The 72,089-nt window shown below is 47.6% G+C and overlaps 3 protein-coding genes across 5 annotated transcripts; all 3 read right to left on the bottom strand.

Annotated features, from left to right (window-relative positions):
- Window positions 1-1,167: 1,167 nt before the first annotated feature.
- LOC135824765 (protein unc-13 homolog D-like) lies at window positions 1,168-25,227 on the bottom strand. Its single transcript, XM_065337473.1, has 17 exons — window positions 25,129-25,227; window positions 24,611-24,659; window positions 23,714-23,871; window positions 22,647-22,773; window positions 19,665-19,733; window positions 18,914-19,090; window positions 18,137-18,340; window positions 17,652-17,723; window positions 16,908-16,987; window positions 14,013-14,079; window positions 13,361-13,417; window positions 12,454-12,525; window positions 11,985-12,068; window positions 9,723-9,801; window positions 4,132-4,170; window positions 3,515-3,641; window positions 1,168-2,506 (listed from the first exon to the last, which is right to left on the bottom strand). The coding sequence occupies exons 3-17, from the start codon at window positions 23,845-23,847 to the stop codon at window positions 2,182-2,184; spliced, it is 1,713 nt and encodes a 570-aa protein (XP_065193545.1). The 5' UTR covers window positions 23,848-23,871; window positions 24,611-24,659; window positions 25,129-25,227; the 3' UTR covers window positions 1,168-2,181.
- Window positions 25,228-26,133: 906 nt separating this feature from the next.
- LOC135824763 (BAI1-associated protein 3-like) lies at window positions 26,134-54,431 on the bottom strand. 3 transcript variants are annotated; one of them, XM_065337470.1, is made up of 18 exons: window positions 53,160-53,705; window positions 52,307-52,330; window positions 51,048-51,135; window positions 50,514-50,723; window positions 47,510-47,677; window positions 41,363-41,429; window positions 40,806-40,977; window positions 40,368-40,412; window positions 39,726-39,803; window positions 37,465-37,543; window positions 37,197-37,307; window positions 36,576-36,671; window positions 35,519-35,622; window positions 34,569-34,701; window positions 29,038-29,174; window positions 28,203-28,290; window positions 26,776-26,832; window positions 26,134-26,380 (listed from the first exon to the last, which is right to left on the bottom strand). In XM_065337470.1, exons 1-18 carry the CDS (start codon window positions 53,282-53,284, stop codon window positions 26,267-26,269), a joined length of 1,896 nt encoding a protein of 631 aa, XP_065193542.1. In that variant the 5' UTR covers window positions 53,285-53,705; the 3' UTR covers window positions 26,134-26,266. The 3 variants fall into 3 exon arrangements, with proteins under 3 accessions (XP_065193542.1, XP_065193543.1, XP_065193544.1); XM_065337471.1 differs by lacking the exon at window positions 53,160-53,705 and adding an exon at window positions 53,778-54,431 and having other exon boundaries at window positions 26,136-26,380; XM_065337472.1 differs by lacking the exon at window positions 53,160-53,705 and adding an exon at window positions 52,684-53,026 and having other exon boundaries at window positions 26,136-26,380.
- On the bottom strand, window positions 29,676-34,370 carry LOC135825183 (uncharacterized). Its single transcript, XM_065337912.1, has 4 exons — window positions 33,616-34,370; window positions 33,181-33,395; window positions 32,611-32,929; window positions 29,676-32,439 (listed from the first exon to the last, which is right to left on the bottom strand). Exons 1-4 carry the CDS (start codon window positions 34,283-34,285, stop codon window positions 32,201-32,203), a joined length of 1,443 nt encoding a protein of 480 aa, XP_065193984.1. The 5' UTR covers window positions 34,286-34,370; the 3' UTR covers window positions 29,676-32,200.
- Window positions 54,432-72,089: the final 17,658 nt, after the last annotated feature.

The following is a 72,089-nucleotide window of genomic DNA, read 5'->3' on the forward strand; positions in this document are numbered from 1 at the left end:
CAGGTGTTACCTGTCCCAGTACATCCCCTGTGTCTTGTTTTGTGTTTGTCTCCACATGTCTCTTTACAGGGCTGTGTTCCCAGCAAAAAAAACCTTGGGTAAAGTTTCTGTACCATTGAAACTTGACTTTGTAATCAAATGAATCTAAATTTCAGGATTGCCCTCAGGATAACGCCTATTGGCTATCATAATACAGTACAGCCGGAAACTGAAGTGACCGTGGAGAGTTCAGTAATATTATTTATAAACATCATGCGGATGCCCATGGTAACCAGAACTTGGCAGTGAAGTTAGTTTCAGGCTTTCTCCAGAGAAATTTGTAAAAGATAGGAGCGATTCGACGGCCAATGTCCAGGCACTTGAAAGGGCGGAATGGACTTATTCAAATCCCGCTACGCCTCTTTTCCCAAGTGCAGCCACTCGAACCCTCATCATTTACATGATTGTAAATGTACGAGGAAGAACGAAGCATTGCACAGGCATGATCACAGCATAGCAAAAGCTAGGCGGAGGACACACAGTCTGTACGGAAACCAGCCAGAAACCGTGTCCGTCCTCCGCCTTGCAGCTTGTGCTATATTCACGTACATGTTCATACAAACCTGTAACTAAAGACCACCGTGACTAGCGACCAGCCTGGTACTGTAGTACAGACCACTTTGCCAGGCACGGACGGTCTCACGTTCATCATGCATGGTTGTGCGGTGCAAACCTCTAACTAAGGACCACCTGCCACTAAAGACCGCTTTCTCTGGGCCCAACCAGGGACTCATAGACCTACATGTATACGACTCCCTGGCCCAACTATAACTGTTAGTTACTTGGGGTGTCCCAGTGCACAGTCTTGTACCACATGCACATTCACTTGGCTAGTAATGATTTCGACTTCTCAAAAGACTACAAGTCATGTACATGTATGAGAATGATGGCAGAAGTGTTAGATTGACAGCATGAAACAAGGTACATACATGTACATGTACACCAGCAGCAGCTGCTAAGTCACAGACACATCTACACATTCTACAGTGCACCTGAATATCACCGAACATGTACAGCACAGCACTGGGGTTGAAGCAAAGCAGGCAAACTGTTACTAGTACTTCGAAGTAGTACTACTTGCAAGCAAGAGCTGCTCTCAAATCACTTGGCAATGCATTAGAAACAAGACGATCTACAGTGTACTAGTATTTACAAGCAGCAGAAAGGAACAGGCACTATAATGTTGACGTGCACCATGCATGCAGAACGGGAGGCAGAAGCGCTCAGCTCAGCAGATAAGAGGAGAGTGCGGCATCAACAGGTAACCATGGTACCGGCGGTACAGACCTAGGGGAAAAGCCGTCGGATAAGGACTTGCACATGGTAAGATAAGGACTTACACATGGCAAGATAAGGACTTACACATGGCAAGATGAAGTGTTCAGACGAGATGGAAATCTCTCATACGGAAAAATACATGCGGAGCTGCAAAAGACGCCAGCGAAAATAAACCAGCGATTTGAGATTTAAATAGGTGACAAAACACAACTTGGTAGGCAACAGAATGGTCAGTTTAATATACAAAGAGATAGAATCCTAGGGGTGGGGAGGAGGGCCTAGGGGCGGAAAATCCTGGTACTGTTTACATGTACTCCTCTGGCAAGGGCATGTACACTGCATACGAAGAGAAGCAGTAGTGCACTGCATACGAAGAGAAGCAGTAGCACTGCATACGCAGAGAAGCAGTAGCACTGCATACGAAGAGAAGCAGTAGCACTGCATACGCAGAGAAGCAGTAGCACTGCATATGCAGAGACAGCGAGCTCACGATAACAGGCACACACCCGTATCCAGAGATAGGGATTTGAACAAAGAGCTAAACATGCAGACGAATGGGGGAGGAGGGGGTAGTGTCCAATGTACAGGGTGAACATTTACTGAGAAACGTTACCTAGAGCCATGGAAACATGGCTATTTACAGCAACAAGATAGGAAAAAACTGAAAAGACTAAGGAAAAAAATGGATATGTACATACTTTCTCGCACACACTCGCCCGCGCGTCTACACATGTACCCACACACTCACTCTCTCGCATACACGCTCGTACCTTACACACACACACACACACACACACACACACATACATGTACGCCTATGTGCACACACGCACACACACGCACACACACACACATGTACACACTCTAATCGCTGGTGCCCAGCTTCTGATCCGCCTTCATCAGATCGAAGAGCTTGGTGCGGTCGGCGATGAATGCGGCGGCGTCGGCGTCGAATGACGTGCGTCCCTCCATGATCCTGTACGCCGTGCCGGTAGCTGTGCCGGGTCTCAACAGAGGCACACTGACTTTGCTGTACTGGGTCTTGAACAGGTCGGGCGAGGCGATGATGGGAATGTCGCTGACGGCGACGAACGACTCACCGATGATGTCATTGCGCGTGAACCGGTCCCAGTCGTAGCAGGTCAGCATCAGCACCGTGCCGGCGAGCGACTGGTCCTTCTTGGTCAAGCTGTGCACGTGGACGAGTGCATATGCACACACACACATGCACACAGACACACACACGCAAGCACGCATGCACACACGCAAGCACACATGCACACGCACATGAAGCCAAATGTCCAGTTAAGATTCGGCCTCAGTAAAACAGCACGCTTTCGCTACAGGTTACACGAACAAATCATGATTTTTAGATGGATGACATGGAGTGGTAACACCATGGCAATACAAACACTGGCTTGCCACTCAACTCTAAACACTAACACTCATTTCCCTGCGTACAAACGTGCCACTCAAATCAAAATACCGTTACAAACAAGCACTGGTTTGCCACACTATACAAACTGGTCCTGATTTGCCAATGTATTTCTATACACACTTGAGAGGAATCAAAAGCGTTTCTGCTGTAACTCTGAGTTTCACGGTTTTAACCGATCATCAGACAGCAACTCCGAGTGTGTATTTCTATAGATGTAGACGGCTGATGATCGGTTGGTCAAGCAACGAAAATTCGTGGAACCCAGGTCTATTGCTGACATAGCCGATGCTGAGTCTACAACGACAGACTAACTAAACAACCACACAACCAACAGATTTCCTCTACAATGGGAAGTTCATCTTCCCATGATTGTAGCTACCGTGAAACAAAGACGTCAGAATGAAAAGCGTTCAGTCAAGAAAGGCAGTACTACATTCACTCCCTCGTTTATCCGGGCAGTCCGGGACCGTGACCGGGCAGTCCGTGACCGTGACCGGGCAGTCCGGGACCGTGACCGGGCACTGCTCATAACTTTGAAACGTCCGTTACCCTGGGTCACTTTGACGGGTAGAGCGGATTGTGTCACGTTCTCACAAAAAGTGACAAAAGAGTAGTAATATTTCCACTGAAACTTGGCCAAAGGGTACCTGGTAACCTGAAGTGCCTGTGACTTCGGTGTCCGGAAAACCCATGACTGTATGAGTGTAGAGTTTGGTGCACTGAAGTGATGGCTAGACAAAAGGAGGCCGGCAGACTCACGGGAAGAAGAACTTCTCGTCGTAGAGTGGCGTTGTCGTCTTGTCCTTAACGGTGGTTTTCTTCTGGACGGGCTTGCTGGATGGCTGGACGGGACGTACCTCCAGGGTGAAGAAGGGATCTGACGAACCTGCTGATTCCACAGCGCAAACAACACACCACAGGGGAAACAGAAGAGAGAGAGAGAGAGAGAGAGAGAGAGAGAGAGAGAGAGAGAGAGAGAGAGGGGAGAGAAGGCGGAGGAAGAGGCGGCGGCAATGGCAAACGGCGACGAGGGAAGTGAGCAATGGCAATAACAGGGGAGAAGCAATGGCAGTGACATGGAGATGCCAGAGTAGGTGGCAGAGAAGTACAAGTGTTCGGAAAGGTTGAAAGAGCTCGGAAACGTTGAAAGGGTTTGCAGTGCAGAGTGTTCTGAAAACCTAACACAATCTTCATGAAACGTGACTTGAGTAAAACACAACGTATATAACAGAGCAATGGAATCTCTCCCTCTCCCTCCCTCCCTCCCTCCCTCCCTCTCTCTCTCTCGCTCTCTCTCTCTCTCTCTCTCTCTCTCTCTCTCTCTCTCTCTCTCTCTCTCTCTCTCTCTCTCTCTTGCGCGAGACCAGTTCTCTTACCATTCAAGTCCATAATGGGCAGATCCATGGCATGAAGCACTGTGGAGAAAGTAGCCATACATGCAAGCACGCACACACACACACACACACACACACACACGCACGCACACGTGCGCAATCACAAACAATGCATCACAGAATTTCTCGGACGAGCCTGGTTGAGCAAATCTTTTCACATACATAAGAAAGTGTTCATGTCACGTCATATGCTTTGTTGTTCATTACACTTCATTGCGATTGGTCCAGCTAGTCATTCTAAGCTTTACTGACAAGGTCAGCAAGTTGTCCGGAAATCGAGTACATCACATCTACATGCACATAACTATTAATACCAGAGACGAATGGACTGTTGAGTTGTAACTTGGAGTTTCACGCATTTCAGTGATCATCAGAAAGCGGCATTTTACCGTAAACATCTGCAGCTGTTGATTGCCCAGATTTGTCCAGAACAGCCTTTCGCTACTGCTGTTTGTGTAGACTGCGGTGCACATCTCTTCACCATCATCACCACCACGGTCTTTCATTGCAATTGGAAAAAAAGTAATTTCCGAATTTCGCCCTTGGGCCATCATCACGTGCACTTTGCACATTTGCGTATTGAGCAAAGTATTCCAGCTGCCTGTTGCACGTTCGGAATGACAACTTGGATCGCTTGTCATTTTCGTATTTGGTGGACTATTGCTATGCATTTCACGAGTGTGATATACCAGGCGTGGGCCATCCCCTGATTTCATAGGTGCCAAACATTTTACGTTTTTCATTCACTATCATGCATTTTGTCTACATTTTTTGATTCTTTTCTTCAGTTTTCATTGTAAAATAAATCGTTTGATTTTCTTGTAAAAAAAAACTTTTTATGTTGTACATGCAACATGCATATAGGTACCAGTGTACTCACACACTTTACTTGCATGCCAATAGCAGCATTAGCCCTACACACCCGAGTACATTCTCAGAACACTTATAGTTATCGGTCTGGTCTCCAGGCTAACTATTTATTTCTGATCTCTCTCTCTCCACTTAGATATACCAGCGCTGCCTCCTATTCCACTATCGTCGTCTGATGATTGGTTCAGCCATGAAACTCTGAGTCACAACGGAATCTGCCCAAGGTTTTCATTGCGTGCCTTTCGTGTACGCCGCTCTGCCTGAATCAGGTATTGAGCACTTTTGCAGAACCTAAGCCTTACTGCCTCTATTTCTGATTAGAATACACGCACTGTAAACTGCAGGTGAATGCGAGTACTGCTTCGTAAAATACTGCTGCGCGATGAAATCCAGGCGGAGTCGAAAAATGCTGAAATGCTGGCATCCATGTGGAGTTACTATACAGCGCCAACACGCTTGACTACGTTAAGCTGTACTGCACGGATGTTATGGACTGGGCGGGTGACGGAGACGCACCGATTCACAGCACTGCAGTGAGTATTGCAGGACACGGTGACACATTACTGCAGAAGTTGGCAGTGACGGCAGCAGCAGCAGCAGCAGAACAGCATCGGGCGGCAGTGGATGGAAGTGCACACGAGAGCCCTCACTCCACTATATACCCATGTAGTGTACTGTGCTCTGCAGTGTGCATGTGAGCTAGCATGTAATTGTTTCCTTATCGTTGATCCTGTTCTTGCCTCAAAACCTGTCCATACGTTGCACAGTTGGAATGGTATATACTGGTCGCTCTCTCCTCGTTAAAGGGGAAGTTAAGGCAAAAATTAAAATTTCACCAGTTGTAGTCTTCGGGGTGCTGAGTCGAATGGTCTTGGTCCGAGGAAGCTGAGACGCTCCCTTCCTACTTGAATCCCAATCGAACTCGCGCACTTCCACCGAAACTGGGTGACTGCGCCCTACTAGATGGGGATTTGTATGCAAAATGTCACTAAAAGCGCCATTTCGTTCTTATAAAAGCACGGATGACCGCGATTGGTCCATATGTTGTAGTCTTGTGGACGCTGAGTCGACTGGTTTTGGTCCGAGAAGGCTGCGATGCAGCGTTCCTCCTTTATTCCCAATCGAACATGGTTGAAGAAGCGGTCACGTGGTCCTGGGTGCCCAAATCACCTGGTCACCACGCCAGCAGGTGACAACTTTCACACCAAGGTTCAACTCGAGTTCAACTCGAGTGACAGGACTGCACCCAAAAAAGGTCAAACAGGCTAGTAAGTTGTACCCTGCAGGCACGGTGACCAGGTGACTGGTGTACGCAGGAGCACGTGACCGCTTCTTCAACCATGTTCGATTGGGAATAAAGGAGGAACGCCGCATCGCAGCCTTTTCGGACCAAAACCAGTCGACTCAGCGTCCAAAAGACTACAACATATGGGCCAATCGCGGTCATCCGTGCTTTTATAAGAACGAAATGGCGCTTTTAGTGACATTTTGCATACAAATCCCCATCTCGTAGGGCGCAGTCACCCAGTTTCGGTGGAAGTGCGCGAGTTCGATTGGGATTCAAGTAGGAAGGGAGCGTCTCAGCTTCCTCGGACCACGACCATTCGACTCAGCACCCCGAAGACTACAACTGGTGAAATTTTAATTTTTGCCTTAACTTCCCCTTTAAGTATGCTGCAACAGGCTATGGGGCAAGGCAAGGTCACATGACCGCTGGCTGGCAATATGTATTGTAGTTCCTGCACTTTGCCGCCGAGAACTCAGCTGCAGACCAAGCTGACAAGTTGACCGAGATCCCAAGATCCGGCCACTCATCACGCTGATTAGACGCCGCCTCCAGGAAGTGTACATGCCCACAGCATTGACCAGGAGCTTGTGGCCTGGAAGGGGCGCCTCAGCTTCCGGCAATACTGGACGCTGATGCTGATGACACTGATGCTGGACCACCACCACCACCACCACCACCACCACCATCACCACAGCATCATCACCACCACCACAACAATCTTCATCATGACGAGTCACTCAAAGTCTACGAGGAGGTGGTGGTTACCCGGAAAGAGGTCAGCGATGACGGCACCGTTAAGGTAACAACATTTACAACGAAAACTTATAAATACATGAACGGAGAAGAGTACACTATTGTACACATTTTCGAGGGAATTGAGAATAATTTAAGCGAGCAAGCTTCAGTATCAGAATCTTCACCCTGTGTGAAGACTCTGGTTATCTGTATAACTTCATCATACACACTTTAGAGGGACGAAAAGCGTTTCTTCTGTAACTCTGAGTCTGAGTGAAACTCAGAGTTACAGAAGAAACGCTTTTCGTCCCTCTCAAGTGTGTGTACTAGGCTCTGCACCTTGGTGTATTGAGCACTCTCACGAGCAACCACAACTCCCTCCGAGTTTAACTTCATCATATGAGCCGGGCCGTGCGAAAAGGGCCCTAACGATGTTCACTGTACAGTGCAGTAACACGCACTTGAAAGTTGACAGGTCGATTACGTCATAGTTCACATACACCACAGTATTCGTGCGCTCGCAACGCGAGTATGGTAAGCGCTAGGCTCTACAGGATAGCACAGTGCGATGCCCCAAGGTCCCAGCTCTACGTGGGTATTTCCCTTTTTCAAATCGGCCAATGTACGGCTGAGATCGAAAAAATTTGCGTCGCGCTTCGGGGAGCGAGCTGCGCTAGTTTGGAAATTTCTCGAGTGCGATTTTCCATCGCTGTTCTTGTTTTACTATTCCTCCGCCGAGATGAGTATCTATCGACATTTCACTGTTGACGAAGCACTGAGCCTGGTCCTCACCGCCAGTGGGGATCAGTATCTCGCGCCCAGCGCTGAATCTGAATCCAATGCCGACACTAGCGCGAGTGATGACGATTCTGACGGAGAAGAAATTCGAGTGTCACGATCAGCTGTTCCACTTTCCGCTGCTGTCGTTGGTGTCTCCACCAGCCTTCATGGTGACGTTCCAGATGGCTCAGAACCCTGTGATGCGCCAGGATCGCCCAGGGAGGATGACGGTGACGAGCGATCGCTTCAGTACTGGGAAGGTGATGTGGACACGGACACAGCCGTCCATGAGTTTGTTCTGAAATGCTTTTTCGGTTCAAGAAAATCAAGAACCAGCGGGGGAACAGGCTGCTGCTGCTGCCCCTATGCAACAGGTTGGTGGCGCTGCTGAGGGACAGGCTGCTGCTGCTGCTGCTGCTCAGGTGCATGTTGCTGATGCTGGGGAGGGACAGGCTGCTGATGCAGCAGCAGCAGCAGCTGACACTCCAACGAGGTCCTGCGGCTGCACCAAAAACTGCCTCAGCAAGTTCCCATCCAGTGAAGTGGACGATTTCCAACTTACGATGAGAGGACTAGAAAAAGCAGAAAAAGGATATGCTGTTGATGGGAGTACTGTTGTCGGCGGAGTAGCGCTCTGACGCTCAGCGAGGAAAGAGAAGACGTGCAGCATTTGATTATTCGTTCCGCGGAGAGGTTGTATGCGCCGGAGCATTCAGGCAAATCTATGACGTGTCGCAGAGAGTATTGAAAAATATACTCAACCACCTGAAAAACTGCGGACCTGTGCCACGCATCAACCGTAACACGGGACGGCGGCCGCACAATGCCCTGCCGTCTGCCATTCCTCTTGGTGGCATAAGTGATGACCGGGCGCAGTACTTGTACAAGGAGATCCGTCCGTTTGTTGCTGACCCGTACAAGGACGACCTCTGCCCACAGCCCGTACCTGCAGAAGCCGAGATGTCGGATTGACTTACACAGGAATCTGCATGACTCTTGAGGAACAAACAGGGATATAACAAGCTTATGATTCACTGAATGTCATGGTTTTTTTTAAATTAATTTAGCTGAGTTATTCTTGCCATTACGAACCGCTTTCAAATAATCTAGTTTCCATTAATTTATCAGCCGTTTACTCAGAAAATACCTTGAAACGCAGGTTACAAAAATCACTATAACTCTGGTTTGGATTGACATTTTTTGGAACGGTTTTTTGCACAGCAATCCTGACAGCTTCAGCTATAATATTGGACACTAAACTCATTTTGACAAAAATCATCATTAGGGCCCTTTTCGCGTGGCCAGGCTCATATACGTCAGCAAAGACAACGCCTCTCTTGATGCCGATATATGCTCTGCCAAGACGGTGTGTCTGGAGAACATTAACGACGTGCTTAGCGCAGATGGCAAAAAAAGACGTAGTGGAAATTTTTTATCGGAAAGAACGGCGGCGGACGCCATTCTGGCGCAATACCGCTCCGACAACCGCACTGCAGCTTGTGGTAGGGTTCGTAAAAACCGCTCCGGATTGCCAAAGCGCACTGCAAACAACAGTGGATTGAAGAAGGGAGAGTTCGTCAGCCGCAGCTCTGGTGGCCTTTTGTTTGTGTAAGCTGCGTGACACAAAGGAAGTCTGCACCCCGTAGCCCAAGAACAAGAAATTGGCTGGACACGTGATGGAGGAGCGCCTTCTGAATTCCTACCTATTCCAGAGGATAAAAGGCGGCACCCTTTCCCTCTACGATTTCATAGGCGTTGCACGCTCAATGCTCGTCGATGCCGGGAAGGTTGAGCTCCGGGAGATTTGTCTTGCAAGGCCCATCACACCCACACACCCACCCACACCCACGCATGCACACACACACACCATACATAAATTCTGGACGCCCAGGTTAATTACCTTCAACGTGCAGCGTTTCGCTTCTTTCTTCAAACGCTAGCGCCACGGACACGCTGCCGAATGATTTTGATGCCGTTTTCTGCAGCAGAGCACAGGCATTGAGAGGTGGAAATGTCAAGACATGCACTAACACAGTTGATTGAGTCACATCACAGGTAACGTATGCCCCACCTCATACACACATTTCATACATATACAGTCAACCCAGTGAATAAGGACCTCGACTCACGACTGGATGAAGCAGTTTTTGATCGGTCCGGCCATGCCCTAGCCTTTCATACTGTGTGTATCGGATGGATGGTACACACATGACCTCCTCAGCAGTAAACACACACGTTGGCGGCCAAAACGTTGGTCCGGTCATGGCCTGACCAACCGGACCAGTTCCGCCGGGCCTGATAGGGCATAAGAAGAACTCTCGAGCAACGACACAATCTTTGGACCTAGTGCCCGTTTCACTGCATGCCTTCAGCCTCACGAAAAACGACAACTCGCAAATAACGACACTTTTCTCATACATGATTGTGGGTCGTTATTCGCAAAGTTGACTGCATGGACGATTAGCCATCTCTTTCTGGCTCCTGCCAGGGACTTGTCCTACTCAGTGTTTTCAGAGTTAAGATAAAAACATTGTCAGCTCAAACAAAAACAAAAAAATAAAAAAATTCGCCTCCCTAGCCCTTTGCCGGTCTAACTCAATGTATGTGAGGGGTGGTCACGCAAACACATGTACACACAACCAGCAATAACTCAAGAACCATGTGATGTAGGTATGGGTAAACCATATATTTTCAAAATCTGTGTGCCTGAACGCGTCCAGAAAATTCAAATATGACTAGGTCCAGGCAAGGATAGGGCCCATGGTAGCCCTTCAAGTTGAGAGAAAATACAATTGCGAATGAAATACACGAATATCACAGCACGAAGGGCATACCAAGTTCGTGATGGAGCTGAAGTCGTACGATAAACAATCAGGTAAGGGCTACGTCTTTACAAGAAATGTAGGCTCTCTACAATACCGCCATTGAACACCAACACCTCGCCATCGGCGATACGCCAGCAGCAGCAATTCCCATTGCACGATATCGCAGTTTCGTTTTGTTCATCTCAGCGCTGCTCGCGTCAGATTCACTCTCGCTCAGATGAGTACTCAGGCGCGAGCTTACGCATGCCGTGATTCTCACGGCCAGGCGAATCAGCTGATCGCACCTGACGAGTCCTTGTGACAGTCGCTGTCGCCGTGTCGGCAGCAAGAAGGCTTCCTCTCTGTTTGGAGAATTTTGTTTCTTCATTCGTGGACGATATATTTTTGAACTAGCAGGACTCAACGGAGCTCTTTTTCTCAACACACTACACTGCAAAACCTCCCGGGACATCCAGCCTGGACTAGTGATGTTACTGCTCTCAGAGCGCTTGTCAAACACGGCCCCAAGAGATGCACTCGCATTCTTGAAATGCGCGCATGGCGGATGGTCGTCTTTTCCAATTTCAACAAACTTCAGTCGATCGATACGGCAAAAATTTGTATGGTAAGCATGGTTGTTTTGCACATCGTCAGAAAGCCTTGGACCTCAGCTACGCGTAGAGCGCCATTTTAGCTGTCTCCTAGCAACAAGACCCCAAAAAAATGAGGGCCAAACGTACCGATACTATAGTATCGGTACGCTTGTGGTAGACCGGTAAAGGGCTAGAAGACTCCCCCCCCCCCCCCAATTCTTCGGCGCCTGACAGTGCTGTAGCTGAAACTGGCTATAGTGAGTGCGTTCGATTACACACTTGAATCGATTCATGAATCCATTCGCATGCATTCAAGTCGTTCGATTTCATGTCATGAGCCCTGGAATCGATTCGGAATCCATTCCCTCTATTCACATGGGGTGATGTGAATAGCGCGAATCGATTCATGAATCGATTCGTGAATCGATTCGCGCGTGTAATCGAACGCACTCACTGTGTTTCAAAAGTATAGACCTCTAGACTTTTTTGAATGATTTAAATTTGGTTTGAGCTTTTTGAGAAATTTCTTCGGAATATTGCTCAGGAAGCTCCCGCAATTTTCCTCATATAAATTTCTGAGCGATAGGATAAAAAACGCCCAATTTCGGGAATTTTATGCACAAAGTGATCACAATTTTATGTGTAATAGATACGAGCGGTTTCTTTGAAACGGGAGGTCTGGACTTATGAAACGCACTATAGTGGCGTAGTATATAGCAGTAGTAATAGCAGTAGTAGTAGTAGCAGTAGCAGTAGTAGTAGTACCTGGATTTGCAGAATATCAATGTAGTAGTGTCGAGCTAGGCCTGCGCCATCGGCACAGTACAACTCCAGGTAGCTAGCGGCATTCTGGACAGGAACGCACACAGGAACACACACGCACGCACGCAAGCATGCACGCAAGCACACACACACACACACAGGCACATGTTGTGAACAGCAGCAAACAGGCAAACGGACGCACACCGCGACGGACAGACACCACGCACAGAGAGATGGATACGCACACAACGACACACAGATGGTTGGATATGAGGAAAAGTATTATACTCACTACATTATAACTAAAAAGGAAGACTCTTACTAGAAACTGAATTGTTGCGACTTCGGCGGTAATGCCTGCAGGTGCCTACACCTAGTGTTGGAGCTCTCGCTTCCTGCTGATTGGCTTTCAGAATATCTCACGAACATTACCAAAAAAGAGATGCAGTCAAAGGCAGGTGACTCCACTAACCAGATATTCCGGAATGTTGAGTTGGTCACGGTTCAATCCCTCGTCTCCACTCTCAAAGAAATCAACGAGGACCTGAAGACAAAGGGGGGGGGGTGGAGAGAGAGAGAGAGAGAGAGAGAGAGAGAGAGAGAGAGAGAGAGAGAGAGAGAGAGAGAGAGAGAGAGAGAGAGAGAGAGAGAGAGAGAGAGAGAGAGAGAGAGAGAGACAGACAGACAGGAGACAAACAGACAGAGGAGGAGGAGTGAGGGGGACAGAGAAAGAAAGGGAGAGACAGTAGGAGAGGAAAAGAGAGAAAGAATGAATCATGCAATTTCCTGCCATTGATCTCCTCCATTGACCAAAGGGAGGCCGCATAACTTCCCGACAATTCGAACCTTTGCTAAATCTAATCAATTTTAGCACAGCAAGGGTGGCGTCAGGTTAAACACCCCAAAAGCGGCATCTTGTCCAGCAAAAATGACGTCAATCAGGATTGGACTCGGATGGAGAGCCAAGGATAAATTTAGAGAAAAGAAAAAGGTCAGTTAGTTGTAAAACGTCAGTACCGTCGGTCAGTGTCGTGCAATGTTATCGCACGAGCTGATTGTTTAGTAACTGGTGGTGTTAGTGGACATTATAGCGTAACTTGTAGTTCCTTGGTCCTTTTTTCCTTTCTATAAATCAATCAGGATTAGAGAACATAGCACGCCCGAGGCACAGCAGGCACTCCTGTTTTGCCTGGATCACTCTTACATACCAGCTTACGCGTGCTCATCAAAGACAAGTGTGTTTGCTTGTTGGACGACTTTAAATGAAATCCAATCAAACAAACAAACTCGGAGTCGGAGCCAAACTTTTTTTAAATGTAAAAATATGAAGACACATGGATATGTGTGACGGTTTACTGGGACTGAGCCAGGAAACATACCTCCAGTGCTGTCTGGATGGACTTGTAGAAGCTACTATTGGGCGCCTTTACACGGCCCTGCAAACGGCACAAGCATTAAAAATGGAGAGAGAGAAAAAAAAGAGAAAACCATATTACAGTGTTTAGCTCACTGTCTGAAGTTCGCGTTTTGCAACAAAACACAATGAAGCTGAACAAATAGGGTTCCCCGAAAATGGTCCCTATGTACAGGACAGGCCACCCCTTATCCTGGTTAGGGAGTATGGTTAGAGTGACTTAGTCTTTGTCCTGTCGGAGGGGGGGGAGACATCAACTGACTTCGTGCTGTCTGGGGAGGGGAGTTGTGCTGTGTGTGTGTGTGGGGGGGGGGGGGGGGGGAGGGAGTGTGTGAGAGAGGGAGAGAGAGACTTTGTGCTGTTTTCCTGAGGGGGGGGGGCAGAGTTAGAGTGACTTTGCACTGTTTGGCGGTGCGGAGCACGCAGAATTGAAAGCGGAACGGGACGCTCTTGAACAACAGTAATTCTACACGGTTAGCTGTGAATGAACGTGCGATGTACAAGATCTCAGCAGCAGTTTTTGGAACACTTGGGAAAAAATATTCATTGTGTTTATTTTGCCCGTAAAAGAGGCAGTCAACAGCACATGAGCTGTAAAGCACCGCAACGCACTTTACCTCGTTACTGCGTTGCACAACTTGGTGGAAGACAGACATAGCACAGCGGTAGATCTCCTGCATTATCCTATACACCACACATAGTCAACACACACATACACACACATCATGGTCCAGGGATGAGTTTATCCTGTATCGCATCGCAGTTTGCTATGCAAAATCGATCTACTGCTACTCAAAACTCACCGTGACTAGCAGAAAACGGTGATACAAACAGGATATCCATGCCTAGCTTGCGCCGTCAAGTAACATGCATACAGTGCAGTGTAGGTGGTACATGACTATACTCTCAATCTGTGTGCACATGTATGCTGCAAGTAACCACACGTAGGGTGGAAGCTAGCGGGACATGTACACAGACATCTTTTTTTTGTGCTAAGGCGAGACCAAAATAAAATCGAGATTCCCGGGCAGGACCCATGTGAAATTGGTGTGGGCGGGCGAATTTTTATTTTTTATTTTTTTCCTATGACTGTGTGTATGCGCATATGCGCATGCCATGCCGAGCTTTTTTTACAGTATTTCCCAGTAATTTTTATTTTTTTATTCAAATTTCACAAAAAACAGGCACGCGGTTTACCCGTTCAATTTTTCTGTATTTCGGCCAACGATGGTTCTGATCTGTACATCAGGGAGTCGTACAAGCTCGGGTTTGTGTGACTCCAAGTCACAGATCTACTCACACGATTAGTACTGTAAACGTATTAGGCCGGGAGCATCTCATCAGTTCGCATTTTGTTTCTAAACGTAACGCATTTCGAAACGGGGGTAGGGGGGTAGCGCCCATTTCGGATAGAAAAATGACCGTTCGCACATTTTCTGGATGTGTGCAATACAGTGCTGAGCTTGTGCTAGACCGCTTCAGACAGCAGGGTACGGTTGTGTTTTAGGTGTAGATTTAACCCTTGCACTACGCATGCAGGCTACTCAGAGGTGTCAAATGTCACACCAGCCTGATCAAACCGTGTACCTGCCACCTGGCCAGCTTTGACAGTACAGGCGTTGTGGAGGAACTCTGTTTATGTGTGTGTACATGTCATTGTCATTGATCTAAGACTGTAACTAATACTTACTTGTACTCAGTAGATGTGGTACTACTGTATGTCATTCACTTTGACACTAGCGTCCATGTCCATGTACATGAACATTGTACATGATTGTGCATACCATGGTATGTACAGTACAGTAGATCTACACTGAAAATGTGCGATAAGACTTTCAAATAGTGGGGGGAGGTAGGGGGGTAAAGTCTATTCGAAATGCGTTACGTTTACAAAAAAAGTGCGAACTTATGAGATGCTCCCTTATGAACTGTTCAAAAAAAAAGGCCTTGGCTCCATTTTGGTGCGGGAGGGCCCGGGAATCACTAATTTTTTTTGCTCTCGCCTAATCAAAGATTGCCACACAATTGAGATTTTGTATAGCAAAAACTGCTATGCAAAAAAATAACAGTAAATTCATCACCGTAGTCAACACACAGATACACAGAGAAGTTAACCCTTTACCGGCAAGTGCATTTTGCATATGAAATCCATAACATTGAGAAGGATGCCAAAAACTCACAACGAGGGCACATTTTGTATGTGCAAGTTATGTTTTCTTGGAAGTCTGGTACTACTTCTTGACGATGGAAAAAATTATTTTCATATACCACACACATACGCTACTAAATTGGCACCTATACGTCTAAACATGGAAATTGTACACAATGCAAATCGTCAGATTCCGACATTGACATGAAACTGCCAAAACAAGTCGACATCAGAGCGGAAACGAACGCCATAGCCATCACAGACTTCAGTGGCCGTGCCTCGCTCGCAATTGAGAGCAGCATCGCCCCAAAATCGCTGTCCGATGGCTCCGTAAGGTCGTGCGCAAGTCGCGCAGCGCTGCCGTCACTCAGGTACGTAGAAAGTCGATGGCTTAAAATTCCGTCTCTGGAAGACTGTCGACACGGGGATCACTCTCCATGGCTTCCAGACCATAAGCACCATCAGATTCTTCCAGTTACATCCAACGACATCGTCTTCAGCGGCTGGAGCTCCCGATATTTGCGTGAGAATTTACTTGGCGTGCGCTCCGCTCCGCAATTTGAAATTTGCTTGCATCGGCGGCTGGAACGAAGTATTTATCTATCTGTCGTGGGTCCCAGAGCTAAGGTCTGCTAGGTCCTCGTCGGAGAAGTCCTCTGAGGACGAAAGGAACTCACTGCGCAAGAGGAAATGAACCTGACGACGTTTTGACGGAGGCAGACGGCATTGTCGGCGCGCGTGTATTTCCGTAAATTTTCGATCGCGCAGTTCTCAATGAAATCAAATGGGACACGCGTAGATCTCTTCAGCTACGGATAGGATCATACCTAGGCTGTGTGAGGGCCACGGGAAATCCCCGTGGGCTGATGCTTCCTGTCATACCAGGCATGGGTTTAGTATGCATGTCGAATGCGTCGTTTACGACGCATTCAAGTATGGGGCTGCCGGTAAAGGGTTAACAGACCAACGGACAGACAGACAGACAAACAGACAGACAGGCAGACAGACACAATGCACACTATTTGGTCACAAAACAAATTGGGACTCATGCCGCGCTTCAACATCTACCACAGTTTCGACTTGTCCTCTGTGATTCCATATCGATACGAGGAAGAAGTTGTTTGTTGTAAACCAGATGTACATGTACCTGCGCGAGGAATATTTCTTCGAGTTCACAGGGAGTTTTCCAGGCAGTTCATACGGCCCCGGTGCAGTAAGACGGCAAACTCCCCGGGGATCGCCAGGATTGTTTTTACAAATTTTTGAAACGCACTGTGACATCCTATAGAACTCTACCAGGCAGAATGCGTCCCTGTATAAAACAAACATTTGTTCACCGATATTGCACATCAACTACACTCACTCCATGAATGTGCTTGAGATGAGTTCCTTCATGAGCATCTTGAGATTCTCGGCAAGGTAGACCATTAGCGGATCAAGAGACTGGATGGTGCATACAACAAGGAACAAATGAAACAAACGTGGGCAATTAGTCTCCGAAAAAAGAACACATTTCAAGATGGAGGCGTCGTCAGTATTAAGAGCAGGAGCAAATGCAGGAGAGGAGTTCCAACAAGAGTATATAACCCCCCAAGAGTGTGCAACTCTGCATATGGGGTCTCCGACGGCGAAAACTCACATCACGTGTCTCAGATACGTTCGTACTACGTACAAACGAAATATAGTGTGCACGCAATCCGAATATCTGCCATGATCATGCTAGGGATTTGCATACCCGCAGTGAGTTTCTGTCAGAGTGCTATTTTTGAATTACTCCACTGCTTGCTAAAAACGGGCTGGAAACGTACAACTGCGACACTGCACCATGTGATGTGAGTTTTCGCCGTCGGCGTACCCCATAGAAAGAGTATCGGGAGTTGCATACTCATGGGGGGTTATATACTCTTGGTTCCATGTGTGTGTGTAGTGGACCGACTATTCAAACATTGCTGACAAACAGCACTTCTGTATAGACTTACGCAGAAGGGTATGCTATTGACAGACAGACACACAGACAGACAAACAGACAGACAAACAGACACACACACACAAGTGTACACAGTCATAATTACATGTCCACACACGGAGATACGGCTACGCCTCTCACCTCATCCACTGGACAGCCATCCGTTAGTTTTTTCAGGAATATCTCCGTCTTGCGTTGAATATCAGGGCTCATCTGATAAGCATACGATTGAAAAAAACATTAAAAATAAATTTCACAGCTTGTTGGAGATTGTTTGGTTGGCAACACCTAGACCAGGATTCACAAGAACACCACGTTTGGTTGGGACTGCACCTGCTTTGGATCGCCCAGAACAGAACACAGAACACTTGCTTGCTCCGGCCTCGAGGCCAGAGTCAAAGCGACAGATGGGGCTCGCACAAACAGCGGAGGTGAAAGGACTAGACTCTCTCGGCAAAGGGTGGAAACGCCGAATGTCATCCATTTAGTACCGGACAAACATAAGACCTTCGCAAGCACTCACGCGCATAGGTGAGCAAGAACCCAAATATACTCTCTCTCTCCCTCTCCCTCCCCCCCCCCCCCCCCTCTCTCTCTCTCTCTCTCTCTCTCTCTCTTTTCCTTACCCGGACGCCGATTTGATCGATGATCCGTCTTCTCGTCTTCTCCCTGCTCTCTCTGTATAGATCCAGCATGTTACGCTCGATGTCATCAACTGCATTACCTTTGGTGCTGCGCACTCGCTCCGCCAACTCCTGCCAGCCCAGGTCGACGGGAATGCCCTCGAGAATCTTGGTGCTGTGATCAAGGCCATTGAGTGTGATGGTCAGCTGGAAGCATCAAACAACACAGGGACATTCCCGGACATGGGTAAGTGCAGTGGGCTGCCCCAGGGAATGGTATCTACAGAAACAGCGTGGACGGTTGTTACCAACCAAGAGTACATACAGTAACACTCCCCAGGTCGGGGCAGGTCGGGACTGAGCACTGCCCGTAACTAGGAATTGCCCGCAACCGTCAGAAATTACACACTTGCTGCCACGCAAGTACAGATTTGTTATGCCGATCAATAGTTTTTGGGGCCATTTTCGTTGAAAAGTCAATTTTCTGACTCTAGATGGGTTAGAAAGGTGGCCAGTAGACGGACGTGCCCGGATTAGGGATGCTCAGATCTGGAGAATTTTACTATACCCCAGGAATACCAGAGGATGCACCCAGTGTGCTGAGAGCGCGGAGGCAAAGCGGCGCGCACACAGAACAACAAGGCACAAAGTTGCAACTCTAGTTTCATACTGCCTGATGACTGCATAGTATTGATGAACATGCAGTACATGCATAAGCATTGACAAGTTTTCATGATCAGCATTGGCTTGGTGAAGTGGCAGTACCACTGCCACGCTTACCTCAACGGAGATGTCGAACTGCCCAACCGTATCATAGTAGCCCTTGTCTCTCAGCTTGTCCTCCACGTACTTCTCAAACGCGGCCAGGACGGTCAAGCAATGCTCGTACGTGCGTGACATGTAGGAGAATCGCTCCTCCTCGTCTGGCCAGTCGAGTCTCTGGTAGTGCTGACACAGCTGTGAAAGGATGCCCGACATTGCAAAACCAACCATGTAGGAACACACAAACACATGCATGCGCGCACACACGCACATACAAACACACACATGCACATGCGCACACACACGCACGCACACACACACAAACACACACACACACACACACACACACACACACACACACACACACACACACACACACACACGCACGCACGCACGCACACACGCATACATCAGCTATGCACACAGCCTCGCACAAAGTCCACGCTCAGCGGATAATTCCCACATACTTCGCTACCAATTTTCTCAATATTCATAACCTAACCAGGAGGGGTTCCAGGGGTTACGTGGCACCCCCTAAATTTCGTTCTCTTCGTTCTATTGGCAACCATATGCGTGTACAATACATGTATCAGCTGTTCAGTTTTGACTATACTGGAAACCCCTGTAGAGATCACTCGATTCGCCGCTACTAACCAAAGAGTGAAAGGTAGTGATTCACCACCACCTGCATGAATCCAACACAAACTAGCAAAGACACAGGAAGGGATCAATTGTACCCAAAGGAGTTTAAGTTACTATAACACTTTACCTGTTTGATTATGCTCTCTACGTCCACTGCCATTGTGCCATATTCAAGATTATTAGCCGCTCGGACAGCCTGATGCAGTGATCATGTCGATGACGATGAGGAGGAGGGGAGGACACATTGTGAAGTGAATTGCGACAAACAGACAGAAGCACAGACAGAGAGACAGACGAACAGACACACACATGCACACGCACAGACACATGCACACGCATGCACGAATACACACACACACGCACACACACACGCACACACACACGCACACACACACACACACACACACACACGCACGCACACACATGCGCGCGCACGAACACACACCTCAGACCTCAGACCGGCCCATCGCGGAAGCGATGATAGCGAACAGCTATGTTAGACATAGCAACTTGTGCTGGGATTGCACCATTCAACAGCTTGCAAGGCTGATGAATTGACCGCCACTATTTTTAGCCTGGTATCCACCACACGGCTGATTGAAGTGACTTTTCTGGCCAGTGAATCCCTTTTCCATTTTTCCATTTTTTCTTTTCGACACACACACACACCACACCACATACTCCGGCATACACTGGCTGTTGGTACCCACCCAGGAGAATGAAAGAAGAGCTAGGAGAATGAGAAAGAGAAGAAAGACGTGTGCGACCATAATCGTCGGGAATTGAACCCGCAACCTCTCGATTGGAAATCGACTGCACATACCACTGCACCATATGGGACACACACACACACACACACACACACACACACACGCACGCATACACACACACACGCACGCACACACGCACACACACACACACACACTTGTACTTGTACTTGTACTTGCTCACTGCCAAAACTGGTCACGTGGGTCTCCCCGGGAGAGGGGAGAGAGACTCAAAAGGAATCTTGGAAAGATGACTCAATTGGCCATTGAACCACCCAGCGGCCGACACCCCCTGAAATCCCCAAACTAGGGTGGACTTGAAATGATCCCACTTACGGGCTCACCACACCTCAGTAAGTGGGTGAGGACAAGGTGCAGAAAAAGGATTGACGGTATCAGGGTATCCGTCCCGGGATCCAACTGCAGGTACCCCTGCCCCCAGTGAAAGTAATACTTGGTACTAGTGTGGGTGGCTAAATCAGAGTGGATCTGATATAAGCTTCACTAGCACCATTGATTACACAAGAGTTAATCTAGCCAGAAGCAGTCCATGGTTAACAGGTATGTATACTTCAAATAGAAAGTATATGAACCCTGAAACCAACAAAGGTGGTAGGTACAACAATACACCTTCAAGCAGCCGAGCCCGTTGGCAACAGGCCCAACACAACACACACACACACACACACACACACACACACACACACACACACGCACAACAGAATGTTTCCATACTACTCTCAGTTGCTTCCTTTTAGTTATTGAATCAAGCTCTATTTAAACAGTTGACTTTTGTGTGGAAATCCACAAAAAAATATTAAGGGCGCATTCAGACGGGTATGTTTGGTGTGTGTGAACGGGCTTGGCAGGAAACACGCTGTGAAAACATGAGTGACATTCACACGTGCATTACATTCACGCCAGAGACTCCCGTGAAAAAAGTAGGAAAATGTTCACCTGCGACAAGGTTGTAGCGCTGACATGGTGAAAAAGTGCGAAATTCTAAGGGCGCGTTTGGTTGGTACGAACTAGAACAGGATTCACCAGAACAGCGCGTTTGGTTGGGACTGCACCTGTTCTGGGTCGGCCAGAACATGTTCTGCTTGCTCATGCCTCGAGGCAAAAATATGCTCTGTTTCTGGAGTACCGTTTGGTTGGCATGAGGCTGCTGAGGAGACCGGAAGTGCTTCTGAGGACGAGCTGCTGTTGTTTGGCCGGCACCCCACTTGGGGTGTGTGAGCCACCGAGGAGACCGGAAGTGCTTCCGAGGACGAGCTGCCGTTGTTTGGCCGGCGCCCCACTTGGGGTGTGTGGGCCACTGAGGAGACCGGAAGTGCTTCCGAGGATGAGCTGCCGTTGTTTGGCCGGCACCCCACTTGGGGTGTGTGGGCCACTGAGGAGATCGGAAGTGCTTCCGAGGACGAGCTGCCGTTGTTTGGCCGGCACCCCACTTGGGGTGTGTGGGCCACTGAGGAGACCGGAAAGGCTTCCGAGGATGAGCTGCCATCCGCACTTCCATCTCTTGCCACGACACAGTCTGCGTCAGCATCGTCCTACACCAATCGTCGGCAACGTGGCTGTGATGCACAGATGAACAGGCCGGCGTCTGCCTCACCTGTTGGTAGGTTCGCCTGCTGTGCCTCGTCACAAAAGACAGCTGTCTGCTACTTGGGGTGGCAGTCTGTCTGGTCACACTCCTGTGGTGGCCCAGCAGCAACCGCTTAGGTGCAACTCCGCATCAAGACGTCAGTTGGACGACCTTCTGCTTGGTGGTTCGGATGAGAGCATGAGGAAGAGGTACGTCTCTCTCCCTCGCCGCGCCTAGTGGTGGCCCAGCAGCAACCGCTTGAGTGCAACTCCGCACCCCGACGTCAACTGGACGACCTTCTACTCAGGGGTTCGGATGAGGGCATGAGGAAGAGGTAAGTATCTCTCCCTCGCTGTGTCTAGAACCAACACCGGCCCAGAAACGGAACGCTCCATCTGACCAACCCACTCCAGACCTTAACATGCTGCCGCTGGAGCTGGAATTCCCGACGCTGACACAGATTGCGCCAAGGACAAAGATAAGGATGGTGATAGTAACACTTCTCTGTACATGCTTTCAGCCATGGTGTGCTGTAACTATACTGGTAATATTTGTACTGCCATAATAAATCTCCAGCAAATATCTGGCAAGGTGCGTGTCTGTCCCTCCCTCCGTCTCTCTCTCCCTCCCCCTCCCCCTCTCCCTATTTCATTGATCAGCACCATACTAACATAGTAGTTCTGCATTCGTCAGGATGACGGTGCTGAACAAGAAAGCAATTGGTGTATAAACACGCTGGTCTTGGCTGACCTACCCGATCAAGGTCCACCGCTTTGCCCACCATATCCATGGCCTTGATTTCAGCAACGCTCAGCCACACATGCACAAACGGAACAAACCAGGAGTGGAAGTCCTTCAGCTTAGACTCGGCAAGACCGTCGCTGTGCACGGATGAATACATGCATACATACGCACACGCACGTACACACACACACATGTACAAAACACACACACACACACACACACACACACACACACACACACACACATGTACAAAACACACACACACACACACACACACACACACACACACACACACACACACACACACACCAACAACAGAAAAAAAACAGGTTAGCATCCAGACAGATCATGCAAGAACAGACAAGGAGAATGTGAAGCAGGAAATCACCCATGCTGGTGCTATCCATCCACGACACAACTTTGCTCGTTTGGAGAGCACTTCACTTCCCTTGTATTCACACCAGGCATGTCGATGTATGTCACCACTAAAACTAAAACTATACGCCGCCGGTACAGCAGGCTGGAATTCAGGCTTGCACTGTAATTTCACAAATTTTCAGTGTACACTCGGATGTCTCTTATCCGGGCACCTTGTGACGGGGCACTGCCCGTATCTCAGAATAACTCATCTACCATGTATCATATCATTTTTTGAGAAGAAGTTTATTTGGCAAGTATCGCATTATGTTCAGGTTACAGAAAGAATCCATTGATTAAAAGGAGTGGGTTTCACAGGTTGGCAGTGACAAATAAGCACTTGCGCATACAAAAAAAGTTCAACTCCCCCAAACTCAAAGCATTTTTGCCATAGGAACTCAATCTGAAGGTGCCCGGTAGAGAGGCGTGCCCGTATCTGAGGTGTCCGGATAAGAGGCGTTTGAGTGTACTTTTATTTTCAGTACTTTCGGTGCATCTGTTTCATACCTAAAAATTCAATACACCGAACAAACACTAACACACATAATCCAATAGGGAACTGCTTCTCTGTACCTAAAATTTCTGTTCACCTAACCTGGCCTTTTGCCCTCATACCGAAAATATTGAGCACCGAAAATTTCTGAAATTAGAGCAACTTACTGGTTCTCCAGTTGACTGACGTATGCATAGACTTCCTGCAGGGCGATGTACAGCTGGAATGAGGCGGTCGATACTTCCTGCCCTTCGGGTGTCTGCGGTACCCACTTGCTCTCCTGTGATGCAAGCTCAGCCATGGTGGAGGAGACACGCTGACAGATCTGTGCATGCAGTACGGGTAAGCAGGACCACGTCAAAAATACGCACACACACACACACACATGTATGTACACACGATTGAAAGCACACACGCACACAGACACACAGACGTACATACACACGCACACACACACGCACACACACACACACAAACACACACACACGCACACACACACACACACACACACACACACACACACACACACACACACACACACACACACAGATGCACACATGCACACACACACACACACACACACACACACACACACACACACACACACACACACACACACACACACACACACACACACACACACACACACACACACACACACACACACACACACACACACACACACACACACACACACACACACATGTGGACACACAACGCACATATCCAGAGTGAACAAGAGTGAACCAAGTCAATTTCATTTCATTACAAACAAAAACTATTTGCTACGCAAGTCGAAAGATGTCTGCGCAACACTGCACAACCATATTCAAACTGGGGAACACATGTATACACAACAAACATGGCAAGATATGAGAGAGAGTGTGTGAATGGGAATACACACGGAAAATAAGTCAACGCTGGAAGGAAACAATTTCTTTCATAAAGTAATAGCCAGAGCGTTTGAAAGTACCACAGTATTCAAGCAAACACCCACGCAGCAGCAGCGGCGGCAGCAGCAGCAGCGGCACCGACAACAACAACAATAACAACAGAAACAGTACCTGGCGATCTACTTCCGTGAAGACGACTGCAAAGTAGGAGAGACCGAGGCTGCGAAGACAAACAGGACGGAGGACGGAGGGGAGACAACACTTCATGGACAACAAGCATACTCAGTGAGATTGTTGAAATTGCACAATCGGACGCGGTACACGTAAGTGCAGTGGAAATACACACAACTCCACAAGACATGTATAGTGATGGCAACTGAAATCCAACCCCCTGGTGTTCGTGCTCGAGGGCAGCACCGGTTCTAGCGGCCTCTACTTCGGTAGTATTACAAGTGCGTGCTGGGTCTTTGCAATGTAAGCGCTCCGAGCTGGGGTGGGATTTCAGTGGCCACACTACTGCAGATTCCTCTGTATTTCCAAGGGAAACATTTGCATTTGCAGGGCAGCCACACACACACACACACAATTCAATACACAGGGGTCCAGAGATGTATGTATGTGTGCATGCGATGTTTATACAGAGGAGAATAACTATGCTGCACAGAGCAGACAGCAAATATACTACTTACTGGCTGGATGGTGCAAGGCGAACGGGTGAAAGTTCAGACGCAAGAAAAGCCGATCCCAACAGATTACGTTACGGCAGAACCATGGCATGATAAGTCATATCAGTTGGTACGCCGATAGACACACATGTGGACAGACAGAGGGAGATGCAAATGAACACATAACACAGGCATGCACACACACACGGACACCAACACGTAGTAAGGCATACGCTCTACTAAACAACGAGCTATGTGCTGCAGCACTTGTGGTTAGAACACTCTGGCTTTCGAAGCTCACGTAATCAGAAATGCGTCGTCGTTCACTGAACATCATCGTGATTGGTGGTGCCAGTTATTCTGAGCTCCACTGAAAGGTCCTAATGCTGTGGTAGCTGTTAGCTGTCCAGAGACCAACTAGACAAACAGTTCCACACTCAGGGGCGTCGGAACCGGTGCGGCAGGTCCGGCCAAAACCGCACCAATAATTTCATCTTGTGACTTTTGAAGCAATGAAATAGGGGCTATTTGGGCCCAGTTTCCCTAAAATCTTGACAGGGAGGACCCCCGGACCCCCACCTACTCATGCGGCCGCACCAGTGTCGAATACTTTCCGATGCCACTGACACTGGACACAAACTCAATACTGTGGACAGCTAACTGACTCCGACAATGAGGCCTAATCCGTATAACGCATGCACCTACAGGCTAAACTAGAAGTGAACTGGCGACCATCGTGACAAGACGTACAGGCATGTTGCTGGATATGTAGAGAATTTTCAGACACCAGTCTTTACAACAGCGCAATAGTTTCAGAGTGCCACGATTTCAAGCACATTTATCATTTCCCCACACGACGTGAAGAGCCAAATGGCTTTGTATCAACGACTTTTCCGCACACCTGCAGACAATAAGAAAGGGCAGTTTCATGAGATCAATTCTCACATATGTACACTGTACGGAGCAAGCTATCCAAGGGAGATGAGAAAATCAACGGCAACAGAATATCAAGTCAGGTCAGCGGGAAAAGCACGAGCTCCAGTGTGGGAGCGTCCAACTTCCATATAAAATTATGGCCGAGGTCGCTACCATTCGGATTGATTGGATTGGTTACCATGATTTCGAACAGAATGAACGTCCCAGTAAACAATGCTACAAGCTGCTACAAGCAATCATACTTCTTATAGTGGTGGTCGTAGAAATGCCCAGCGTCGACTAGGTCGTTCCTGATGTCCCGTACTACAGCCGTCAACTGCTGCAATGTCTGCACAGTGCCCTGGTTTGTACAGAGACATACACACACACACACGCACACATACACACGCACACTCACACACACACACACACACACACACACACACACACACGCACACATACACACGCACACTCACACACACACACACACACACACACACACACGCACGCACACACACGCGCACGCATGCACACACACGCACACGCACGCACACACACACACACACACACACACACACACACACACACACACACACACACACACATACTTGCAGTATATACTAGTGGTCTAGTACGCGTCCAGACAGAACACAAACAGAACGTAACTAGAGAACCAGGAGCATGGCGAGGACACGAGTCACACGCGGAGCAGGGACCAGCTGACAGAAAACCAGAGGTGCTGCTGTGTAGACTTACTGTAGTAGTTTGAGCGGCCCGCGCTTCCATCTGGTCCAGCCATTTCGAAGTTGACTCCTGCGATGGACACCAAGCACACATACACACGTACAAGCAAAGTAGAGCAAGATGGTAAACTGGCTATGGCTTTCTACTAGGGCTGAAACGGTTATTACGAATAACCGGTTATGTAACCGTTAGGGCCAAACAAACGGATAACCGTTTGATCGACGGTTATGCAGCGATTTTTCGAACATTTTTTGAAAAATAGGAACCTTCATAACTCCGTCATTTCTTGTTCAAATTCAACAATCGAAGGCTCTACGTGGTAGCGGAAACTCCGAGCTCTCCATTGCAACAATCGCCAAAGATCTGCGATGTCTGACTCCAGAGATATCGCATGCCGAATTCTTATCTCAGCAATTTTTCGATCGATACGCATCACCACCTTTAGTGAAACAAATCCTTTTTTGCGTGCATTTGGAGCGCGCGACTAGTCCACTGAGCACAAGATAGGGACGTAGCGGCCTGAAGTTCAATCGTCTCAAAATATTTGTGCGTTCTGCGATGGAAGAAAGTGAAGTGGCGTTGATGGGATGGATTTGCTTGCATATCGGGCTTGGAAACGACTTCGCTGTGTTCCTGCGCCTGATATGTGGAGATTGCTTGATGGAACCTAGTATCATCGCTTTGCTCTCACCAGGAGCTTTCCGAGGAGCCCAAGATTGTGAAAATCAAGTGAAGGACACCAAAGTTATGACCTCAGGTGTAAGGTGAAAATTGTGCACTCCATTTTTTTAGCTACCCAGCGGATGTTACCTATTTTCGAGTATTTTGTACAGAATCATGAAAATTCTTCAGACAAGGCATAAAATGGCGTCAAAAACAATGAAGTTTCACTGTTGCAGTCTTATAGGTTATAACCGGTTAACCGACCGTTATGCTAACAGCTAACTGTTAAGCACAAATGTGTAACCGTTTCAGCCCTACTTTCTACAATTAATATGTACCTTGAATTGTGCAAGACACGATGCACAGTCAAAGAACACAGAGGGAGAGAGAGAGAGAGAGAGAGAGAGAGAGAGAGAGAGAGAGAGAGAGAGAGAGAGAGAGAGAGAGAGAGAGAGAGAGAGAGAGAGAGAGAGAGAGAGAGAGAGAGAGAGAGAGAGAGAGAGAGAATGAGAGTGTGAGAGAGAGAGTGTGAGAGAGAGAGTGTGTGGAGTGTGTGTGAGTGAGAGAGAGAGAGAGAGAGAGAGAGAGAGAGAGAGAGAGAGAGAGAGAGAGAGAGAGAGAGAGAGAGAGAGAGAGAAAGAGAAAGGGAGAGAGAGAGAGAGAGAGAGAGAGAGAGAGAGAGAGAGAGAGAGAGAGAGAGAGAGGCGTAGGAAGTAAGTTTTGAAGCAATTCACACAGCAAGCTCAAAGGAATCTCCTCGCTTCATATGCGCTCACCCGTATTGTCGTCTGGATATCTTCTTGCAAGTTGCGTTTGGGAAAGAAGTTGGTGAAGCCCTTGAACTTGTATACGGCTGAAAGAGATCTGAGGAACGATGGAGTCCGACAGACAGACAGACACACAGACAGACAGTCAGTCAAGCAGACCGACAGACAGACGGACCAACAGACAGACGGACCGAAAAACAGACGGACCAACAGACAGACGGACCGACACACAGACATGCAGGCAAACATACAGACCCACAGAAAAAACGGACCGACAGAAGTTGTAGAAAAGAGAAAGGACCAAGGAACTACAAGTTACGCTATAAGTATCTAATATTGACTGGGTACGAGGTCAATATAGGAAATAAAAGCCGAGTAAAAGACCGAGGCGAAGCCGAGGTCTTTTACGAGGTTTTTATTTCCTATACTGACCAAGTACGAAGTCAATATTAGATTTATCACAACAAACAGTCCGTATTTCAAATTCCAGAACGATAACCTCATGAATCCCGGTTTTATGATTGCACAACCGTTGCACCACCACCTACTCATGCAGTGACAATGCTGCACTAGGCACCGTTCAACTGCGCAACCCCTAAGCAGTCAAATATAAGCAGTCAATATAGCCCTAAGGAGTGAAATATGCAGGAATATTTGACTGCTTAGGTATAGCAAAAATCAATGGGAGTCAATACTAAGAGAGTGATAATGTCCACTAACATCACGATTTACTAAACTATCCTTTCTCTATTCTATAAATTTATCCTAGGCTCTCCATCCGAGTCCATTCGACAGAAGTTAGTTTGTGATTATCACGAGGGGATTTCCCCAGTGATGTTCTTACACAAGGAGATTGGAGAGTCGGCGCACTGCGGGCATGCCACTGGTGGTGGAGTTTGGCGGAAAGATGTCGCGCTGCTTGCCAAGCAATTGCAGTGTCGTGTTCACAAACGACTCCATGCTGGTAACGAGATCACTGGCCTAGGGTAAGCACACAGCAAGTAAAGAAGACAACAACTGCACACGGTGAGAGATGATCACGTATCAGTCAGATGGACTACAAGTACTGGTGTATCCCTCCCTATTAATATACATGTACCCCCCCCCCCCCCCCGCATAATATACATGTACCCCCCCCCCCCCCCGCATAATATACATGTACCCCCCCCCCCCCGCATAATACATGTACCCCCTCCCCCCGCATAATATACATGTACCCCCCCCCCCCCCCGCATAATATACATGTACCCCCCCCCCCCCCCGCATAATAGGCGCTGTGCACACAAGGCATTACGTCATGTTTTGGGCCTTGAAAAACCGCGGGAAAGCGTTTTGGGTGGCAGAGACCTGGCGCATGGCGTTGGCATTTATCCACGAGGTGAAATATGAAAGTAGGAAGCGGTATTTTGGTCTTTCGCCTGGTCTTTTCTTTCTTGTTGGCTGTTGCCTATGGACGCTCTGGACCATGTCTGCTGGTCTGGATGCTGACGACATGAGAGCTGTGTCCTCCCATAGCTTTGGACTCTACAGCAAGAAGTACTGCCGAGATGGAGAGGTGTGCCTGGAGAATGGGACGGTGTATTTCCGTGGGTTTTGCAAGGCAGAGATGAAGACGTCGATGCGGTATAAAATAGCAATGGCAATGAAACGCGAGCCCTCTGTACGGATCATCTATGCGTCTTGTGAGTGCCGAGCTGGCATTGGCCCATCAGCCAGCTGCAAGCACATCGGGGCCATGTGCTATGGACTAGAGGAATTCTGCCGACGAGGGGTATTCACTGGGATGACCTGCTCAACCAGTGACCTACAGGCTTGGAGCGCACCACCAGGCAAAAGGCGAGTTTCTGACATGGAGTTCGCTAAGCCTGTGTTCAACCATACCCCGAAGTCAACCTCCAGTCGTGCGTCCTTCGACCCACGTGCTGCCACCGCTCCAAAAGACTCTGCACCAGAAGAGCGACAGAGACTCTTTGACTTGTTGAGCTCTTGCTCCCAACCAGCCAATATCCTGGACACTCTGCGGCCATGCTCTACCTCTCCTGCTCAGACAACCACCTGCTCCACTGGATCAACCGACTGCCGGTCAGTGCCGGAGCTAGTGCAGCTGATGAAGGAGTCCAGGACGTACCGCAGCACATTCCGACCTGATGGCAGTGTTGTCGTGGCATGGTGTGATATGTTCATGCGTCATATGCAAGTGTCCAGGCAGCAACGCCATGCACTGGAGTATCGAACTCGTGGGCAGGCTGGTAACCGGCAGTGGAAAATGCAAAGGTATGTCTGAGGATAGTGTACTGCATTCAGTCCAGGAAAGTCTGCAGGCACATAACACTATCCAAAACATGACGGGTGTATACTGTTTTCATGCTTTTGTTGACGACTTTGTTTAGGCCATGACTTTACAACACTTTCAAGTATGTTCAAATTCACCCAACACTGCAGATTGGTTGGTTCATGTGTATGTCCCTCTGGTGTGTTCATTTCGTGCCCTATGCAACAGGTACGGGCGACTCACAGCATCCAACTTCGGTGTGATTGTGAAGTGCAAATCAGCACATCCGTCGTTGGTGAAACGCCTTCTATCCCAGTCAGTTATCAACAGTCCGGCCTTGTCGTGGGGCAGAGAGCATGAAGATGAAGCCGTCCGCATCTACTCGGAGAAGCAGCACATGTCTGGCAAGAATGGCCTGTGTGTCTCACAGCGTGGTCTTGTTGTCATGCAGTGTGGGTACGTTGCTGCCAGCCCAGATGGAATCGTATTCGTCCCGACCCAGCCGCTGACATCGCAAATGGGTTTACTTGAGGTCAAATGCCCATATTCCCCATCGTCACCACTCTCCCCAAGATGCATGCATGGAGTCTGGCTCCAACCCATTCTACTGCACATGGTCAGATGGAGGTTTATGCCTACGGCGACAACATGACTATTTCTATCAAGTGCAAGGTGGCATGGCAGTTGCTGAAGTGCAGTGGTGCGACTTTGTCGTGTGGACGCCAATGGGCATCGCTATACAGCGAATCCCATTCGACGCGGCGTTCTGGAAGGAGCAGATGGAGCCGAAATTGACCGGCTTCTACCGTGGTTGGCTGCTTCCGCAACTTCTTCACCCACAAGAAGAGCCCGTCTGCTACATGGATGTTGCCCCTGCCGACCCCACCCAGCTCAATGTGCCGCCGCCAGTGTCGTGTGCTCTACAAGATGCCGCCACCTCTCCAACGCAAGAGAAGGATAGCCCGCCACGACAGGTGTGCGCTGCAGAAGATGCTGCCAAGTCTCCAACGCAAGGAAATGTGGACCGGCAGCAACGTATGTCAACCGCCACAGGAGTCTCATCCTGCTGCCAAGGTTGTTCATTTGATCGAGCATTGGCATTGCGTCCGTGCAAAGTCTGTGCCCATCAGTTCCATCATACGTGCACGGATGATGACATGGGCAAAGTTTGCAGTTGCTGCTTGAGAGCTCATGGTGACGTCAGTCTTTGACGTGTTCATTGGCTGCCACCATTGCTACATGTATTTCCCCACCCTATGGAAGGTGGAGCTGTGGCAATGCATCCACATGAACGGCTACGCATGCATACGGTGTACATACTTATATTGTCAGTGTACATAATGTCTAGTGTTTTATTGCCAGTGTACAGAACATAAAAGTGGATACAGCCCCACGTCACACCATTTTTTTTACAACCATACGTGAACATAGCCCACTTTATTGCCGTACATGACAGCCACAAACATGCTTGTGATTTGTATGGTTGCTTCCATGATCCATTGAGTTACTTTCATAGAACGCACTTTTGTCACTTCATGCTGAAAAGCAAAGAGGAGAAATACAGGCAGTGATATTGCTATGGTGGTGACAGCAGTCACGTGTGGAAAATAACAACGGATGCATGGTGGGGGGTGGGGGAAGAGGCTCACAGAAGCAAACACTGGGACGGGCATCATGAACCTGTCAGTAACTGAACGCATTGAGCAGTAACGGTGCAGCAAGAAATGGAAGGAAGCTATGTAATGAGCTGCGCACCAAAATCGGCAACCACACAGCAAACCAGAAATATGGCATCAGCAATGTCAAAGTGAGCGGATAGAATAAAATCCAGGGTGTGAAAGTTCTTTATTCGTTCGATAGCACGTTCTACATGAACGCGTAGCGAGGCAACGCGGCGGGTCTGCACCAACTCCTTTTCGGTCAGCTGTTGGCCATTCTTGATGAACGGTGGTATGTTGACATAGGCACCCCGTTCTGAGGTAACAAGAAACAAGCAGCACAGTTTATAAGCTTCCAAGCAAAACTTGCTTACACCACCATTTCCAGCATTGACTGCACTACACATCTACTGTAAGGAGGAGTTCACAGCACTGATCGCAACCATACAGTATTGTTCACCAAAAGGAAACAAAACAGGGGACATACCTTCACAGAGTTCCTTGATTGTGAATCCCTTGTCCGCCATGTTTGAGTCACCTTTGTCCAGCAAATCCAGCACTCCACACGTCTTGGTGATTTCACGGTCAGAAACTGACCCACCATACAGGGAAGAGATGAACGAGATAGCTCCACTGGGTGTGATGCAAACTAGAGCTTTGAATGTGTTTCTATTCTTGTACGTTGACCAGGTGACTCTCTGAGTGTCGGGGTCGGAGGGAATCTGGATGGGGAACTCGGTGCAATCGATTATAGTGCGTGTGGTGGGGTATAGGTCGCGGAACTTCTGGGGCATAGCGGCATCGATCTACAGGTTAGTAGATAGAACATGGGCACATAGCACACACACACACCAATGGGACTCAATTCTCGAAAGACCAGATCAAGCACAGACACTGATGCGATCGTATGTAAGGTATACGTTAGGAAAAAAATAAACCAGCCCTATTGCAATCCAAAAGGCTGGACTCACTAACGACCAGTAATGGGTTAGGCTTCAGCTGTTGAGCCACGGGCATATCATCAACAGACATAAATCATTCTGGCATGACAACTAACCTGCGCTCTAGCCGGCCAGGCGGGTAGCTGTGCAGACTTGAAGGCGTGGTACATGACCATGAGGTACGAGGTGAAGATGCGGCTCACAGTACCTGCACTGATTGAAAACCTCTGAGCCAGGTCTTCGTTAGGACAATCCAGCCGCAACTTCATGAACGTAAGGAGCAGGCTGTTTTCATCGTCCAAGGCCCTCACACACTGACGTTGCCGTTCACCTATGCAGTGGGCACAGTACATTGAACCGAGACATGTATGACATGGCCCACGAAAAGAAGTTTGATTTGCCAGGAGGATGGAGACTCACAGCACTGAGTATGGAAATTATGGTACCGACACAAGTAGGTTCCGTACTACTGAAGTCATTCCACCCAACAACATTGCAAAGCACAGTATTTACATCATCAAAATCTAGCACAGAACAGATAACATCCTCACCTGTTCTTGCTCCATTCCATAAGGTCATCCCCTTGCAGTGGGGCTCCAGGAAAGCCACCAATGCCTGAAATTGCTCATAGCTGGGGATACCAGTATAGAACTTGGTGAGGCTGTCACTGTTGCAAATCCTGGCGACAGAAAACTCTGGTGCTGGTACTGTGGCAGTTTCCTCCAACTTGACTCGCAGTGCCTCATTCTCCTGTGTCAACTTCTGCACCTCCATCCGCAACCGTGTGTTCTCCTCCAAACATTCCTGGATCTGAGTTCGCACTTCACTGATCTGCTCATCAACGCTGGGTAGGGATGGTGATGGCTGCTCCTCACAAGTGCTTTCACATGTTTCAGGTTTCGCTGCTGACGCTTGGGGCGTTTTGTCCTGATGTGTCTTCAGGGCCACGCGTTCTTTTGGCGTTTTCCTCGTCTTCTCTGCTGCTGACCACGCGAACAGCGTTGGGATAGGATGCTCCTTGGAGCGCTTTCCGCCAACAAAATGAGCGCCGCAGACCATTGTCGAGCTGCCCACAACCACACTCGATGTCCGCATGTTGTGGAGCCACTTTTTGAGTGTAGGCTTCTTTCCCAGAGGAAGACGGTGAAAAGAAAGCTTTGTTCCATCTTTCCGCTTGCCACCCCGATTGGAGCAGCCAAAGACGCAGCAAGACTTCGTCATCGTGTCTAAACGACTACAACCACTTCCTCCACAGTCGACAGATAACCTGAACCTAACTAAACCAAAATGTAAGTTTGTTCTTTCTTCAAACAACGAAGCCCAAAAGGTTTTGCCACCCAATTTGAGCTTCCCGCGCGATGACGTAAACCAATGATGTCACTTGCCCTTGTGTGCACAACGCTTATTATGTACCCCCCCCCCCCCCGCATAATTTACATGTACCCCCACCCACCCATACCCTCCCCCCTTCCAGCCACGCGCGCTCACGCACCCTATACCGTACCTCGCTCTCACTGAGGCGAATGTTTTTCGCCTCCGCTTCTGCGTATTCTGCCGAGAGTACATCGATGCACTCAATGAGTCGTGAAAACTTGACACCGTGACGCTGCTGTGCCTCTGCTAAAACCTGCCATTCTCTAAACATCAAGAGAACACAGAACACAGAACACACAATGACACAACATTGGTATAAAAGGGGACAGTACAGAAAAAGGTTGGGTCGACATTGACATAATGTAGGAGACAGCGAAAGACAATGGGACGACATAGGACATAATGTAGGAGATAGCGAAAGACAATGGGACGACATTGATACAAACAAGACAGTACAGAAAGACAATGGGTCAACATGAACAGAAATGAGAGAGTACAGAGACACAATTAGAAGACATGAACATAAAGAAGACAGCACAGAAACATAATAGGACGACATTGACACAAAAAAGACCGTGTAGAAAGACAGTGGCAACATCGGCACAAAGAAGATAGTTTCGTACACAATCCAGGTTGCCTACTTCGAGGGAGGTTATATTTCCGGACCATGACTTGAAGGATGTCATGCTGGCACAGAATGATACCACAGTATGCACAGAGAAGTAAAGACCCTTTCGCCAGCAAATACTGACACACACAATGAGAGAGCAGTTGCAAATAGTCCACAAGTACACTCGGTATGTATATGGCATGCACGCACGCACACACATACACACACACACACACACACACACACACACACACACACACACACACACACACATATACACACACACACATATACACACACACACACACACATACACACGCACACACACACACACACACACACACACGCACACACACACGCACACACACACGCACACACACACACGCACGCACGCACGCACACACACACACACACACACACACACACACACACACACACACACACACACACACACACAAAGTGTTACTCACCTTGCCATATGTTGAACAGTATTGATACCCAGCTGTACTCGGAACAGTTCAAGAATGTCCGTTGGAACACGCGGCAGTCTCCCTCTCCACCGGAACACATTATTCTATCAGCACAACACATCCAGTTCACAACATTACCGTAAGACCAGATATTTTAACGTCAAATAAAGTTAACGATCTCCGGATTTTTGTGGGTTAGCGAGGTGAAATTCTAACGAATTCCGTCTCAAAACCGGCAAATGACTGTACAGGTACATATTGTTGTGTACATAACGACTTCTCGTTAACATTACTGGTCTTACAGTGTCAGTATGTCAAAGTTACGTCATAGCTCTACGCAGTGACATCATTCACCTACAGATGATGTCAGAGTTCCTGGAGAGTGCTGAATGTCGGATAGTGCACACATCCCAGTCCACTGCCTTGTCCACTTATCACGTGCACCTGAAGTAGGCTGTATGTTCTCTCCCCCCCCCCCCCCCCTATGTTCATGCTACCTGGTTTGGGCCACCAATTGCCTGATGATCACAAATAACGTGAAAACACGGAGTTGCGACATTGCGTTCGTCCTCTCTCTCTCTCTCTCTCTCTCTCTCTCTCTCTCTCTCTCTCTCTCTCTCTCTCTCTCTCTCTCTCTCTCTCGCTCTCTCGCTCTCTCGCTCTCTCGCTCTCTCGCTCTCTCTCTCTCTCTCTCTCTCTCTCTCTCTCTCTCTCTCTCTCTCTCTCTCTCTCTCTCTCTCTCTCTCTCTCTCTCTCTCTCTCTCTACTGACTGTGTACAAGTGGTGTAACACAAGCAGTGTGTGTGTGTGTGTGAGCGCGCGTGTGTGTGAGCGCGTGTGTGTGTGTGTGTGCACGTGTCCATGCTCATGCGCATGGGAGTGCAAACCCGTCGTCTAGGACAGAGCACATATACGACTGTCGGGGCCTGGCACGGCTTTAAATCCACAAATCATCCCCTTCGTGCAGGAAAGTGCGAGCGGATAACATCGCAATGACATCGTGCACAAACCGTTTAGGAAAGACGTAAGAAATACAACGAGCAGAGCAACAGTGTACCTGTTGCAGTCGATAAACTTCATGCCGTACAAAGTCCCAGTAGAGGACTTCATAGACTTTCAGCGGTGACCAAGCTGGATCAACACGTTCAGAATCCTGAGAGAACACACACACACACACGCACACACACACACACACACACACACACACACACACACACGCGCACACGCACAGACACACGTGATTTGAACGACGTGCCAAGATCGACACATCAATTACGAATGCCAGTGAGACAACATCACAGACGTGTGCGCCCAAGCTGCTGAAGCAATGTATGATCAACACCAGCACAAACTCAACATTAGAAATAATCCTGGTTTCTGGTGAACACTATTTTTTTTAAATGTAACGTATGCAGCAAAGAGACCATGTTTTTGAAGGTTTGAGTTGAGGTGCCCTAATGAGTACGATTTCTAGTACTGCGGTGATAACTGCCGTCCGGAGGTTCCAAGCACTGTGCTTACACGCAACAATGCCTGGCATCCAGCATAGTAGTTCACGTACATACTGTAAACATGGACCAGCAGCGCCCCGCGGCTGCAAGGCCAGCGTCCCGTGGCTGCTTGACGTCTCAGTGGATTTCAACGTCCGCTACAGTACGAGAGTGTTCTGTGTTCTTACCTGGACGCTATCTCGAATGAATGACATGCCAAGGCGTAGTGAACCGTTAACAGACTTGCTGCGCTTCGACTCCAGCGGAAACCAGGTATCCACCCCACCTTGATGGATAGACTGAAACAAAAGACAAGAAAGAGAACAAAAATCCTTTATTCTTGGTGTTACAATTGCCGTACAATTTGTAAAGTAAAATGAGAGAGAGAGAGACCTGGCAACCGTGACAAATTCCAGCGAGAGTAGATGATGCAGAGCCTATACCTCGCAAACATACCTCTAACGGCACGTAACAGCGTCCCATGAAATCATCCTTTGTCCCTGTGGTGACCACCTCCGCAAGATTCTGGAAAAACCTGCAGGCGAAACAGTGAAATGGAAACCCGAAAAAAAAGGTGTACGCTTGAAGCGAGTCATGGCAGCTGTGTTGTAGGCTTATAAGCAGAAATTTAGCTGGCGGATAACTCTGGCCACCTTGAGAAAAAGACAGTTTCTCTGGTTGAAATATCCGCCCACAGAAGTTGAACATACGGAAAGGATACACAACTCGACTTTTAGTCTTGCATAAATTAATCTGAAACTAGTGGGACGAAGACGATGAAATAGAATTCCAGATGAAAATTTCTGCTTGCCCAGGACAAGGAAAGAGAGAGAGACACACACACACGCACGCACGCACACACACACGCACACACACGTACTACTACTACTATGTACAACTGCCACAAAATGGCCACGTCGCTCCCAGAAGCGGGAGACAACAGCGAGAAAAAAGAAACAAGGAGAATAATTGAGGTGAAAGGGGACCGTTCTACACATAGCTAGTGTTTCTGTCTTCGGTGGCGGGTGAGGTCCTGCGGGCGGGAGAATCGTTCGTTACATATGCTGCATTGAATGGGCAGATTAGTCCTCTGGTCCTTTCGCAGTCGTTTGCCTCGAGTACAATTATGGCGGTTAAAACCAGCCTGACTCTTCATGCAGCGATCACAGATCGAGCAATGGTGCTGGCAGCAGTCCAAATTCAGGCTGCATCTCGTTGAAACAGCTGGTATTTCGTCCGATGTCTGACGCTCCACACAACGATGAACTGCAAAACCGCCAGCGCTTTGAAACCAGCGGTCACAAACTCCACAGTACACACACGCACACACACACATGCACACACACACACATGCACACACACGCACGCACGCACGCACGCACACACACACGCACACACACACACACACACACGCACACACACACACACACACACGCACACACACACACACACACACGCACACACACACACACACACACACACACACACACACACACGCACACACACACACGCACACACACACACACACACGCACACACACACACACACACACACACACACACACACACGCACACACACACACACACACACACACACACACACACACACACGCACACACACACACACGCACACACACACACACACACAATGCCATGCAGATCTACAGTACTACTGTCGGTTGCCGAAGAACTGGGAAGTCAGCCTCGTAGCCGAGGCCGTTCTTATTTTCATGCATTAGGCCATCATTTTTTATAGCTATGTTTCGCGTCGTCCGCACGCATACGTTTTGACTTTTTTCGGAAAAAAATAAAAAATCGAACATGCACAGTGAGTGTACGATCGTGCGAGTCATCAGTGTGGACTGGTTGCGATACGGCGAACCTGGGATTCAGAAATGGCCTCTACATTTTTTGTAGGCCAGCGTTCGTAAATCGTTTGTTCGGCATCTGGGAGCAATATTCTATGAGCTTACACCAGACCGCATTGATCGCCTCAAGCTGAGAGGATGCGTCATTCCGGAGCTCTTTGCACCGCTGGTGAAGTCTCAGTACAATAATCCAGCGAAGCATGGGCACCAACGGTTGCCTCCTCTGTCCAAAGTGAATATTTACTCATGCTGATAACCCAGATGTTGTGCTTCGATGTACGATTTTTCTCTCGAATGTACATCATGCACGAGCTATTGTGCTATGTACAGTGCATACACCTCTGATGAGCCTTTTTTATTATTTTGCAACTTTTTATTTTTTTCCACCTCTCGCATATGATTCTGGAAGTTGAACTGACGCGAAACATAGATATAAAAAATGATGGCCTTACAGTCTGTGTGCACAGTTGAGTCACCGTGTATACATGGGTATGCTGTACAGTCTATGCACAGTTCAGTCACCGTGTATACATGGGTATGCTGTACAGTCTATGCACAGTTGAGTCACCGTGTATACATGGGTATGCTGTACAGTCTATGCACAGTTGAGTCACCGTGTATACATGGGTATGCTGTACAGTCTATGCACAGTTGAGTCACCGTGTATACATGGGTATGCTGTACAGTCTATGCATAGTTGAGTCACCGTGTATACATGGGTATGCTGTGCTTGGTGAAATCCTAGCCTGTTCGTTCTTCTTCGCCACTACGTTGTTCAGCACTCCGTTCTTCCAGTTCAGTGCTCCGTGCTACGGCACCGGACAGCACTGTAGCAGCATTGAGAGCTTACTTTCCCACGCCTCGAATGCCTTTAACGCTGGAGCCTCTCTTGATTGCGTCGCCCACCGAGTCGTCATCGTCGCGATCCCTGCAGTGCAATCACCAACAATATCATCACTACGCCAACAAAACATTCATCAATACATCACCATGGGAACAGAACATTCATCAATACATCACCATGGGAACAGAACATTAATCAAATACATCACCATGGGAACCGAACATTCATCAATACATCACCATGGGAACAGAACAGTCTCGGGGTGCACTGACATAGCAACAGTAACATCACTTCGGACACACTCTAATCATGGTAAGTCCACAAAAACGCAAAAATGAAACTTGAGACAAGGGCAAGAGTTGGTTTCTATGCCCTTTCCAATTCTCTATGGATATGATCATACGCAATCTCCACCTCCACCACAAGCAGAGCTCTCACCCTCACCAACACCAGCAGTGGCAGCACCACCACCACCACCACACCAGCAGCAGCAGCAGCAACAGCAGCAACAGAAGCAGCAGCAACAGCAGCAGCAGCACCAGCACCACCACCAGCAGCACCACCCCCACCCCAGAAGAAGCAGCAGCAGCAGCAGTGGTGACAGCATCGCCCTCACCCGCAGCACTAGCAGGCAGCATCATTACTTACCATAGATCTACCTGCAAATACATATTCTTCAGGTCGGTGACAGGGCTGTGCACATGAACAGAGAACACACCCAAACACAAGTGACCCTAGATGAGCAGTTCTGAAGTTTGACTGTGGCATACGTAACAGAAAAACAGGCCACACAAGTCACCGAGCAATGGACTTTGCATGAAACTCCAGTACAGTGCTGTATTTTTCTTGAACTGGGCCAGTCTTTTACTATCGGCCGGCTGAAACAAGCGCACCGTTTATGTCGGGGGTTGTGGGTGGGTTTTTTCAAATTGGGTGAGGTTCTAGGGCCCACCAACTACATGTACCAAGCACCTCGTCCAGTATTGCCAGAAGTACGGCACGTGCCCAAACATGCACACCAAACGCTTTAGCAAAGTGTCGGCATTTCGCCATCATCATCAGGTCAAAGAGTTTCTGTGCTCTTACAAGTCAAACGCTTCGTTCCATTCCGGTGACAGTGTTTTCGGCTGCACAGTGGTGCTCACCACGTTGTCTGTCATCTCGGTCACCATCTTCAGCTTCTTGTTATCCGAGCGCCGATCCTTCAGCTCCTCGCTGAGATGCACAAGGCCCAGAGTGCAATAGGGATCGCTAAGACCTACAGGGCAGCAACAACAGCAACAAGCAGAGCACACACACACAAGCACGCACATACGCGGACACACGCGCGCGCGCACACACACACACGCGCGCGCGCGCGCGCACACACACACACACACACACATGCACCCACACATGAACACGTGCATGCACACAAAAATGAATACGGGAGCAGAATTTCTCTGTTGTAGCTTCAGGACTACCAAGAGTCTGACCTCGTGGGTAAATTACTGAACAGCTGCACATTCCCTTCCCCATACATGCACTCTCACGCACGCGCACTGGCACACACGCGGGTGCGCACACTCGCACACAAGCGCACGCCCACACACACACACACGTACACACACACACACACACACACACACACACACACAGGTTACCATTCTCATCCATGCTATCGAGGTCTTGACCAGCGACTACATTGACACGAACATGAAAGGCAGGTTTCTGCAGCAACAGACGGAATTACAAACAGACGCAAATACAGTGAAATGAGTGTTCAGCAGCCAACTCAACGTAACGACCTCTTTACAACTCGGGGACAATGTTAACTTTTACGCACGGAAACCTCTCCCTGCCCTACCCGTGGGTGGTGGAACTTTGCGATACATCGGGGGCAGCAAAGATGGCCACCACTTTTTTTGAGGGGCAAATTGTCCCATATTTGGCAGGTACAGCCAGTTGTAGTGCATTTGTGGGTGTGATCTGGCTGTGCAGCTTATGGCCTTTTATGCAGGATTGGTATCACAGTGTGTACCGTTTTAGTGGACATGCCCATCAAGATCAAATAGCGGACGAACTTTAGGCATAAACCCTATATAAACCCAATTAGAAGCTTGCTGTCTGCTTGTATTGTGAACATTGTGGTATTAGAGTCAATTTGCAAAAAAACTCGCAGATCAGCCAGGGCATATATTTTAAAAAAAAGTATCAGTTAGACTGAGTATAACGTTCCATAGGAACGCCACCACCCTCAAGGATCAAAGGCACAGATGCAGCAGGCATATACCGTATTATCTCTAATATAAGCACAGTCTCCAATAATAGAACACCTTGGGGCAGCATTCAAAAAATAAAGTGCTCAGTCTCCATTATAAGCACACTGTGTAAATTCATTATCTGTACCGGCGAAAAAACCCTGAAATGGGTGTGTCTGACATGAATTTGGCATGGCAACAAGCCTCTGAAATGAGGTTGAAATAATAAGGGAACAGTCTCCAATAAAGGAACGTCTCCAATAATAGCACGGGGCGGAGGTACATTGAAAAAATAAAGGACCGTGCTTATAATAGAGATAATACGGTATACAACTCGTAACCTATATCTGGAAAGGACAATTCCATCTTTACAGCGTTCAAACCAATTACATCTATTAGTGAGAGTAGGGCCGAAACGATTATACCGATTACTCGTATATCTCTCGTTATGGATGAAATCGATAATCGTTATGATCGATAACGATTATGACTGTACAGTGCGAGAGCGGTCACGACGTCAGCACATGCAGATGATGCATGGCATCATGCATACGCGTCATATCATGCGCACAGGTACATGATGAACGTCAAAGTACACGTGCATGAAGCCGTAGGTCCGTACAATTATTGCGGGCTTTATCATTTTTGGGTACTCGTCGTCGTACATTCCGTGCTGAGCTGCCGACATCATACTCCGCGCACGTTCACTGCACTAGTCAGCGTAGCCGGAAAGTGTGACAACTGGAAAGCTTCATAATTTTAAGTTGTAGCGAAACTGTGAATTTGTTCAGTTCTTGTCAAAAAGTGTTATTTTTCTTTGGCTGAGCGTAGCGAATGAAACGAAAAATGTATTTTTGCCAGCATTTTCACCATAGTTACGGCACCAGGATTACGTCAGCTGGTTTTCGTCAGTGTTCTCAAACTTTTCTGTTCATCGTGGTCTTTCTCTTTTCGTTGTAGTTTCCCACCCGCCCTCCCCTTTATTCTCACTTCTGGATAGGTCCTGCAGGCTACGTTTTTCATTTATCTGATGGGGATATTCTAACCGTTTTTTCCTCATAGTCCATCAGCCAGTGGTGCCAAAGTGAGTCCCCTGTTGCACTTACAAATCGAACACCTGGAACTGACATCAATCGACAGCAAAAGCATCACTGAATCCGACCTGCCTACTTTCCCTGGCGAAACTCTTGCACTCCTTTTGCAGTGCGTCTTGGAAGTTCGACAAATTTCTTCTTCTTCATCAGCCATTACGAGGTTTTTCATCCGTTTTATCATGACATCCAATGCGTCTTCAGTGAAAAACGTGGAGTTTTGTCAACGTTTGGTGTGGTTTTCCGTGGCGATCGACCTAAAATCGCGAAATAAATCGCCGTCGATTTGAGCAGAGGTGAGTTGGCTTGGAGCACGTACAGATTCAAAAAATATGTGTACATGCGCACCGGGAAGAAGATGAAGATGCTCACCATTTTCAAATAACTAATTCAAAAAACTACATGACTATTGTACTGCAATTGTTGTAGTTACTTGTTTGCAACTACAATGGTATCAAGTAGATAATCAAGCGAGGTACAGAGGGATTGATGGCTGATCAAAGCCCAAGGGACCAGCCCGAGAGCTTTGATCAGTCATCCAGCCCGACTGTACCTCGCTTGAATATGCTTCAGACGATCCCCAACAATTTTTTGGATTTTGAATTCAATCGCTTTATTCTTTGGGTGATCTCGAGTGTGGTAGATAGTACTTCGAAGTAGTACAACTGTAACTGTACTACTACCTGGTTGCAACATGTTCAAAGCAGCCTTGCCTTTATTTCAACTGTTTGCTGTCAGCATCCAGATCAGAGCCATGGCGTTTGCTAGTTGGTCGTAATGGAGAAGAAAACTGCAGGGCATTCACTCGATGTACAACATCCATCGCCGCAGATTCCTTACTTTTAGCTCTCCACGTTCCTTATTTTTCCAGGGATCAGGACCTTCCCGGGGTGATTCCTTCAGGGTGGAAGCGTAGATCACTTTTGCCAAACAGTAAAAACTACGCTTCAAACCTGCTTGACATGACTCGGGGTGCATACTTCGGAAACCCGAAGGTGGATGATGTTCAATACTAGCTCATTGTAATCTTCCTGAAGGTATGTATTCGGATGCTCAATTAAATATAACAGTGAAAGAGATGTGTAATGGGACAACACTCTACAAGTAGGCGAACAACAATTTTATTGTAATTTGAATCCAGGCACACGTGTAATACGGAAACTGCAATGGTTTACACTGCAAATCTTCTCGATTTGCAAGATTTTTCCCGTAATTCACAAAAATCTGAAAGTTCATTCCTGAAACGCGCATGGCACTGATTGGAGATTGGGTTTAGGTCACAACAATGGCTGTCGATGAAATGCCAAAAATGGTCACTTTGTCGGCTTCCCGCTGCAGAGCGTGCAAGTCGTTTACTCTTTTTATTTGCGGATTCGGTGTACAGGGTACCTAAACTCCCCATTGAGGCCAAAATCAAGTATTCGATTTCTAAGTGCAACAGGGTGCTTGAATTTGACGACTTCTGAGTTCTTGGCTGATGGAATATCAGGGATGTGCCTCCGCCGGGTTCCTGGTTTTTTTTCCGCCAGCTTCGGTTAACCTTTATGTACGGTGTGTACGTGAATCATCACATATGATCACATATGATCGATTCATGATCGATCCGTAAAACCTTCGTAACTCCATCATTTCTTGTCCGAATTAAACAATCGAAAGGTCTATTTGGTAGCGGAAACTCCAAGCTTTTCAATGCAACAATCGCCGAAAAGCTACGATGTACGAATCCAGAGATATTGCGCACCGTATTCTTGTCTCGGCAAATTCAATTTTTTTATCGATCTCTTCGCCATTTTAGGGGAAAATCCCTTTTCGTGTGCTCTTTGACCAACTCACCACAATCATGATAGTGACGTAGTTTGCTGAAGTTTGAATCGCCTCGAAAAGATTTGAGCGTTCTGCGATAGACGAGAGTGGATTGGCGGTGATGGGGAAATTTGTTCGCATATTGGGCTTGGATACGACTTTGCTGTGTTCCTGCGCCTGATTTGTGGCAGCTAGTTGATGGAGCCTGGTATCCTGGCGTTGCTCTTGCCAGGAGCTTTCCAAAGAGCCCAAGATTGTGGAAAAGGAGTGAAGGAGGCCAAAGTTATAGCCTGTTGAAGGTGAAAAATGTGCTGAAAATTCAAATTCTGCTTCATTCTGTGCTGGAAATCAGTACATTAAGGGTTAATTATCCGGCGGCCCCATTCACCACAGTGGTTCACTTTTTGCATCATGTTGGTCTGGTACATACGTGTACATGTATATGTGTGAGGTGGCATGCCCTTCTTCTTGCTCATGTATACACTATGCTAAGCTCTTCCATCTTCCACCGTGAGTGAACAAAGACCACACTACTACGACAACGCAAGAATGACCAGTTGCGCCAGGGCGATGTGGTCATGGCGAGCCGGCTGAAGCAGCAGGCTACTACACCATGTCCTGTGTCGGTCATAGAGGGTTTCTTGGAGAGAGCACGGCATGTACCCACTCAACCTCTCTTTGGCAAGGTCTCCGCAGCAACCCACCAGTCATGTCTGCGGGGAAAGATGACATACGCCCGGGCGCACGAATTGATCCACACGGCTCTCGCCCGCGTAGGTGAAGACCCCACAGGGTATGGCACGCACAGTCTCCGCTCGGGGGGAGCGAAGGCAGCGGCCAATGCTGGCGTGCCAGAGCGCCTTCTTTAGCGGCAGGGGGGTTGGAAGTCATCCACATGTAAGAACATGTATGTGTAGGATTCCCTCAAGGACATGCTGTCGGTGTCTCGCGCTACACTGCACCAGTGACTATCGGGTCGGCAATCCTTTCCGTCGTGAGTGAACAAAGACCACACTACTACTGTGATCTGTATCTTTCTGTTGTGTGTGGGTGTGTCTGCGGCGTACGCAGAGGCCAGCTAGCTGGCAAAAACGTACAGTTAGTTTTGATTTGTTGGCGAGGAGAGCAGTGACACTGCTGCCGCCTGTAAAAGCGAAAGTTAGTCGAACCAAGAGATCGCCAGTTTGGGCATGCTTCGAGGAAGCTGGTAGCGAAGCGAGATGCAATTTGTGCAGCCGTGAGTTCGTCCGTCAAAGCGGCACAACCAACTTGTTCCAGCACCTGATTTCTGCTCACAAAGACCAGTACACCGCTGTGGTAGGGAAAGGACCAGCAACCCAGTCGACAGCAACGACGACTACCAGCAATGTTGAGCGCAGTGACAATGCGACGACCAGTGCTGGAACGAAGCCCGTCACGTCGTTCTTCGGCACAGGTAACTTGCGAACGTGCGACAGCAGGCGCTCAGGCATGTTGACGGAGTCGATCATCGACTGGATTGTCGATTCCAGTCGACCCTTCTCCATTGTAGAAGACAGAGGACTGATTGTTGATGCCTAATGGCAGAGGAACATTGCTCATATCACGTTGCAAATTTCATTTTGGTCTTTTTTGGGCCTGTGTACATGTGTGGATCTTTCACCCGTACGTACCTGTACATAGTTGAACAAATTTTAAATTGTTTTTGCCGTATACTAATTTCCAACAGGACACGTATAAAACTTGTTCGGAAAATCGGTAAAACCAATAAATCGATCGTTAGTGTTATTGGTTAATCGTTAAGGCAAAATGGGCAATCGTTTCGGCCCTAGTTCTAGCCGTATGGCTAGACGAGAAGGCAGAAATGCCCGTGTACCTGGTGAAGTTAAAAGTAAAATGAAATAAAATAAATCAGCACACGAAGCACAGAAGCCATAATAGTTTCGACAAGGCCTTTCGTACCATTACATTTCAAGTCGAATACAATGGTGATATGGTACGAAAGGCCCAGTCGAAACTATAATGGCTTCTGTGCTTCGCCTGCTGATTTGCTTTCCTCCAACCAAGAATCTATTTGAACAAACAAAACAAACTAATTCACGACAAAACTCAACGTAGAAAGTAGTCAAAGCCAAGCGGAGAGAATAACTAACCTCTTCTGCTTGCTCTTTACCAAAACAGTTTCTGGTGTTTCTCAGTGCACCTCCCCCCCCCCCCCCCCCCCCACTCTTACAGTGCGCAAACCAATTCACGACAGAACTCAGCGTAGAAAGTAGTACACGCCAAGATTAGAGGAAAACTACCGTATGTTTCCGGTTGTAAGTCGACCTTTTACGGCTAAAAATAGAAGGAGAAAGGGTGGGGGTCGACTTACAACCGGGATTCGACATATAACCGAGAACTATCAGTGTCTTTTTTTTAAATGACCTGCACCGCATGCACGAGTGCACCATGTGTTCACATTTTGCCAGTTTAGTGGCCTTTTTCAAGGATTGGGACGCTATACCCTCTAATAAGGAATATTTACGTGATTTGTTAAAATGTGTTAGTACATGTAGCAGGGAGAGTTAGTAGTGCTTCGTTGGGTGATAACTTTAAAAACAGAATTGAGACCTCCGGATATGGGGGTCGACCTATAACCGGGGTCGACTTACAACCGGTAAAATACGGTACTAACCTCCGCTGCTTGCTCTTTGCCAAACAGTTCCTGGTGTTTGTCAGAGCCCACTCTGTACACATCTTGCAAGTGTGCGTACATGTCGGACGAGGCCACGGCGTTAGAAGTATCAGACGCACCTACACGGTTCACGATGACGCGAAGTGCCTCGCGGTACACCACTTCCAGCTGTGGATCAGAAGAACAGTGGACAGGCATGCATGAACACAACAAGAATATGTACATGCACGGACAGACAGACAGACAGACAGACAGACAGACAGAAACACGCACACACACACACACACATGCGCGCACATGCACACTTGCTAGATCTGTGATTTTTCGGCACACAACACAGATACGGTGGAAATTACAAAGCCCAACAGTTACATGGAAACACAGCTAAAAGTGCTTACAAAGAAATCACTAAAGAAATCACTATAATAATAGTATGCTGATTATACGGCACATCCCGTTACAGCGAGTGGAGTCCTCTGTTCCGATAGAGCGATCAGCCGATCACTGCTCACAGCAGCTGATACACACTGTATACATAGGGTAGTGTATAGTGTTTGCCGCAGCATTGTCTCTCTCCGTACTGTCTCTCTCCGTACTGTCTCTCTACGTACTGTCTCTCTACGCATTGTCTCTCTACGTACTGTCTCTGTCTCTCTACGTACTGTCTCTCTCCGTATTGTCTCTCTATGTACTGTCTCTCTCCGTACTGTCTCTCTCCGTACTGACTCTCTCCGTACTGTCTCTCTCCGTACTGTCTCTCTCCGTATTGTCTCTCTCCGTATTGTCTCTCTCCGTACTGTCTCTCTCCGTATTGTCTCTCTCTCCGTACTGTCTCTCTCATCTGTATAATCATGCGCATGCTATAGTCTGTTTCAAAAAGATTTACAATCAAGTTTGGGTCTTAAAAAGTATGAAGATAAAGGAAAATTGGACAACAAAGTACATAGAATTGCTTGTTAGGACACGGCAAATTGTTCTGTGAAGGTTTCGGAACAATTGGACCAACCGTTAAGGAGTTAGAATTTCGGCCAGGTTTCCGGCCTTTTCCCATGGTTTACAATTTGCCCAGGAAGCCAGTATCGATTTTTTATCAAAACCCACGATTTATCCTTTCCTTTTTGGCCTTGCGGTTATGAATGCTGTTTGCTGACCATGAAGTTGTGAGTTCAAATCCCAACCTATCCTCAAGTCAAACTTTTTTTTCATTGTTTTGGTGATCAAGCTGGGACAAGACAAAGAAGATGGCCGCACCAAACGACTTGTTGTTGGAGCTCGCGCTTCCTGCCGAACTGACTGCCACTTGACTGGCTCGCGCCATGTGAACACACCCACAACACTACAATAGGGCTTGAAAGTGCTACGTCACAGCATAGCAACAATTTCAAAAATTCAAAAACTGGATCCACTTGGATCCAGTTTTTGTATGGATCCAAGCACATTTCAAGCGGTCTTACCCACAGCATGGTGATGTAGCGAGTGAAACTGACTGATTTGGCTACTGGGGGCGGGGTTACGACTGGTGGCGAAATAGAAGTCACACCTGCATGCGACATGAGTGGGTTGCTATGCACCCACATACTTAGGCAATAGCAAAGTCACACCTTAGTGGATCCAAAAATAGAAATCTGATGTCAACTTACTACTCCCTGGCCGTTTTGACGTCATCACTTTCAAGCCCTATGGTGTGAGTGAATTATATTGGTAGTCATCGCGCTGTAGCTTTTTGAGATTTATTTTAGTATTTCAAGATCGCCAATTTATTTGAATTTAGCAGTCAACGCAGTCTTCTATCAGCGTTCACAAGCGTCTGCTTTTCTCAAAATGTCATCGAAGCCACACGGATAGCTTTGCCAAGTCATGGCCTTGGGAATGAGTCCGTGTCGATGTCGTTTTCGTTACACGGTGAGTAAATTGCATCGCAGCTAAAAGGAACTATTTTGGTCACAAAACGAATTGGGACCCATGCCGCTCGTCAACATTTACAACACTTTCGTTTCGACATGTCCTCTCTGACTCCATTATCGATACGAGGAAGAACTCGTTTGTTGTAAAACAGACATACATGACTGTACGTGTACGTGTATCAACGTGAGTGAGTTGTCATTTTTCCTGCTTTCGCGCGGAATATTTCTTCGAGTTCACAGTGAGTTTTTCCAGGCAGCGCTCGAGTGCTCATACGGTAAGACGCCAAACTCCGCGGGCGATCGCCAGGATTGCAAATCTTTTTGAAACGGACTGTAGATGCAAATCGGGGAGTCGTAAATACCGCACGGTATTTTACGACTCCCTGATGCAAATAAGTCAGTGCTTGTCTGTTGATGCAATGGACTCCTGCGTGGCTTGCAGACCTATTATTACACAATAGAATAACAATAATATTCGCGGGATCCGCGTTAGCAATAGCATCACTTGAATGTTCAGAAACACACAAGCTATAGCCTTCGCTTCCGCAGGCCACTACTATACCACCACTATTAGTGAGGTTCCGGGGTACGATTTTCCGTGCCAAAATCCGTGTGGGCGCTACGGATTTTTTCCAGGCGTGCTCCATACGATTTTTCGGCACGGAGAATCCGTGTGGACTGGCTTTCACACAAACCATGTTTCGTATGGAGATTTTGCGTCATCGGGTGCAGAAAGATTTTTCGCGTACAAATTTGGTACGAGAAACATGAATTTTCCGCGGGAAGTTTTGATTTCGGTACAAATTTTCAAAATAAAAAGGCATAGCGCGGGAATGTGACGTGTTTGGGATCGTAACCTAGGCAATGACGGCAAACACATAAGTTCCGTACTCCGGAACATTTCACTGCTCGAAAGCGACGTATAAAAAATCCGTAGCGCCTCTACGGATTTTGGCACGAAAAATCGTACTCCGGAACCTCCCTATTACTACACAAAGCACCCCAAATAAGCATTTCTGCTGACTCAGTACCATGACATCATCAATGCCATTATCATCATAACCACTACAGAACATAGTGGGTACTGTACAACTGCTTACGGCATGGCCGGAAACAGACGGTTCGTCTCTGGGATTCCTGGACAGGTCGCTGTCTGGTACATCTTCCTCACCGTCGTCCTCCTCCTCATCCTCTGCATCTACACCAGCGGTGGTGCCCTCAGACTTCTCCGCCTTGGCATTGGCACGGGCGTACGCACGGCGTAGGTTGAGTAGCGGTGCAGCCGCCTGTACGCTCTCCGATCTTTCTTGCTGCAAAAGTATAGACACAACGGCATACAAGGAGATTACGTCACGTCACTACAGCCGTCCGTGCTGGCAACTTCAATCAAACACATAATTTATATGCACATGCAGATGCGCACACACAAACACGTGCGGGCATGTGCACACGCGTGCACCATTGACCATTAGACGCCCATCGCCAGAGGCGATGATAGCGATGCTACAGCAGAAGCCATAACGACGTGTGCTGGACTTGGACTATTCAACAGCTCGCAAGGCTGAAGCATTGACCGCCACTATTCAGCCTGGTCTCCACCACACACACACACACAGGCACAAACACACACGCACCTTTCGCCGTTTCGTCTGCAGCTCCTCCTCCTGAATCTTGCTAGCAAGGTCCTCGAAATATGGTCCAATCTCAGATCCATTGCCAACCCTGCAATCAACACACAAAACAAAACAGTTCTTTCTTTCAGCACATAGAGCTCTAGAACGAAGGAGGAGGGTCTGTGTGTGTGTGTGTGGGGGGGGGGGGGGCATGCGTGTGTTTGTGTGTGTGTGTGGGCGCACGTGTGTGCTTGTGCGTGCATGTGTGTATGTGCCTGTCCAATAGCAAGGGTTTGACCGACTCGTGACCAAACAAGGCTAGGCAGACGGTAAACCGAACGCAAGGTCCGTGGCAAGTCCAATTGTCACGCTCATACCATCGCCAACCAACAGTGGATTGAAACGGGTAAGAGAATATTATAGATACTAGACTAGTAGAGGGGTTAAGATGCACGTTATTTTCCGACGCGACACGCAGTTTCACGTCAAATTTGGCGTAAAAGTCCAAATTTCGACGCGAGGTGCAGTCACACGCGTTCATTTTCAATGCGCGATCCAAATATTACGAGCTGAACTTTCGCATCACGTCGGAAATAACGTCCATCCTCTCTAGTATCTGGAATTTACTTTCTGCTACTCACAACTACAGAGCTGCTCAGTGAAATCCAGTCGCGTCAGCTTGCATCATTTCGCAGCCCAGTGGTTGCAGATCTAGGCGTCTGCAACGCCCGGCGAGTACTCGGGTGACGCGACTGGATTTCATAGAGCAGCACTGTGCATGCTTGCTATATGTATGTAGCATGCGTTGAGAGAGTGTAAACAGAAGTTAAAGATGACCGTTGCCAGAATCAGAATTATCACAAGTGGGGCAACAGAAACAAACATAATGGCAACTACATTCTTGTTCTTGCAGCACCCAGGGAAAACACAGGCCGCAGAAAGTGTTTGCATACATGTGGCGTGTGTGTGTGTGTGTGTGCGCGCGCGCGCGCGTGTGTGCATGTGTGTGTTTGTGTGTGTGTGTGTGTGTGTGTGTGTGTGTGTGTGTGCGTGTGAGTGTGTGTGTGTGTGCGCGCGTGCGTGTGTGTGTGTGTGTGTGTGTGCGTGTGTGTGTCTTCAGCCTTGCCAAGGTGTTGAATGGTGCAATCCCAGCACAAGTTGCTATGGATTCTGCTGTAGCATCGTTATCACCGCCTCTGGCGATGGGCGTCAAATGGTCAATGGTATGCGTGTGTGTGGGGGGGGGGGGGGGGGAGGGGAGTGAGAGAGAACACACTTACTTTGGCTCCAAGACATTGTTTTTACTACAGCATGGTTGGAAATGGACAGAGGAAGAAGAAAAAAACAATACAACATTGGAGAAAGTGACAAAGCATGCAAAACGTTCAACAGCTCTGGTACCCTATGACTATGAGTATACAATGATCGTAACACTAAGAAAGAACAGTTACAATTACATAGACACACACAGACACACGGAACCCATGACGTCACATCCTATTTCCAAATAATTAATTCCAACATTATGGATTCGCCCATTCAAGATGCTGGACCACCCATTCAACAATCCCGAACAATTTAATCCGAGGGCAGAGAGCAGAGGAAATGTCCGGAGTATATCACTGTGTTTATCCAAACCAGGAAAAGTCGTACGTACTCTGTTCCCTCCATCTGGCCACAGCTGTACAATGGGGTCTCTTAGGTAATAGAGGGACTGGAAATCATGAAACGAATCTGTTTCAAGCTTCTGGGGAAGTGGCCACTCGAGCCGAAAACTGCGAAAGGCTGGAAACCCGCTGCGCACTGTCATTAGAAATGAACGGATCCACTTGCACAAATAGCCATCCACGCTGTTCAATCAATCAATAATTGACCAGTCACGACATGAAAACGCAAACAACAAAGCCACATTCGATCGCCTCTATCATTCGAAATCGAAAGGGCACAAAAATTTCAATGTCCTCGAAAAAAGCGAAAGTTTTTTTTTTGAATGACATGACCACCACGTGGGTCAGAATGGCTGGACGTGACCCAGGCCAGTGATACGACTTCAGCGACTAGTTCTTGCTCAAACACACCTCACAGCGCATGACAAAATAAACGTCCTTGCAAAGGAAGCAGGTGCGTACTCACAGACGGCACGTCTCCATTCCTTCCAGGAAGGACCGTCTGCCCGGCGTTTTCCTGGCCCTGCTCCGGGTCGAAGCCAGTCGACGGCGGGTGGGCTCGGCCAGGGAAGGGGAGGACGCTTCGGCCATAACTACGCCGCTTGCTCATGCCCAGCCGTCAATGGCTTGGCACAAGGTTCGATACCAGCACGCCAGACCAAACCAAACTACCAACGCGGGAGGGGGACTAGTAAAAACATAGAAAGCAGCATTATTACTTGTGCAGAACTGCTCCAGTGAATGATAGAAACGGTTCTGAAAATTGCGGAAAAGCCTGTCAACAGGTCGGTACTGCCACTGGACGATAAATTAAATTTTATTGTTTTCTCCAGAGCCTAGTGAACAACTACAGCAGTATAGTAGTGTCGCTGCTGACACGAGCTGGCGTCAACGTCTCTGCTGTGGGACCCTGACCATTCGAGTGAAGCTACTACCGTGACGGCAGGAGCAAGGAGCGAAGAATAGTGCTTGCAATAAAAAAATTCCGCGCAGTGACAAATCCAGCACTCCAAACGTAAACAAGATTAGATTGCTATACCATTGACACCACACAACCTTCAGCCTTGACTCCAGCAAATCTTACCTTTCCACCAGGGCTGATTGGAGCAGGAGCGTACTGTCCTGGCCCTTTTGGCGCTGGCGATACTTCTCGAACGTAGCCATCACGACCAGCAGCCGTGCCGAACCTCCAACACCACCACTAGCCAGCACTACTCCACTACTATACTGTACTAGTCAACTCCAAGGACCAAGGAGAAAAAATTCTGCCACTGACAACACACGTTATATTTACAACGTTACGTACACTGGTGTACAAATACCGCGGTACGCGTTCAGCTGGACCTACAGACCTTCTCTGTTCTGTTCTGTACTTCGGCGGATGTGACAATTATTATTTCCTAGCAAGCAGCTTCGCACCATGCGTAACACCTGAGTCCTGAGCCAGCGCTGCATTCAGCTAGCACCGGTGAACCGACCGTCCCCTGGACTGTGTAGCTGTGTAGCTGTGTTGATGCCACAATCGACTCGTCCGTCGGACGCTTGCTTGGATGAAAGAGGACTTCCGCTACACGCTCAGTGAGACGGAGAGTGAGGGCTAGGGACAACCGTTGAAAAAGACGTTTCCAGCAACTACACTTGTAAACAGAACGCCAGGAGATAAGAGTCTCAGAGAGGCTGCAAAGCCTGCGATCCCTGTACGTACAGCTGTGGATGCCGATGAGGTCGAACGCAAAGGCGCAAAGGGCGAGCTAGCGCTGACATTATTATAATATTAGTGGCAGTGCACTGTCAGTGACAGTGCACTGCTACTAATAATAATATTAGTACTACATGTAGTGAGATCGAGAGAGAGAGCTGTCAGTACCCCGTGCTACATTTTGTTGTGGTGACAGATCTACAGTTTGTGGCGTAACTCGAACTAAAAAAGCACATGCGCCGATGAACAATGTCAATGATGAATGACTAAAAAGTCTAACAAAAGTCACTTGGCCTTTGGAAGCTGATTGTTTGGGGCGCACGTGAGTTTGATTTCCGTAGGGGGCCGGGCCCTGGGGGAGTCGGGGAACGCTCAACGACTCATGTCATGATCATGCCTCATGCCATGGTCCCGGCGCGGTGGCAGTTCATGAGTCCTCGGCCTCACTCAGGAGTCAGGACGGGTAGGGTGGATGCCGTGAGGACTGATGGAACCAGGCATCAACCCAATGATGGTGATGGTGACATGGTGTGAGAGAACCATACAAACCAGCAGGCATTATCAACAAGTAATTAGTTACGTCCAGTCATGTACAATAACATATCAACGAACGCGTGTTACTTTTTCTGCTGCCAATGCCAATGGCATTATGATAGTGTGGGTCGGCCACAATGGAATCATAAATAATTAATGATTGTGTTATTGTCTTATTGAATGTCTTTTTATGATTAAATTTAATTGAATGATTGATGTACATGTACATGTACATGTACATGTACATGTACATGTACATGTACATGTACATGTACATGTACATGACATTGTATTGTAGACCCGGAACTAGCTGGACGGGTCAGAATACTGAACTGAATAGCCTGGATGGCATGAACATGGCACTGTGTGAGCTCAGTAGGTCTAGGACTTGAAGTTAGTTGAAGGCATATCGAAGACGTCATGAGTCGCGTCACTACAGAAGTCACGGACGTGACATAACATTGACAAGTAACGCATGTTGACTATTGACTATTGTGTGAAGGAACTGTTGAAAGGTCGCAAGAAGCAAGACTAACCAAGACAAAGAGCGCGTTCGAATTGTCACTCTTTGGCTTTTCGAGGAGTTTCGTGTTTCTGAAGAGGTGGCTTATTGGCCTCTTCAGAAAGCAAAAGTCTCCTCGAAATTCCATAACCTCATCCGATGGGAGGGGTGGATTAGTTCCAAAGAGTTTGGAATATTCCCGCGGAGCTGGTCGATCGGATTGGACGTCATTATCACAATGATTCCACTGAAAACTCCAAAATGATAGAAACTGTTCCACAGGGACACTTCAACTAATCTCTTTGAAGAATGTGTTCGAAAAGTTGATGAAGACAATTCGAACGTACATGTACCCTAAGGGTGACATGCACAAAGACACAGACAAGGCCAGGGGTCACGGAATACAATCATGTACATGTACATATACATTAATTGTGTACATCATTTATTATTATTATATTAGAAAGGAAAAGGACATAATGGAAACGAGTTAAGAGTAACTCTCCACCACTGTAACTAGATACTATATACAGTCAGAAAGTGCAACAACTAGGCACAAAACTGACGGAGTACTGAGACATTCCAGTGACAATCGACATTCTTTGTTCCGTTGGGACTGTAGCTTGTGCTCGTTTTCGTTGCGCTTGCCTTCCCCTCTTTGGTCTTTCCATAACCTTGAACCTTCCAAGTTGGAAGGCTGTCGGTTAGCGCTACGGAGATGACTGTGTTGAAGCTAGGTGTCAGGACGTCGAATGTCTCAGTACTCCGTCAGTTTTGTGCCTAGTTGTTGCACTTTCTGACTGTAAATAAATATTCTTTTATTCCACGATGGCGTGACGCCAATAAGGATGATTAATAAGTGCGATAGAACTGGTACTAGCCAGAAACAGCTAGATGGAAATTAACCGGGAGGCAAGAAGCAATGGATCATGAAAAACAAGCGGGGGCAATAATGTTAGCAGGGGTGATCGATATTATAGTTAAGTACACGTTCGAGATATCAGAAACCAGGGGGATGCGTGGAGCAGGAGCAGGTACTGCTCAAAAGAAGACTGGCTGCATTGTTTCGGAAAGAATTTCTACGAGGTTGGGTTGTGATGTCGATAGGGAGTGAGTTGTAGAGGGTGAGGGCACTGTTGATGGGGGAGTCTCGGTGCCTGTTCGTGTGTGCGTGTCCGATGGAGTAGGTCCTTGTCTGTCGAAGGGTGTATGGTTGGTGTTGACGTTGTGGTGCAAGATGTGGTTGTTGCAGGTGTGGTGGGGAGGTTTGGTGGTGGATGTCCCATGCTAGTAGGGCTTGTTTAACAAGGAGTCGTGAGCTAAGGGTGGGGAGCTTTGCGTGATGGAGGAGGGAGCTGTGGTGAACTGGTGCAAAGAGGGGAATCCGAAGGCAGATGCGTATAGCACGGCGTTGAATTCTCTCCAGTGTGTCCCGCTGTTGCTGTGTGGTGTTCGAGAGGGCAAGGCTGCCATATTCGAGAACGGGTCGGATGTAGGTTGTGTATATTAACAATAGGCTGGAAGCGTTCATTGTGCCACGTGTCTTGTGGAGTTGGTGTAGTAGTTTTTTGGCTTTGTTGGTGGTTTCTATGATGTGTTGGGTCCATCGCAAATCGTCTTGGAGTGTAACACCAAGGTGCCTATGTTGGTGGACCTGCTGCAGCCGAGTCGAGTGGAGCGTGATGTGGATGGTGTGTTGGGGTTGGAAGGAAAGGACGACGGTTTTCGTGGTGTTGACGAGGAGATGCCAATCCTTCAACCATCGTCCTGCTGCGTCCACGGCACGTTGGAGGAATGCAGCTGACAAATCCCTCGTGTAATGCGTCGCGATGAGTGCCGTGTCATCGGCGAACTGGCTGCATTTAGTGTGAGAGTTTGTACATGCTGGGGGGAGGTCGATCGTGTACACCAGGAAAAGAAGAGGCCCCAGGACAGAGCCCTGGGGTACTCCAGCTGGAATGGATTTCCATGATGACAAAGCGGAGCCAACCTTGACGCGTTGTCGGCGGCGAGTCAGGTAGCTTGTGAGCCAGGTAAGGGCAATGCCACGGACACCAAGGTGCTCGAGTTTGGCCAGGAGGCCAGCATGCCAGACTCGGTCAAAAGCCTTTGATAAGTCAAAGAAGCATGCTGACACTGCCTGACCGGAATCTCGGCTGGCGGAAATCTCATGCACTAGGCGGGAGAGCTGTAGTTCAGTACTATCCTTAGATCGAAATCCAGATTGGTCGGCCGGTGGGTGGGGCTCAATGTGGGTGTAGAGGCGTTGGTGAACAATCCTCTCCTGAACCTTGCTGACAACGCTTAGGAGCGAGATTGGTCTATAATTGGTGACCTCTGCACGAGAGGCTTTCTTGTGTAGAGGACTGATAGTGGCGTCGCGCCAGTCCTGTGGCTGCTCGCCTCGCGAGAAAGACTCGTTGAAAAGTGTTGCGAGGGAGCACGATATTTCGTCTGCAGTGATCTTGAGCAATTTCGTCGGGATGCCATCGTACCCAGCCGACTTCCGGAAATCAAGAGCGGAAAGGAGTTTTCTGACCTCCTCCTGGGTGGTGATGATTTCCTTCAGTTCGCTTCCGATGATGCGCGACACGCCAATCTCTGGCACGGCTTCAGTTGGTCCGGAGACGGACTTCTGGCTTTCCGAAATGAAAAAATTGTTAAACGCTTCCGCCTTTTCTCCATCTGATCTAGCCACTGTTTCGTTCGCTGAAATAGGTGGAAGCTCCTTTTTCGGGGACGACCGCAGTGATTTCATTAACTTGTACAGGTTTCGCTGTGGGACACCAGTTACGTCGCCTTGCGCGGTAGTGGATACGAAGGCGGATTTAGCTTCTCTCTGTAGTGTTGTGGTCCTATTGCGTTGAGTAACGAATGTGAGCCAGTTCTCCGCGCTGCGAGTTCTGAGATACTGACGGTAGAGCTGATGCTTGAGTTTAATGCTGCAAAGAAGCTGTTGAGTCATCCATGGTCGCCGACCTGGGCATGTCTGGTGTGTACGTCGTGGTGCGAAGTTAGTACAGTACAAGTGTGCTGTGTTGATAAGCGAGTCATGCCAATGCGACCAGAGGTCTGTCATTGATAACTGCGGGATTTCCTCAGCTGGTGGCAAAAGCTGCATTGAGCTCAGGGCTTCTTTCAGTGCGACGACGCGATCAGGGTCCCAGTTCCAGCGCCAAGCTTCGACGTTTTGCTGGGGTGTTGGTGCTTGTGGTGGGCATGCAAGGGACACATGTCCTCCGACGAGTACATGATCTGACGCTCCGACAGGGGGATACGATGTGACAGATAGGTCTTCTTCTGGTACGTTGGAGATGACAACGTCGAGGCAGGACTTCAAGTTGCCTCTGGAAATACAGGTCGGAAAAGACACGTGCTGGTTTAATCCTGCAGTGTCTAGTAGGTAGCTCAGCAGGTCGCCAGCTCTATCAGTGATATCAGTGCCATGAGGTGTGCTTTGCGTTCATATCTCCTACCAATAGAAACGGAGAGTTCATGTTGCAGAGACCTAGACAGGGCTCCAGTTGTTGGCAGAATGTGTACGGATCTGTGTTTGGAGGACGGTAGAAGCATCCGACTGTAAGTGATACATTCGGTAGGTCAAGTTCGAGCCAGAGTGATTCGAAGTTGCTCATCGTGATGTTTGTTTTGTGTTTGTGTGGGATGGATGAGTGAACATACACGGCGACTCCTCCGCCTCTACAGTGCTGCCGATCATGCCTATAAAGGGAGTAGTCGGGGAGTTCGTAAAGAGAGTCTGGCTCTAGGGGGTTTGCCCAAGTTTCACATATGGCGATAAGACTGGGTCTCTTTTCTATGGCTACCTGCGCAATCTCGTCCATTTTGTTGAACAAGCTGCGAGCGTTGAAGGTCAGGAAATTGAACTTGCTTGTCCCGCAGAAAGAGCGATCGTATGAAATATGATCTGATTGCGTAGCATTGCGGGGGAGAAAAGATTGTGCGTGAGGATTAAGCATGAGTATTGCAAGAAATGAAAGGACTAGCAAAGTAGTATAGTGACTTACTACTGGCATTGCGAGTCGATTCCTGTTGGCTTGTTCTTTTTCTTCGATTCGATAGAGAGGCCGCTAGCACCGTGATGCACTTCCTGGGGGCTGCTTTCTCTTCTTGCGATTCCGTGATCTCATGCCATTATCCTCAGGTCTGTCGGGGGTGACACTCGGGCGCAAGTGTATATAGTATCTAGTTACAGTGGTGGAGAGTTACTCTTAACTCGTTTCCATATGTCCTTTTCCTTTCTACTTTTATTATTGGCTCAATACCCGAGTTTCAAATTATTATTATTATTATTTATTTTATTCATTCCTCGCCTAATGGCTCTGTTTCGTGTCTGGACTTGGTGATCACCAACCGACCACGCCTCGTGCGCTCAATTGATCAAGCACCTCCCTTGGGTATGTCTGACCATATACAGATTGTTTGCACTTTATGTTACGCCCCTATTTCGAACTACTTCCCCAACTCTTCCACTGGTCCTCCATCTTCACTGTATCGCTTCAAACAAGTACCTTCGCACCTTTGGCAATTAATCAATGCTGATTTAGCTGGCTACAACTGGTCCTCTCTGAACTCGTACACTCGCACTTCATCACTTTGATTGTGAGCTCCAGTCCGCCTTCCGTCGTCACCTCACCTCATTCGGAGCCACCCACACTGTGACATCTCCACGACCCCGCATGCAATCTCCACCATGGGTTACTGCAGAGCTCAGGTCTGCTGTAAAACGCAAGCGTGATCTATATAGTGTGTACAAAAAATATCCGACAGCAGTAAATCATGCAGCTTAAAACCGACAAAGGAATGCTGTAAAGCACCTGTCTCGGCAAGCACATCGTCAATATATACGCTCCATCCAAGCATCACTAACGTCACCGAATCGACCTACACTCTTTCAGTTTGTGCGAGCACAGCGGCACACTTCCGGCCGTGTCATGCCCCAAACGATGATAGCATCTGACGGTACGGTCGCCACGTCCCCCAAGAGCATAGCTGATGTTCTGAACACTCAGTTCACCTCATTTGGGCTACCTGATGATCCTTCGTGGCGCATTCCCCCTTTGTCCCAGTCGCCTTTCATATCTGTTCCGTTCCGTACAATCACTGTCACTACGTTTCAAGTTCGGAAATATCTGAAGCGCCTGAAATGTGGAAAGTCTCCCGGCTCAGATGGGATCCCGAATGAAGTGCTGCAGTCTCTTGCACCATCAATAGCCTATCCTCTCGCCATTATTTTTAATATGTCATTTCGAACTGGTACATTCCCACAGGATTGGAAATCCGCCATCGTGACACCGCTTTACAAGAATAAAGGCTCCCGTGCTTGCCCGGCAAACTACCGCCCCATCTCTCTGCTGCGCACAGTTTCCAAACTTTGTGAGCGTATTGTATTCGATTCCCTCTACCTGCACATCGCTCCGGCTCTCTCACCAGCTCAGTCGGGATTCTGCCGTGGTGACTCAACTCAATACCAGGTGACTCGACTTGTCCAAGACATAGCGACAAAGAGGAACTGTGGGGAGCATGTGGGAATGGTGTTTTTCGACTTGGCTAAGGCATTCGACACCGTTTGGCATCGTGGCTTACTTGTCAAGTTGGAGGTCACCTTCCGGGTGGAGGATGCTGCCTTGCGTTGGATATCCTCGTATCTGTCTGCTCGTTCTCAGGCTGTTCGCTTGTCTTATTTCTTGTCTGATCCCCTCCCTGTAACGTCTGGAGTGCCCCAAGGTTCCATTCTGGGTCCTTTGTTATTCTTGCTTTACGTTAATGACCTACCTTCAGTTGTCCCCGATGTTAGTTTGTATGCGGATGACACTGGCCTTATCTGTTCTGATTCCTCCCCTGCACAATTACTCCTTACCATGCAGCATCGCATCAACAGCACTGTCATGTGGATGCAAACGTGGAAACTCCAGCCCAATTTAGACAAGACAGAAGCCATGTATATTTCTTCATCCCCTCCTGATCAACCATTATACTTCCCTGACTCGACTATGCCTATCCGTGTTGTTACTCAGCACAAACATCTAGGTGTGATGTTTGACTGCAAACTCTCTTGGGCTGCACATGTCAACTGTGTATGCAAGCGAACCAGTTCAGCATTAGGGGTACTACAACCACATTGCACTCATTTGCCCATCCAGTGTAAACTATTATTTTATCAGTGCTATATTCTCCCTATATTCGACTATTGCGATACCGCTTGGTGTGGCCTTTCTGACACAACTCTGAACCAATTAGAAGTCCACCATAGATTTATACTTAAAATTCTTTACAACAAGGATCGATGTTTTCCTTCGGATGCCCTTTATCGACTTGCACACACTTCTCCTCTCTCCGTTCGTCATAAGCACCATCTCTGTACACTGGTTCATAAAATATTTCTTCATAAAACCCCTTCACACATGATGAAGTACAATTGGTTTTCGACAAGCTCAACCCGTAACGCGCTCATCCTGCCTCTTGTTAAGTCAGCCCAGTATCTAAAGTCCCCTTTGTTTTCCGGCTACTCTCATTGGTTATCATTACCATACGGTATGAAAACTTGTTCTTCTATTGGTCAGTTTAAAGATCTACTATCACAACTGAACTAGACGCAATAATTATCATCGAAGAACATTCTCGAATACCTGGGTGATGCACGAATTTTGATAGTGCTCACTTCCGTTAATCGTTTTTCTTTGTAATTTTCCATTCATTTTCTGCTCTAATTCATATTTGCTTTGTTTTCCTAGCTTACTATTGCCGTGGCTGGCTCAACGCCCTTGTCTCAGGGGATTCTGTCCCTGCATTAGCTATTATATATATGCTTGTCACATGCTATGAGATTGTGTCTAATAAAAATAAATAAATTCGACGGGTTCGCGTACCGGGCAGGTCAAGAACAAGGAGTCGTACAACTCCCTGGTCAAGAACCACCTTTCCGCTTCCGTGGGACGCCACCACCCCATGATCAGGCGTCAGATGCGGCTCCTAAACGGTGGGGGAGGATAGATCAGATCCACCAACCATAGGCCAAAGGCCTAAATCCCATTTGCCACATCCATGGTGTCTAATAATAATAATAATAATAATAATAATAATAATAATAATAATAATAATAATAGTTATTACAGCATCTCATAGCACAGTGAGAACACCGGCCAATACAAAGAGAGAGGGTGTTAGCCAACCAATCATGCAACAAGTGTTGTTGATTGGGCAGCATGAAACAAGGTGGAGGACACCGTGTTTTTTCATGCTCTCAAACCAACAACATTAATTTTAATAATATCATGCAACATGTACATGTACATTTTAATAATAATATTATTATTGTAGAAAGGAAAAGGACATAAGGATACGAGTTAAGAGTACATGTAACTCTCCATCACTGTAACTGGATACTATAATATTATACAGTCAGAAAGTGCAATAACTCGGCACACAACTGACAAGAGTACTGAAAGAGTTGTGTGCCGAGTTATTGCACTTTCTGACTGTATATAGTATCCAGTTACAGTGATGGAGAGTTACATGTACTCTTAACTCGTATCCTTATGTCCTTTTCCTTTCTACATTTATTTATGGCTCAACATCCGAGTTTCAAATATTATTATTATTATTATTATTATTATTATTATTATTATTATTATTATATACAATGTACATGTATGCGGCAGCATAATATGTACATGTACATGTACTAGTACAGCACCTTTGCCAGAGGTACAGGCACATGACACATGTACATGACATTGCATTACAGTGGTCCCTTTATAATCCGGCACCATTTGTGCTACGGAAATCCTGCTGGATTAGGGAGGGTGCTGCTTGGATTAGGAAATCTGACCAGTTACTGCTGAAGTGTGCATGAAAAGGACCTTTTGGTTCCTGAAAATAATTAATTATGCTGGTTTATAGAGGGTGCTGGTTTACAGAGGGTGATGGTTTATAGAGGGTGCTGGTTTACAGAGGGTGATGGTTTATAGAGGGTGCTGGTTTACAGAGGGTGATGGTTTATAGAGGGTGCTGGTTTACAGAGGGTGATGGTTTATAGAATGTGATGGTTTACAGAGGGTGATGGTTCATAGAGGGTGCTGGTTTATAGAGGGTGATGGTTTATAGAGGGTGCTGGTTTACAGAGGGTGATGGTTTATAGAATGTGATGATTTATAGAGGGTGCTGCCTACATGTACATTGTATAGAGGGTGCTGGTGTACATGTACATGTACATGTACAGAGTGCCGGTTTACATGTACATGTATAAAGTGCTAGATAAGAGAGGAACGACTGTAGTACATTGTATGACCACAGTGTACAGTGTACAATGTAGACCAGAGGCTCAGGTCTTTTTCTTCTTTTCTTTTTAAATGGCTGTAAATACAGCCTAATGTCATAAAATGGCTGTAAATACAGTCAGGGTCCGGCGGATTCTGCCGGCAGAAAAATTGGCAGAATTCGGTACTTTTTCTGGTAAGTTTCATGCATGTTTGGTACATGTATGTGGATAAAAAATGGAGCAGATTTCGAGGAATTGCCCGCCATAAGGTTTGTATGGTTCTGCCAATTTCACTGCTTTTCGAGCAGAATCTGCCACCTTTTCGAGCAGAATCCGCCGGTCCCTAAATACAGTCTATAATGTCATAAAATGGCTGTAAATACAGTCTAATATACATGTCCATTGTACATGTAGAGGCTCAGGTCTACATGTACATGCATGACTGTACATTGTACATGTACATGCACAATGTACAATGTACATGCCAGGCGATGGACATGATGGAGCGGACTTGAGATCGGAGACTGGGAGTGGGAGGGAGTATTCGTTTAGAAGAAACTGATGGACAACTAGTTGTTAAACCTGATTGTTAAAAAATATTTTCCTTAGACCAAGAGTGGTACACAGTAACAAAGTCAACGCGTTACAATACTTTCCTAGACGTTTTGTTGTTTTAAACAACCGTGATGATCGTCATTGGATAAGGAATGGAGGGCTCTGGGTGGTGGCCAATAAATGTAGGGAGAACTTGATGGTGATGAGAATTTAGATAAGGTTGTTGTTGAATTTTATTTAAAGTCGCAACACAAACAGGCGATGGCGCCTCCTTTTATACATGTGAGCGACATGACAAATTTAATAATATACATGTAGTAATGGGGAGGGTCGGTTGGTGGGTTGGTGGGTCGGTCAAAGACCATGATTGAGATACGAGAGGTACCTGGTTCAAGTCCTGCCTGGGAGCGGTTTTTCCAGCCGTGCTGCTACCCACAGTCAACTGGGAACTTGTGGCCAGGCACAAGGCGTACATGGATGCAGCTAATGGGGTCGTTCTAGGCACTTGTGCCAGTGGTTGTGACACTTATCCACTTACCCCCACCGTTAGGCGCTGCATCTGCCGCTAGGGTTTACCGGGTGTTAGCGGCCGTCGTGAGTTCCCTTTGGGAACGGACACGATAATTTACTTACTTTTAATGGGGAGGGTGAGCATGTGCTAGCCCCTCGCGGATAATGCTGAAAAAAATGGCAGTTTCTGCATGTAAAGCCGTGCAATTGGCAGAACCATACAGACCATATGGCAGTCACTTCCTCGACTTCTTCTCCCCTTCTTTATCCACATACCAAACATATATTATGCAACATTCCAGAAAATTTTCCAAATTCTGCCAATTCTTGCTCCGCATTGTTGATGATCAAAACAGCCAGGACACCCTCCGGATACAAATTGCGATCACAGTGGATGCGGGGAAGCTTTTTTGTGGAGAAGACATAATTATGCAGCAACACGGGGCAGGTAACGCCAGAGAAGAGCAGCATCTCATGACAGAGGCCAAGAGATGTATCCGTCCCGCCATCCAGCATTTCAGGCAACGTTTCAACCACCGTGATGGCGCCCTTTTCAAAGTGGTCGGACCCTTCAAAGGTCTAAGGATTGTCTGCCCTGTTCAGGCAAGACAGATGCATGTAGGCCTGGAACAAGTCAATGCGCTGCGTGCATTGTCATGCCTGGACAACGATGATCTCATTGCAACGCTGAACGAGGAGCTCCCGGCTTACCTTGTTGCTGCTAATGTCATGATGCTGTGATTGATGACGAGGCTACAGGGCTGGCATGGTGGAAGGGCCAAGCTAAGCTCCCTAAGTGGCAGCATGTGGCGAAGACTGTATTCTCTTTGCTCCCATCATCTGCTCCTGCTGAGCGAGTCTTCTCACTGCTCCAGGAATCCATTGGTCATCTCCAAGGTACTACTAGTACTACAGGGGCGTACGCAGGATCTTGTTGTGGTTGTTGTGCGCCAGAGTGCTCCAGATTTGTCAAGCGCCTGTGTGGCCTCATTTGGAGTGGGAATACGAAGTTGTATGCCGAGACAATGACATACATGTATGTCCGGTGTCGACTGGCATTTGCATTGTTGCGGTCGGCGATCATGTGCATCCGCAGTGCCCGATCGTCATATCACCGTCCTGTGAATGCATTGCGAGAGTTGGCAATCTCGGAGGGCCGGCTGTGAGGTTTTGGAGACGATGGTGGGCAGGACAGTGCCCTTGTATTTTCCTGGTTTTTTTGTTGTTTTAGTTTTTTTTCTCGTTTTTTTGCGTTTTTTCACACATACAATAATTATTGTTTTCATTTTTTGGTGTTGTGTTCTAATCATTCGCCATGCCACTGTCAATTGTATTCTGTTTGCCCGTAAAAGAGGCCTGTACTATTCGGGTAATTCCCAGTCCACATCATGACAATGGTCTGAGGGGCCGTTTACATGAGAAAAATAAGCCCGGGCTTATTCAACCCTAGGCTTACGATAAGCCCGCCTTGATCAGTCACCCAGTCATTTTAGAGCGCGCGTTTACATGGTCAGGCGGGCTTATTCAGCTCGCCCCGAGCTGAACTAGCCCTACCCTTGACCCCCGAGCTTATCCAACCCCCAGGGCTTATTTTGTCATGTAAACGGTCAAGAAGGGCTTATAAGCGAGTTTTTCCGTATTTTTCGATTTTGCCTCGTGAACCTGAGAGAATGTGGCCGTGGACAGTGCGTCTCTTTTATTTATTTCTTGGTATGTTTTCTTCTGGTTTTTGTCCAGTGGAAGGTCCTAGCCCATCCTCCACCTTCTCGAAAAATAAGTGACAATTGGAAAGGCAGTAGAAACCTGAGCCGGCATTTCTTGATCCAAATTTCATCAAACACGAACATTTACCACTGCGTTCATGTGCGATTTGAAAAATATAATGCGCGCAGAACTCGCAGTCACTCACCTGAACTCAGCCCCGTACAACCGTCATGTAAACGGTTGAAAAATAAGCCCGAGGCGAATAAGCCCGGGCTTATTTTCCTCATGTAAACGGCCCCTGAGTCCTTTTTTCATGACGATTATCTGTTCTTTTGGTCTTTTGGGTGAAGCATATAAATTATAAAAGCATAACTGGCTGTTTTCTTCAGTATCCTGCGAGCATCCGCTAGAGCATAATCTGGTCATTTTCCGAGCATAATCCGCTTACCCCTACCGACAAGCTTTTTTACCGTTCACGCTAAATCCAACGGTACTTCTACCCAACACCCAAAATACAGTCGGTTTGGTATCGTTTCGACGATAGAACTAGAAAGCTCTGTTTAGCGGGAAAACGACACGGTAAGATTCCAACTAGGACTACGCCAAGAGTCGAGCGTTGTGTCAGAAACTTTTAAAATGCTCATCGTGTCTTGAAAAATTCACGGTTCGCGTGAGTTTTCCGCATCAGCAGGAACGCCACCACCCTATACTACTTACTAGGATCAAGGCGCAGATGAAGCTTAATTAAGCGGTGGGAGGTGAGTAGATCAGAGTCAGGCCCACCACAAAGAGGTCAAAGACCGAAAATCCCATTCATTGCATCCATGTCTTGAAAACACACAAAAAAACGGTAGACTCAGCTACTATACAGCATACTACACGCCGACGGTCGAAGAAACGTTAGCGTGCGTGAACGGTAACATGCTGGTAACACGGTAACATGCTGACCATGATTGTCTCCTATCCAGCATCTGTTATACAGTGAAGCCTGTCTAAGACGACCGCTCAAGGGACCTTCAAAACGTGGTCTCTGTTACCAGGTGGTCTCCTTAGCCAGGGTCATTTGACCGGAAACAGCATCCCTTGGTCCTGGTTTCAGTGGTCTCTTTGGACAGGTGGTCGCCTTATCCGAGTGGTCGCCTAGACAGGTTTTACTGTACATGTACTAAAAAATGTTTGTTCTCCGGTGCCGCGTTGTTGTTCGGCAACCGACACTTCTTAATGACGGGCCACAATGTACCCGGTTAAAACAGCTCCTTTTTGAAAATGTTTTCGATGAGTGATGTGTCGCTTTGTTTTGCTCTAATTGGTGCTTTTCTCCAATGTCATGCAGTCGTATTTATTCAGCTTTTATTTCTTGTGTACTTGCATACTGGTATTAGTTTAGTCCCAAAATCTGCGATAAAATGATCCGCTGTCACTGCGCTGTAGCACCTACTCCACCTTTATGTTTATGTATCTACATGTATGTCATTCGGATCTTCCCAAGTTGTACAATGTACTGTTGAGATACCGAATTCAAATAAATCAATACCAATACCAATACACTCGGCGACAGACAGCAGCTACATGTACTATCCTATTCAAAATTTAAATAATAATAATAATAATAATGACGACTACACCATAGCTCAGTGGTTAGAGCATCGCTGGCTACAAGCGAGGGTCCCTGGTTCGAGTCCTGGTGGTGACAGTCAATTTTTTCTTCAGACTTTTCCCGTTTGTCTCTTTCCCTCAAACCAGTCAATAATAATAATAATAATAATAAAGTGTATTTAGAACACATGTGCAAGGTTGATTGCTATCCCTTGCACGTATCAGGGCCTGTGCCCTTTCCTGTTTTATTTCATCTCACATAATAGTACATAATAAACCAGTTTGAAGATCAAAAAAAATAAAAAAAAATAAAAAAAATAATAAAGAAGTAGACACTCCTTGGATATCTGAAAGTGCGTTAGACGGTTGTTGTTGCTGGTCACAACTGGTGTTGAGTTTTCGTTCGACAATGTCATGTACAAACAAGTCGATGGTGTTGCGATGGGTTCGCCCCTTGGTCCGGTATTGGCAAACGTGTTTGTCGGTTACTGTGAGTCGAAAGTTGATGATTCATTGTGGCCTGACCTTTATGTACGTTTCGTGGACGACTCATTCACATATTTTGATAATGAGGAGCGTAGTAACGAGTTTCTTGACGTGTTGAATAGTATTCACCCTGCCCTTCGTTTTACATGTGAGCATGAACAGTCCAACAAATTGTCATTTCTAGATGTGCTTGTGGAAAAAACGAGTAGTGACGTGCTGACCACCGTTTATCGAAAGCCGACGTTTACTGGTCAGTACATTGTATATGACTCTTATTGTTCGTCTCAATATAAAGTAAACTTAGTGCGTAACCTTGTAGATCGTGCGAAGCGTATTTGTTCGTCCTGCAAGCTGCAGGAAGAGCTTGATTTTCTCCGGTCAGTTTTTGTCAAGAACGGGTACCCTGAGTTTTTGTTGCAGAAGTTGTTGAAAGTCGAACAAACTACGAAGGCTCCTATGATTGGTCCGGCTCGTTGTCCCGTTTATTTATGTTTGCCGTGGAAAGGGCAGGAGTCGACTAAAGTTTGTAGTGCAGTCAAGTCTGTTGTTCGTCGAACATACTACGCAGTACACTTTGTGCCAGTCTTTACGACGATGCGTGCGTTTACGGTGCGGAAGGCTGTCCTACCAGCCCATCACCTAAGTCATCTTATTTACAACTTTGAATGCCGACAATGCGCTAGTCGGTATGTTGGTAGGACTGTTCAGCACCTGAACGCACGCATCAAACAACACACACCACGTCACATACTTCCACCTTGCGCACAACAACAAAGACCGAAGCGAGGGCGACCTAAAAAACAACCATTAGCCACACAGCCGTTGCCTACACAACCCGCGGATCCTGGCTCACAGACTGTGCTTGCTCCGCCGTCGTTGGTGGCGGTGGTGGAGGAGAATGGGCGTGGTGGCTCATCGGGTCGGCTTGTGTCGCCGCCTTTGCTCCGGCCGTCGGTGGTTCCCTCGTCAGTGCCCCCGGCGGCTTTGGCTGAGGCGGTGCCGCTTGCGGTCCCGGTCCCACTGCCTCCTCCTGATCCTCCGCCATCGGTTCTTGCGGCGGTGGAGCTTGCCAGTGGCAGACCGCGAGCAACACTGACAGCTGCATTAACACTACAAATGCCGACTCAAAAAGACCCACCTTGCATATCAGTAACTCCCACACCAACACCAACAACGCAATCTACAGCAACCACAACTAATCCACCATCCAAGCCCATAATTGAAAGACCAAGACGATCAACAGCCAACTACAACAGAAGCTACGCACTCAGCGGACGAGGGCGAAAGGAGGGACGTGATAGCAGGGGGACGGCCGAGTTGAGTTCAATGGACCCGGTCAGGCGGGATGGACGAGACAGAGAGAGCACAGAGGAAGCGGAGGATGGAACGGACGGCGGAGGGAGCAGTGAGTCGGAGAGCAGTGATGGGAGTGATGGTGAGAGTGCCGGTGAGAGTGTTAGTGTTGTGCGTAGGTTTCGTGGTAGCAAGTCTTCAGTGTACAATCATCTGCTGGCTAGTCCTGATTGTTGCGGTGCGTATTCCGACTCTTCGTTCACTGTATTGTGCCGTGGTCGTCATGGTTATGGACTACAGTTAAAAGTGTTGGAAGCTATCTATCAGCGTCTGTACAAGCCTAATTTGTGTGTACAGAAAGATAGTATAATTGGGTTGAAATTGTTCAAGTAACGTGTCGTGTTTAGTGCGGCCAAGCTTGGCCGTTAATGTTCTAGGTGTACTGTACTGCTGTTATGTGTTATCACGTTGTCTTTCCTTCCCTCCTTTGTTCAGTTCTCGCTTTGATTGTTAAAATTCACACTTGTAAATTTCACTGTTGTTGCTCTTAGTGTTATTTCTCTAACTTAGATTTTCTATAATAGTTCAATTTTTGTTTCAGTGTCCTTTAGTACAACGACGATTCCTGATGAGTGTTGTACGAAAACTTGTTTGAATCCATATTTTTTCCCTACACCATTTCTTCATATTTTCATCGTTTTATTGCACATATCGTCTCCACCGTTCTTTACATTGCATGAATAAAGTACACAAATGTCGGTTCAGCTAGTTTTATTGATTGCGGTTATCAAATTGTTGTCTCCTCGCCGTGTGTTTAAATAAAGAAGTACGTACTTGTAGTAGATCTACTGACAGCTGAGTCTGCACACGACAATGCTGCACGCATGCCATTCGCCTGAGGGTTTTTTTCACCCGCTCGGCGACTCCGCAGCTCCAACGAGTGTCACACAGAGTAGACGGTAAGACCTCCCTCTCTCTACGAAAACACAATCATAGCCTATGACTACCGGTACATGTACCACAGAGATCTACAATCACGCACAGAGCTACAGAGTACAGTAGTCAGTAGTACAGAGAATGAACTGAAAAATAATAGTGTCTTTTTCGCTACCGACGCGAACTACTCAGTACATGTACGTATCTAATATTGACTGAGTACGAGTTCAATATAGGAAATAAAAGCCGAGTATTATTATTATTCTTATTATTATCAAATTTTGATAGGGCAATCCCCACAGGCCTAAGGCCTTCTTACAGGGTACCCTAGAAATGAAAGTACATGTACTGAATTACGGAATAGGTGCAGTGAAGAGCATAAGCGGACTGCAGCGGGGAGTGCATTCCAACGGTCGGAACCGATGAAAGAAACTGAAAAGAGACCGAAACGAGTTTTAGCTTTTGGTAGAGTGACAGACGAAGATACCTGAGAGCGAGTGCAGGAATTGGTACGAGTAGAAGTAGAACGAAGGCAAAAGCAATCAGTAAGGAGAGTAGTACTGTAGTTAACTGATTCAGGACACGAAACACTAAGATATAGAGTTTGAACTGATAGCGCACAGACAAAGGGAGAATGTGATGGCGTGCATTAACAAGGGATACGTCAGAAAAGCGAGGCATACTGAACACAATGCGTAGAGCTCTATTACTAAGACGGACTAGACGGTCATGAAGAGTTACTGACAAGCAATGAGCAAATGAGTTACCCCCATACTCGAGTACTGTCTGAATGGAACAAATGTAAAATGCACGCTTCGCAGTTACCGTCATGTGATCTCGGACCTTTCTGAACATGGCTAACTTACTTCCAACTTTCCGCTCTAGTTGGCTAACGTGCTCTCCGAAGGAGAGATGTTCGTCGAGTACAACCCCAAGGTATCGAATGTGTGCACTAGGGTTGATTGTGACCTCACCCAGCTGTAGAGCGACGCTATTGTACATTCTTTATTTCCACGATGGCCCATGGCCAATAAGGAAGATAATAGGGAGGTTTAGTCCCACGTAATCCGTGGGTACTTTACGTGTGTGTACCACGTGATACTCAGTGACCCACGTACAGACGTTTTCTGATTCACGACATGCCGTGTATGGAGGCTCACCCACGTTTCGCCAGAACGTGGGTGAAAATCAGATTGGAGCGCATTGTGCGAGCTGTGAGGGTGCTCAGCTGAAGAAGTTTCCGAAGCACGAAATCAAAATATTGGATGAGCTTCTTAGGCCCGGGTAGCTTCGTCTTTGACCA

Source organism: Sycon ciliatum, chromosome 9 (assembly GCF_964019385.1).
Source record: "Sycon ciliatum chromosome 9, ocSycCili1.1, whole genome shotgun sequence".
Classification (NCBI taxonomy): domain Eukaryota; kingdom Metazoa; phylum Porifera; class Calcarea; order Leucosolenida; family Sycettidae; genus Sycon; species Sycon ciliatum.

Excerpts from the sequence above, each read along its gene's own strand:
- LOC135824765 (XM_065337473.1), bottom strand. The coding sequence starts at position 23,847 with ATGGCTGAGCTTGCATCACAGGAGAGCAAGTGGGTACCGCAGACACCC. Across the intron at positions 19,091-19,664 it reads TAGAGAGCATAATCAAACAG|CTGTGTCAGCACTACCAGAG; the intron begins GTAAAGTGTTAT and ends ATCCTTTCACAG. Across the intron at positions 16,988-17,651 it reads ATGGCTGTCCAGTGGATGAG|TCTCTTGATCCGCTAATGGT; the intron begins GTGAGAGGCGTA and ends TGCACCATCCAG.
- LOC135825183 (XM_065337912.1), bottom strand. The coding sequence starts at position 34,285 with ATGACGAAGTCTTGCTGCGTCTTTGGCTGCTCCAATCGGGGTGGCAAG. Across the intron at positions 32,930-33,180 it reads CCTGGCCGGCTAGAGCGCAG|ATCGATGCCGCTATGCCCCA; the intron begins GTTAGTTGTCAT and ends ACTAACCTGTAG. Across the intron at positions 32,440-32,610 it reads AATCAAGGAACTCTGTGAAG|AACGGGGTGCCTATGTCAAC; the intron begins GTATGTCCCCTG and ends TTGTTACCTCAG.
- LOC135824763 (XM_065337470.1), bottom strand. The coding sequence starts at position 53,284 with ATGGCCGAAGCGTCCTCCCCTTCCCTGGCCGAGCCCACCCGCCGTCGA. Across the intron at positions 50,724-51,047 it reads TGCAGACGAAACGGCGAAAG|CAAGAAAGATCGGAGAGCGT; the intron begins GTGCGTGTGTGT and ends ATACTTTTGCAG. Across the intron at positions 40,978-41,362 it reads CGATAGCATGGATGAGAATG|GTCTTAGCGATCCCTATTGC; the intron begins GTAACCTGTGTG and ends GCTGCCCTGTAG.